The 65,251-nt window shown below is 41.9% G+C and overlaps 4 protein-coding genes across 7 annotated transcripts in view; all 4 read right to left on the bottom strand.

Annotated features, from left to right (window-relative positions):
* The window catches only part of rffl (ring finger and FYVE-like domain containing E3 ubiquitin protein ligase), a 5,612-nt gene extending 1,366 nt beyond the window's left edge, over positions 1-4,246 (bottom strand). The window contains exons 1-4 of the mRNA XM_037677697.1: positions 4,073-4,246; positions 3,218-3,415; positions 1,942-2,148; positions 880-1,084 (exon numbers count right to left, since the gene is read on the bottom strand). Coding sequence (XP_037533625.1) covers positions 880-1,084; positions 1,942-2,148; positions 3,218-3,415; positions 4,073-4,246 — 784 coding nt within the window. The remainder of the gene's footprint in view (positions 1-879; positions 1,085-1,941; positions 2,149-3,217; positions 3,416-4,072) is intronic.
* Positions 4,247-9,767: 5,521 nt separating this feature from the next.
* eif4h (eukaryotic translation initiation factor 4h) lies at positions 9,768-23,410 on the bottom strand. 4 transcript variants are annotated; one of them, XM_037677683.1, is made up of 8 exons: positions 23,324-23,410; positions 19,035-19,222; positions 17,903-17,967; positions 17,717-17,813; positions 14,357-14,452; positions 13,006-13,152; positions 12,774-12,889; positions 9,768-10,179 (listed from the first exon to the last, which is right to left on the bottom strand). In XM_037677683.1, the coding sequence occupies exons 1-8, from the start codon at positions 23,371-23,373 to the stop codon at positions 10,174-10,176; spliced, it is 765 nt and encodes a 254-aa protein (XP_037533611.1). In that variant the 5' UTR covers positions 23,374-23,410; the 3' UTR covers positions 9,768-10,173. The 4 variants fall into 4 exon arrangements, with proteins under 4 accessions (XP_037533611.1, XP_037533612.1, XP_037533613.1 ...); XM_037677684.1 differs by lacking the exon at positions 14,357-14,452; XM_037677685.1 differs by lacking the exon at positions 14,357-14,452 and having other exon boundaries at positions 17,723-17,813.
* A 3,047-nt stretch (positions 23,411-26,457) lies between these two features.
* Positions 26,458-51,448, bottom strand: ano7 (anoctamin 7). Its single transcript, XM_037677912.1, has 23 exons — positions 51,394-51,448; positions 49,616-49,739; positions 46,118-46,175; positions 45,548-45,675; positions 41,823-42,067; positions 41,686-41,743; positions 39,880-39,990; positions 39,616-39,781; positions 39,205-39,295; positions 38,979-39,075; positions 37,459-37,602; positions 37,228-37,365; positions 36,928-37,026; positions 36,673-36,775; positions 33,092-33,203; positions 32,861-32,915; positions 31,890-31,987; positions 29,098-29,261; positions 27,366-27,571; positions 27,140-27,285; positions 26,962-27,052; positions 26,723-26,842; positions 26,458-26,613 (listed from the first exon to the last, which is right to left on the bottom strand). The coding sequence occupies exons 2-23, from the start codon at positions 49,703-49,705 to the stop codon at positions 26,458-26,460; spliced, it is 2,676 nt and encodes an 891-aa protein (XP_037533840.1). The 5' UTR covers positions 49,706-49,739; positions 51,394-51,448.
* Positions 51,449-56,313: 4,865 nt separating this feature from the next.
* ece2b (endothelin converting enzyme 2b) overlaps positions 56,314-65,251 on the bottom strand; it is a 32,185-nt gene continuing 23,247 nt past the window's right edge. Inside the window, exons 15-19 of the mRNA XM_037677694.1 lie at positions 63,617-63,727; positions 63,273-63,340; positions 58,718-58,908; positions 58,551-58,646; positions 56,314-56,490 (exon numbers count right to left, since the gene is read on the bottom strand). Of these exons, the coding sequence (XP_037533622.1) occupies positions 56,314-56,490; positions 58,551-58,646; positions 58,718-58,908; positions 63,273-63,340; positions 63,617-63,727 (643 nt within the window). The remainder of the gene's footprint in view (positions 56,491-58,550; positions 58,647-58,717; positions 58,909-63,272; positions 63,341-63,616; positions 63,728-65,251) is intronic.

Here is a 65,251-nt window from a genome sequence, read left to right as displayed (position 1 = left end):
TGAGATGAAGCTGCACAGAGCTGCTGATGAGATGAAGCTGCACAGAGCAGCTGGTGATATGAAGCTGCACAGAGCAGCTGATGAAATGAAGCTGCACAGAGCTGCTGATGAGATGAAGCTGCACAGAGCTGCTGATGTGATGAAGCTGCACAGAGCTGCTGATGTGATGAAGCTGCACAGAGCAGCTGGTGATGAAGCTGCACAGAGCTGCTGATGAGATGAAGCTGTACAGAGCAGCTGCTGAGATGAAGCTGCACAGAGCAGCTGCTGAGATGAAGCTGCACAGAGCAGCTGATGATGAGAGATGAAGCTGAAAATCTCCACTGTCGTCACGAGCTGCTCACCACAAACATTCTCACACAGATTATAAAAATTACACATTGTGATAAAACCTCTGAGCTGTCTGTCCATTCATCCTTTCATCCTTCCATTCATCCTTTCATCCTTCCATTCATCCATCCAATACACAACGATGCTAAAAACACAACCACACATTAATCAGGACCGCAGGAGTGACAGTCCAGTCCGCAGATAGAGGACGGCAGAGCTGGGGGGACCCATCTACATCATCCTCCCAGAATGCATTGCACCAAGCAAAACGTGACGATGTCTTTAAGTGAAAAATGTATTAATCATGCACAATGTTTTAAGTATTTAGGAATTTCACGTGTCAAACAACTTTTATAGAATAGGTAAACAACAACATGTGCAGGAAGTCAGAGATCTGTTTAAGAACCGTAGCAGCCGTGATGTTCGGTGTCTCCACACAGGAGGCTGCAGGAGATCCTCTGGATGAACAGAACATCTCAGCAGAACATTTCAGGTGTTCCTCTGAGTGTAAAGAACAAACAAACTGAGGCAGTTTGCCGTTTTACTCACCCAGCAGGTTCTGCTGGTCCTGGTACAGCCGGGTCACTCTCTCCATCAGCTCCCATTTCTCACAGCAGCCTTTGTAGTTGACGAAGTTCCGGGCCAGGATTTCCTTCAGTTGCCGAACGCTGAGTGCCTCGATATCATCCACGCTGTTCAGGTCTGACAGCGAGGCTCTGCGTCCCGAGACCGGGGCCTCCTCCGGGTCCCAGTTCTGAACCGGGTGAAAGAAAAACTGGGTCACATCATGTCAATACGTTAGCACACCGGGTCTGAAGTTCTGAGGCCGTTAGGAAAGAACAAACGTTTATATATTAGTTAAAGGCTTTCTGGGAATCTTTTGACCCTTCAGAGCCACCGTACAAACAAACAACAGTTCTATTCAGTTTTGCTCAAAGACCTGAGGACCATGAACCTTTAGACCTCTAGGACCTCAGAGGCCTCAGGACCATGAACCTTCTAGGGCTGTAACAACGAATCAATAAAATCGATTATTAAAAGTGTTGGCAACGAATTTCATTAGCAATTCGTTGTGTTGCGTGATTAAGCGTCTTTCACGCCGCTGCGGAGCTGTTTTGTTCACATGCAGTTCATTGTCAATGCTGACCGACTGAATAAAGTTAAAAAAAAAAAAAAAAACTCTGCAGCGCGAGCTGAACAGAGGGAGAGGTGGAAGCAGAGCAGAGGCTGTTTTCAAAGGAAACGAAGGAAATTTTACAAATGACCGACGAAGAGAAAACTGTTCGATCCAAATCCTCCAAAGTGTGGGAGCACTTGACGCTTCACAAAGATAAAAATTGCGCTACATGCAGCTTTGAAAAGTGACAACATGGTACGGAGCACCACAGAGATGAAACGTAAACATGTGGGAGTCATGAGGAGGATGAAGGAGCTGAACAGCTGATACAAGTCGTCATGTGTTGCAGGTGAGTCTCTACAATTAAACACATTAAAGTGGACCTCTGGAACCTCAGAAACCTCAGGACCATGAACCTTCAGACCTCAGAGACCTCAGGACCATGAACCTTCAGACCTCTGGGACCTCAGGACCATGAACTGAGCAGGTCTTACCTGGTCTTCATCCTGCAGGTCTGGCTCGGGCTGCAGTGTTTCCAAGGCTGGGGCTGGAACTTCTGGCTCTGGAGTGGGCGGGGTCGAGATGAACGCGTTGACAGGAGGGTCAGAGGTCATTGTGGGAGTGTCAACAATCGGGGTGTCGGGGGCGGAGCTACTGGAAGGTGAGGACTGCTGAGTCAGGATCAGCTCCACCAGCTCCTCCTGAGGAACAGGAAGTTCTGGTTAAACGGGGGCTGGGAGGACCCTCAGGATCAGACCTGAACTGAAACTGTGAAGTTTTTTTTATGAAAACAAACTCAGAAATAAATAAAAACTGATCAAAAACAGAAGCATCAACTGCGGTTTAAAGAAAATTTAATTGTCACAACAACAACAAAAAAGAAGTTAAAAAAAAAAAACAAAGAAAAATACTTATCAGCTTTGTTTTATCTTTAAAACAAAGATAACTGAAGATCTCTAATTTATTAAAATAAAGGTTTAATTTTTTTCCTATAATTTAGTTTATGTATTTAATGTTATTAATTATTAAATTATTTATTAACATTTATTAAATTAGGCAAATCTCATTGAGATCACTGATCTCTCTTACAGTGGAGGCCTAACATTATTATTTTTAATTAATTAAAAATTTGGTAAACATAAATATTTTTATTATACATATATACAGTTTTAATTAACATTAAAGGGTAATTAGTAGATATAGTATTTTTATAAAAATAAGTTTAAAAATAGAACTATAATGTACTTATTTTATTTACTTATACAAATTACAATATTATAAATTATTAATTTTCTTTATCTTAAATTAAAATTTTCATTATTTATATTTTAAATACGGGAGATTTGTTTCTTTTTTGTAAGAAATAATTAGAAACAAAATATAAATCATACAATTATAAAAAACTATTTGTAACTTATGTTTTTATTATTATTATTTGAGAGTACTCATAAATTATTTGTAAAGAATATATATTTATATTTGTATTATTCCAAACAATAATTTTTTTTCTTTAAAATAAAAACAAACTTTCCGAACATCAGAACGTTAAATAAACACTCAATCGTTTTTGATTTAGGTTCTGGTTCTGGATTAGTTCTGCTGATGACTCGGTTCAGTCCAAACTGATGTTGGACTTATGGCAGCTCAGCTTTCAACTGATCCCCGATCATCAGACCTCCACCGCCGTGCCTGACAGCTGTTCTGAAGGCTTCAGGTGATTCTCTCACCTGATTGGCTGACATTTGTAAACAATTACATCATTACCCTCACCTTCTCTCTGCACAGGTGCGTGGAGACCTCGTGCAGATGCAGGTAGTCCCTCAGTTCCTTTACCTTTAGCTTCATAAGCTCCGCCCTCTCCAGCAGGTTCCCATAGAAACGCTGACAAGTGTGACAGAGGCGGGGGCGGAGCTCCTGCTGGGCGGAGCAATGGCTGCAGTAGTTTTTCTTACAGTCCACACACATGTGCTGCGAGACAATGGGGACAGGTGGAGACAGGTAAGGACAGGTACAGACAGATGGGGACAGATATGGGCAGGTAGAGAAAGGAAGGAACAGATAGAGAAAGGTAGAGACAGGTACAAACAAATAAGGACAGGTAGAGACAGGTGAGGACAGGTAGAGATAGGTGAGGATAGGTGAGGGAAAGTAAAGACAGGTGTAGACAGATGAGGATGGTGGGGTCATTTAAAGACAGGTGATGACAGGAAAAGACATGTGGGGACAGGAAAAGACAGGTGGGGAAAGGAAGAGACAGGTGGGGACAGGAAGAGACAGGTGGGGACAGGCAGAAACGGGTGGGGACAAAAAGAGACAGGTGGGGACAGGAATAGACAGGTGGGGACAAAAAGAAACAGGTGGGACAGGTAAAAACAGGTGGGGAGAAAAAGACAGGTGGGACATGTAGAAACAGGTGGGGACAGGTAAAACAAGTGGGGACAGGAAGAGACAGGTGGGGACAGGTGTAAAACCAATCAAACGGTCTGAGCCCTCAGCTCCTCCGTCTCTCTCCGTCAGCTGATACATGTGACGGCATCATGTTTATATCAATTTTAATATAAACGAACTAAACTGGGTTCTTCAGACCAGAGTTCTGACTGGACCTCTGCAGGTGGGCGGAGTTACCTTCCTGGCAGGTGTGTCGAAAGAGCCCCCGCAGGCCTTACAGGTGTGTTCGGGCGGAGATGGCTGAGTGCTGAAGCCCGAGTTGGTGTAGGACCGATGGTGTCGGTCGGACCCACCGGACCGGTCCACATCCACTGAGTCCATACACAACCAGTTACAGCACGAAGTAAACATGCTGACAAAACACACACACACACACACACACACACACACACACACACACACACACACACACACACACACACACACACACACACACACACACACCCACACACACACACACACACACACACACACACACACACACACACACACACACACACACAGGTTACTGTCTACAACAAAGTCCATAAGTTCTCAAACAGAACCCGGAGTCCAGAACATTCTACATTTTTCTACTTTTAAATGTTGAAATATTTAAAGTCAGGATTGGTTCTGATCCGAGGTCTCAGATGGTTTCAGGTTCTTCGGCTGTTTGGAGGACGTTCTCAAGTTGTTCTTTAGATGTTCTGTTCTAAGTCAGGATGATCACCACTGTTGCAGTCAAATTCTGGTCCAGGTTCTGGTCCAGGTTCTGAGGAGACCGACTTTAGGGAACCAGCAGATGGATCAGGCTGGATCAGACCTGCAGCTGGTACCAGCTTAAATAGGACAAAAGTCCAAACCATGACAGAAGGAACCTCCACCGTGTCTGACAGAGGGATGGACTTTCTGATCCACTTAAAGAAGGAGATGTTCTGAACCAGATCTCTAAAAGCTGATTCATCTCTCTGTAGGACGCACGTTCAGTTCTGGTTTCCGTTTCTGGTCCTGAAGAATCTTTGTGGGTTTGTCTAAAAGTTAATTTCAAGATGGCTGCCACAGCAAACACAAAACCCTGAACCTGTGACCGATACCGAGCTAAGGTTCGGTGCGGTAGTAGCCGAAACTGATCCCTTGCTCCAGACCTTTTAAAACTTTACTTGAAGTCAGTGCTGTGTTAGCACAATATCTCATGACCCACTGGACAGATTCTAACGAAGCTCCCAGGAAGAAACAACAACAACAACAACAACAACAACAACAACAACAACAACAACAACAACAACAACAACAACTTTAAGCTGTGCACCCAAGGATGACTGATGTCAGACCTTTGTGGCTGAAGCAGACTTTTAGAAATCAGGGCAGCCGATGGCCGACAAACAACCACCATTTGTTTAATTTGTTTGTTTTTGGTCAGAATATATTTTTAATTTAACAAATTATAACGGCAGTTGTTGTTACCTAAATAAATGTATATTAACCAAACCTTTAGAAGAACCAGTTCACTTAAAGAGCATTTTCATAAAACTAAAATTCTCCTTTATGAGAGTCATTGTTGCCAGATACAAGATATTTATCATACTTAACTGGTAGTTTTAGCTTCATACAATGATAATAATAGATTTAAAAAGCTAACATATGTGATTGATTTTTGGTAATTTTATTTCTAAGTACCATAAAACAAAAACATCCTGTTTTTATTCATGTGAACCCCCACATCTCATCAGAAGACTTATCTGTAAATAAATACAATACTTTTAAAGCAAGAGTACAGAGTTTGGCAAGTTCTTATCTGGCAACCCGGATTGTTTGTAATTAATTAGATCTGAACAGACTTTGGATGAATGATTTATTTATTTATTTATTTATTTATTTTTGGCCGATGTCAGCTGATTAGTCTCTCCAGTGTTGTGTAAAGACTTTAGAAAGAAATGGAGGATTTAATAATGTGTTTAGGACAGAGGCTGTCAAAGTAAATATTTTAATTCACACTTTACCTTTAAAAATATTAATCTGACACAGGAATGCTACAGGTCTCACTTTCAGTTTGGAAAACTGAAGTTTCAACGTAAAAATAAAACTTAATATTTAATTTACGTCCACACAAATATTCCCGTTTCTCCAAAGTTTTACACATTACATCCGTTAAACTCAGTTTTAATTTTTATAAACAGGATTCTCAACCATGTTAAAACTGTTAAGTGTCTCAGAAACGTTGTTTACTAACGTCAAAAATACAACTGCTCGGTGAACTCCATTACATTAAAAACACTTAAGTCTAAACATACTATCACTTAATGTTTTATAAAACAAAACAAGCTTTAACGTTTGCTTTCGATGTTCTGGTAAATTCGGCTTTAAAGTTTGACGAAGCAGGAAAAATATTTTACCTCATTCAACCTAACAAAATTTCGTGAGTAAAGTTTAATTGTGATTAAAAAATAGCCCTGTTTCAGTTTTAAATTGCGGCCGAATTATAAAATGCATTTTACTCACATGTAATAAATGACCGTTTAAGTTTTATTTTGATTATTTTCATGGCAATACCTGAAAAATGTTTAAATCCGACGTTTTGTTAAGGGAGTTCCGCGCGAGGAGTCTGGAAAGTACCGAACGCTGCTAGCAGGCTAAGCTAACATCTGCTAAAGTTTGAACAAACGCCGAAGAAGAGCGAAACAAACTAAAACCAACGAAGAAGACAAACCGAGTCGGAGTTTAAAATAACCCAGTTAGGAGTTTCATGCGACTCGGAATACACCGGTCCAGACAGTGACATACCGAACCGAACTTACCTGTCAGTAACAGAACCACCGCTAACAACCAGCTAATTCACCGAAGAGTCGGTTAGTTAACACTAACCGGCAGGTTAATCCGACCGCCGTAGACTAGTTAACATGGCCGACCTTAACTGACTGGAACCATGAAGTCAGAAGGAGCGGAACCAGGAAGACTTTACCAAAACACTCAGACACGCGCGCACGCACGCACACGTCTTTCTATCTTTGCAGGGACTTTGCATTGACTTCCATTCATTTTCCATTCACTTGCACTGAACAGAAACATTCACATACATACAGTCAATTAATTAAATCCTCAGATAAATGATGTCATTAACTTACTTTTATTTATGTGAACGTTTCTGTTCAGTGCCTGAGATGACTTGTGTTGTGACTTGGCGCTATATAAATAAACTGAATTGAACTACCGTAATTTCCGGACTATAAGCCACTACTTTTTTCACATGCTTTGAACACTGCGGCTTATACAATGCTGCAGCTAATTTATGGATTTCGGGGTTTTTTTTGGACGGGTTAACAAACTTCATGCCGCCACAAAATTTTGCTTCGTTACACCCGGAGAGACTCCAAACAAATCAAAGTTTCTTCTAAAATTTGACAATTATTGTTAAATTTCAAACAATATTATCGTTTATCGCAATAATTTCTTAGACAATTAATCGCCCAGCAAAATTCGTTATCGTGACAGGCCTATTGTTGCATTTCGTCACATATTGTTCTTGTACCGATGTGCGTTCGTGTTCACCAAGTTTCCATGGTCCATTGGGGAGGGAAGGAAATCCCATTCTCGTTTCCCCTCCCCATTGTGCCCCCAGGGAGGGGGGAAACACGATGAAGAGGACAGCATAATCTCATGGGCACAGTGTGCAGCATACACATGATACATGTCTGTGGTGCGCAAGAAGATAAAGATAGCGATCAATTACTTCCTGGTAGACTACTGTTTTTTTTTACCAGCTGTGTTACAGGCACTGTTTAGAAAAAAAAAACATTTACTGTACGTATTTCTGTATGTTACGGTACACATTTCATTAAAGCTTTAAAAAATCTGTGTAAATCATCTCATGTTACAACATGGACATCCGCGCCACATACACAAGTGCGGCCTATATCAGAATCAGAATAAACTTTATTGGCATTGCACCGAGATACAACGCGAACATGTACGTACGGTCGTCCGAAAGGTGGGCGGAGTGCACGAAGCTACAACTACTGTATATAGAAAGCGCGGCCTTTTCTTATTCTTATTCAGAATAATATTTTGCTTAGATGAGAAAAGGAAAGAAAACATGAGGAGAGACGGTATAAAAAAAAAGATTTCTCACACCGTGTCCTAGACAGGGCACGATTTGAGGCATCAAAAAAACCTACCACAGCAAAGCAACATAAACAGACGTTATACATGAACATATAGGCGGTGAAGACATTGATTTTTTAAGGGAAAGTCGTAGCATAGTAAGAGGTGACGTTCATCTTCAGCTCAGTTGAGGTTCTGTCACATGTCCACGGTCTTGGGGAAGGGAGAGGTGAGGAGACAAAGCATCTTTGTTGTTTTCAAAACATTCCAGGAGGAGTTGAGATAAGTCCGGCGTCAAGGCCACAGTTTGGGTCAGACAGAACTCGTGAATTGTTGTTTCTGCCTTATTAATATTATACGTGCAAAAAAAATATATATATATTTTTTTTTTTTAGTGAGTGCATCTTAGGTGCGCTTGATAGTCCAGAAATTACAGTAGTACTGTTATTTATCTAAACAGGAGCCCTTCATCCACCTAACCCCACCCCAGCCTCAATTCACACGTTAGTTCAGGTCTCTCTTGTGAACGAGTCCCTGAGGCTCACAGGGATCCACCTGTGTAAATGAAGGTTGACTGAGTGAGTGTTGGAAAAATGGGCTTTACAAGGTAACAAATACAGACACACACAGGAAACAATTTTAAGTTCTTAGAGCCATCATATATTTTCTGATAAAACCACTCGTAACCCGGATGAACCCTCAGCAGGGAGGGGAGGGATTTGCATGTGAGTTGGTGGCTCAGAAGCATTTAAAAACATAAAACTGCAGTTTTTAGTTGGAATTAAAAGAACTCCTCCGATGTGAAACAGAAATGCCGCTCGCTCTGATCGAACCTTCAAACCGAGCGTTGAGGATGATTCTCAGCTACTACCTCACACCTGAAAAACTGACTCAAAATCATTTCTGGGTTTGCAGGTCTGTTGGCTGTGGCGGCCATCTTGGATCCACCCATTGAAGTCCAGGAAGGAACCTCTGGACCCTGGGTCGAGGAACGTTGGGACCCAGCAGGTGGAGTTTCCATTCTTCTCAAGAGGACACATCAAAACCTCAGAACTTTCTAAATTTTCTTTCAAGAACTGTTTCTTCTGAGTCAACCTAGAACTGAGACCGATTCTGATGCATCTCTCAGGTTCAGGTCTGGCCTGGATTTGTTCCCGTTAAGACTTTCCGATGGCCTAACATTTTTCAGTCAGGTCATCTGGACAGTTTTTTTTTTTTTTGTGCTGAAATGTTTCGCCTTCAATCCGGAAGGCTTCATCAGTCAAGGAAACACAACAAAACTGATTCTTCCTCCAAAGTGGAACAAACCAGTTCTGCTTGTGATAAGATGGTCTCTTTGGTACGCCCCCTCCTCCATTGCCAGCCCTCTTCCTTGTTGACAGTCTTGTCAATCTGGTTGAAAACAACAAAGTCCATGCTCAATAATCCAGGTATACAATCCAACATTTTTCAGTCAGGTCATATGGAGGTTTTTTTTTTTTTGTGCTGACTTTTTGATGGCGTTGATCCGCTGCGGTTTTTTAGACCCTAAATAGTTGTTCTGTTTTCTCCAAAGACCTGCTGCGGTTCTGGACGGCTGCATCATCCTTCATTCGCTCCAAGCCCAAATACAAAACTGAAAGACTCTCAAGTTACCAGGAACAAAGTGAAGTCTAAAGAAAAGAGCTTTGTGTTCAGAAACAGAACAGCAGCTCTGCTCTTTATTCTGAGGATTCAAACCGAGAACCCGGCCCGGACCCCGCCCACCCTGAAAGCAAACAGATTCTGGTTGGTTGTTTGATGATGATGACACAGTTTTATTGCAATAATAAACAGTGGGGCAACAAATGAACAATAACATGTTTAGAAAAAGTTTACGTCCCGGTAAACAAACGCTGCTCACCTGAGCCACCACAGACCTGATCCACACAGACCTCACCTGGACCTGGTTCAGGCTCCAGAACCAGAACCAAAGAAGCACACGCTACAATTTGAGCTACAAACCAAAGTTCCAGCTTTATTGGACAAGAAGATTTTTTTTTTTTTTTAGACTTTGAAGATCATTTAATAACAAATTCTTGGTGGAAGTCGGCGTCGGATCCACACTGAAACAATCGAAGGACACCGAAAAAAAAAAAAAACCTTCAAATTTCTTCTTCTGTGTTGGCGACGTGTTAGCGCCGCCGTCCGGTCGGGAGGCTGCGACGGCTGCTTTAAACGGGTCAGTGCTGCATTCAAAGACAGGTGGGAAAAAAGAGGCGAGGGGACGAGACGCAACACAGAAAGAGAAGAAAAAAGGGAGCAAGAAGTAAAGAAGGGACAAATCATTAAAACACTTGAAATCTTCTCATTCATCGTTCTGTTCTTTACCTCCTGCGCCCATCATGAACCCAAACATCAAAACTTTGTTTCTCCTCTGTGAAAAACATTAAACTGGTTTCTGTTCCACTTCCTGATCTTTAACAAGTTCTGGTACCGACACACAAACCGCCCAATGGACCGGGTTACACTTAACGGGTACCAACTGAGTACTCGCTAAGAGTAACATGGAACACACTGGGTACATACTCAGTAAGTACCAAACCCAGTAACTTAGGACAAACAGGCATTTCTGGTACATACATGCATACTATATTTGTACCAATTAAGTATATAACCAATAAGTATGTAACTGGTAAGTAAGTACCCAGTATGTGCGTACATACTGTGTATGTTTTTTTTACCCAATAAGCACATACCTGGTGGGTATGCAAAGACACAGTAAACAAGTACCTGGTGTACTTGGTAAATAAATACCAGGTGTGTACGTACAGTGCTTATCAAGTAAGTATGTACCAGGTATGTATATCCTTGTGCACTTGGTAAGTAAATACTGGGTGAACTTACCTACGTGGTATTTAAGTACCCAGTAAGTACCTGGTACAATTCAGGATGGAAGTGGGGCCAGAACCAGCCCAGTATCAGAACCTGGTTCAGACCGTCAGCAGCTCCTTCTTGTGCTTTATTAGCAACTGATTAAATCTTTTAGATTATTTTCTAATCCAGTAGTCCCTCACTACTTCACGGTTCGACTTTTGCGGACTTGCTGTTTCGCGGATTTTCAAAGTACAGTACTGTAAGATTGTACACGACAATAAATAAATAAAATAAATAGTGCCACCATTTTGTAGTTTTCTCTCAATAAGCCTACACTGTATCGCCAGTCTAAAGGACTACATTACCCAGAAGGCAAAGTTGCTTTCTGCTGAAATGGAGGGAAAGTTTTGATCCGATCCGAAAAAGTTCGGTCCTTACAGTATTCGTAGTGACTTCGGCGCTCAGTGGATGCAGAGAGCCGATCAGAACCGGACCAGGGCTGGGTAAGTCTGCCGAACCAGAACCGAGCCAGACCGGAACCGAGCTGCTGTGTTCTGCAGAGCTGGTGAGTAAAAAGGCATTACTGCTTACTCAACTTAAAATTTCAAGTTGAGTGAATAAACATTATCACGTTATCTTGATTAATAAACTCTTACTAAATAAACTTTTGCTTTAGTTTAGTCGATTTAAATTTATTAGCTGACTGAACTGTTTTGGTTGTTTCAACTCAGAAATCTGTCATTTCCACTTCGCGGTTTTTCACTTATTGCGGGGGGTCCGGAACGTAACCCCCGCAATAAACAAGGGACTACTGTAGTTTAGATTAAAGGATCTTTAATTCCTCCCCTGAGATAATTTATTTAATTTAATCTCCTGAAACATCTCCTGATGTTCTAACTCAGAACTTCAGTTCCTGTCGGATCTTCCGCTGAATTAAAGATCAAAGAGAACCGGCGTTTTCAGTGTGGACCAACAGACCAATCAGAGCAGAGCTTTCCTCTCAGCTTAAGCTCATCCTGAAAGCTGATTGGACAGGACTCTGAAAACACAGCTGAGACAACCAATCAGAGGAGACCTGACTGTAGGCCACGCCCTTCAACAGACTGATCTGCGCTGCATTCAGGTTCAGGTTGGAAGTTTATGCTTTACTTGTTTTAGATGCAATTAATTAAAGATTACGGAACTTTGGTTAACATTGTTTTCAGTTTTTTTAAGTGAACTTTAACGCAGCTTTTATCATCAACCAGTTTGTGAAGAAAATTCCTGTAGACAGTGAACGCGTCATTTCTCAGCCCAATGTCACCTGAATAAGTGCATCATGGGAAAATAACTCTTTCCTTCAGGTGGATTGCTGCAGATATCTGAGGGGGCGGTGCCAGCTGGAAGCCAGAATTTCATCCTGTTGCAGGATAAGCCCCGCCCCCCAGGATTATGAGCAGTCACATTATTTGAAGATGGAGAATCTGATTGGTCACCATGGAAACGAGCAACTATTTTTTAAACGGAGAGGAGCAAATAAAAATGTCTGTCTACAACTCAACCAATCAGGGTTATGGGGCGGGACTTCAGCTGAACTATCAGGAAATACAAAAAATAATGAGATGCAGGTTTACCCTGCGGGGGCGGGGCTACTGGGGAAAGCAGGTATGACATCACAGTAAGCGGAGGTGGCATTGAGGGGGCAGGGCTTACATGCATTTATGAGCTGCTTGCTGTGTTTGTGTTTACAGGTTTATTGTTGATCAGTGTCGGAGTGCACGTCGGCTTTATTCCACTAAGAATAAATACTCGACACAAACAGGAAGTAGAAGTGGGGTGGCGTTTGTCTGAAGGAATGCTAACTAACTGTTTTTACATCCTGTTTTTTGCGTGTGTCAAAGTTCAATCACATTAGCTCCTCATGCCCCCCACTCCCGCCCCCCAGCCCTGGCAGCCTTCAGTCTTAGGGTTTTTCTTTGGAGATCACCTCTTCTCGTGGCTTTGCTCCGCCAAAGATGGCAGAGTTTGGGTTGGCGACCTGGTTGAGCGGTTCTGAGACGGTCCGAGGTTTCAGCTGCAGGCGGGGCCGCTGTGCACGCTCCTCTGCACAAACAAACAAAACTTCAGCATCTGAAATATATCCAAACTGTCAACCTTCCAAACCGTATGAAACTTAAATAAAAGGCACCATCAGAACCCCAAACAGGAAGTGATGTCACCTTCAGAGGGTTCCCTGAAATCTGTCGTTCCTCCGCGGGGCGGCCCCTCCCTGAAGCGACCTGTTCCTGTGCCTCCTCCTCGTCTGTCGCCGGGACGACTGCCGCCTCCTCGACCCCGCCCCCCCATGTAGTCGTCATCTCTGAAACCTGCAGAGACGGATGGACAGGTGAGTCAGCGTCTACAATCTGACAGGTGAGAATGACTGCAGATGACTGAATGAGAACGAGATGAGAGAAAGGCATGATGGGAGAAAACGGGGGGCTGTCCCTCCAAACAAGTCTGGATCAGAACAAACTGCCTGGAAGAGACGATTTCATGGGTGTGACCCACAAACCAAACTCTGCTGCTCAGCCCACAGGTGAGGCTCCATTTAACGGGAAACAAGCTGGGTTTTTACCGACGTACAAACTTCCCTACTTTTTGTGTTTAGTTTAGTTTAATAAAGGGCTCACATTCTGCAGGGAACAGATTTTAACACAACACCAGCCTGCTAATCAAACACCAGGTGGAGCGTCAGGAGAACCTCTACAGAAACATATTTAACGTATACTGCAACAAAAAGATAAAAACTCTGGTCGTCATAAATAAATGTTCAACAAAGCTCTTTGTTTTTTAGTTAAGTCAGAGACAAAGGTCCCTCTGCAGCATTTATTTTGAAGGTCCAACAGCAGAAACCTTTAGGAAACACTGTTTTTGAACTCTGCCCGGTCTCCATGACAACAAACGGAGGTGCAACTCACAAAATGGCGCTCACTTCCCATCATGCAACACAACCTAACTCAGGTATGTTTCTTCACTGAAGCTAATAACCCTGTCAGACGTTTAAATTTGGTACCTTTGGGTCGGTTCCTGTTTGTTTCAGTGAGGCGGCTGCTTCTGATTTAAACTCTTTAAAAAACTCCAACATTTTTCTGTCAGGTCATCTGGACAGTTTCTTTTTTTTGTGCTGAAACGTTTCGTCTTCGATCCGGAAGGCTTCATCAGGGGGATTGTATACCTGGATTATTGAGCATGGACTTTGTTCTTTAAAAAACTGATTTCTGTTTACTTCTAAACACATGGCTTAAATTAAACTTATTTACTTTTTTCAGTCCACAAGACTGATCCTATTACAGCTTTGTAAACATTAAAACTTTACGATTGGACGCTTCTGTGAAACTTCAGAACAAAAACCTGAAACGTTCAGTTTTTTTTGCCGTTGTTTCCTTCAGACGAACAAACTTTCGCCAGATTTCACCGTTCAAACATCATCCTGCTCTCTGATTGGCTGCAGCCCAGCCAGCAGGGCTCTGATTGGCTGCAGCCCAGCCAGCAGGGCTCTGATTGGCCGGCTGAATTCTCTGAGCCCACCTCCTCCTGGCTGGTCGTAGAACTCTTCTCGGGAGTCCCGTCCTCCTCCTCCTCCTCCTCCTCCTCGGGGAGCTCCTCGAGAGCCTCCTCCTCGTCCTGCAGGCGATATGGGAGTTTTACACTGAGAGGAAGAGGAGGGAAAGAAGCAGGTGGAAAGAGGAAAGAACGAGAAAGAGGAGGAAGTAAGGAGAAGAGAGGAAATGAGAGAGAAGGAGAAACACAGAGGGGAGAAGAGGGAGTAGAAGAAAGGAGGAAAAAGAAGGGAGGAAAGAGAGAGGAGGGATACCAAGGAGCAGAAAAACCAACAAGGAAGAGGAGGAGGCACCTCCTACTACAAGGAGCAGGGGCAGCAGAAAGGAGGCGGAGCTTGTTAGTGTTCCATCAGCCAATCAGAGCAGGCGTTAGAAAGCAGCAGATCTGAACAGAACCAGAACCCGTTAGACTCAAGAGGAAGGAGGTGAGGATGAGGTGAAGGATGAAGACTTCTCCTCCTCAGACAAACCTGATCATCACAGTGCAAAAGTTTTAATCCAGTCCTCATCTCTTCAGACTTTCCTTCCTGAAATCCTTGGGGCGGTCCAGATCAGGAGTTCTCATGATGTTCTGAAAGTCCGTCAGAACGTCTGAAGAACTGTTGATATGGACCACTTCAGAAGATTCCAGGAAGATCTGGATTGTTGAAAATAAAAAGAACAAGGACTGGATCAGGACTTTCCAGAACAGTACAGATGATTAATATAAGCTGGAGTCAAGACCAGGATCAGAACCACGGAGTCAAGACCAGGATCAGACTCACAAAGCTGGATCCAGACCACGTCAGTGATTGTTTAAAAAAAACTGGGACGTTCAGTTAGAATTTAAATATTTAGTTTTCGTTTCTTCAGCCAAGTTCTGACAGAAGTGTGTTTTGTGTAAATAAAAACAGAATTAATAATTCACAAAGCCATGAACAATATTTTATTTACAACAGAACGAATCAAACAAACCAAGTGTTGAAAGTAAGAAACTGTTCCATTTTTAGGAAAAGAAGTTTATATTAAATCTGGTGGAAGCAACACGTCTTTAAAGAGGCTGTAAACAGTGAGAGGTCAGAACGAGCTGGAGCAACATTTAATAACTTCTTCTTCTTTCAGCTTTTCCCTCTTCAGATGGCTCCACAGCGAGTTGTCCTCCTCCATCTCACTCTGTCCTCTCTCCATCCTTGTCACTCCTAAGAAGAACCTCATCATTTTCATTTCTGCCACTTCCAGTTCTGTCTCCTGTCTTTGTGTCCATGTCTCTGTCTCCAGATCATACAACACAGCTGGTCTCACCACTGTCTTGTAAACTTTTCCTTTGACCTTTGCCGACACACTTTTTTCGCAAATCACTCCTGAACCTTTTCTCCTCCACTCCATCCTGCCTGGACTCTCTTCTTCACCTCTTCATCACACTTCCCATTTTCCTGCACAGTGGACCCCAAGTCCACGAAGTCCTGCACCTTTGTGACCTCTGCTCCTTGTAGACTCACTGTTCCACCTCCTCCTTCTCATTCACACACATGGACTCTGTCGTACTACGGCTGACTTTCATTCTTCTTCTTTCAAGTGCATACCTCCACCTCTCCAAGTTCTCTTCCACCTGTTCCCTGTTCTCACCACAGATCACAATGTCATCTGCAAACATCATAGTCCACAGGGATTCCTGCCTGACCTCATCTACCATGTTGTTGTTTACTATATTTCTTTATCACTTTTTGATACTTTATTTTGTACTCTTATTACATGCTTTATTATTTCTTGTCTGTTTTTAGCGAGTCAAATCAATTCTTCTCATCCTGAACATTTCATTGCACTGTTGACCTGCATCAACAAAATCTGTTAGTCGGTCCATCACCAGAGCAAACAAGAAGGGGCTCAGAGCCGATCCTTGATGCACTCCCACCTCCACCTTGAAGCTATCTCACCCCTACAGCACATCTCACCACTGTCCTGCTGTCCTTACATGTCCTGTACCAGTATAACATAGTTCTCTGCCACTCCAGATTTCCTCATGCAACACCACACCTTCTCCCTCGGCACCCTATCATATACTTTTTTTTTAAATCCGCAAAGACACAATGGAGTTTTTTCTGACCCACTCTGTACTTCTCCATCAGCATCTTCAAAACAAAGATGGCATCTGTGGTGCTCTATCTCCGTATGGTATGAAACCATACTGCTGCTCACAAATATTCATCTAAAGACAAAGAAGATAAAACATTTAGAGAGGCTGAATCTGTCAGAAGTAAAGATGGGCAGAGGATCAGCAGTCTGTCTAAAACTAGTGGAAGACTTTCAGAATAAAGTTCCTGAACGAAAGACTTTGAATCTCCATCATGTCCAGTTTATAATCTCATCAACAGATTAGAAGAATCTGTAGAAACCTCTGAGCTCAAAGGACGAGTTTCTACCGAGTCAAAATTGGATGGTTGTGATCTTCGGGCCCTCAGGGGCCACTGCATTAAAGCCAGGTCAGGTTCTGGACATTCACTGCATGGGATCAGGAACGCCTCCACAGACCACTGTCTGTAAACACAGAACATCGTGTCATCCACAGATGCTGCTCAAAGCCCCATCAGGCAAAGAAGTCGTACGTAAACACCACCCAGAACCACCGTCACCTTCTCAGGATCAAAGCTCGTTTTAAATGGACTGAGGCACAGAACTGTTCTGTGGCCTGACAGGTCCAAATGTGAGGCTCTGTTTGGAAACCATGGCCTCCATACTAATGACGAGAGGGACCATCCAGCCCGTTATCAACTCACAGCTCAAAAGCCTGCCTCTCTGATGATATGGGGGTGCATTCGTGCCTCTGGCATCATGAGCAACTTACACATCTGGAAAGACTCCAGCAATGCAGAAAAACATCTACAGGTTTTAGAACATCTGCTCCCATCCAGCAGAGAAGATCCAGGAAGGATGAACAGCTAGAATCCTCCAACAACTGGTCTCCTCACGTCCTCCTTAGGTCCTGGACAGACTGTTGGACCTGGAGCAACTTTAAACAGACGTGTTGATGCCATCAGGTTCTTAATGACCTGAATCTTCCTGAAAATGGAACATCTGCGTAGCTTCAACATTTGATCTGTTTGTTTTTTTATGAACTGTGTGTGAGATTTGTAAATCCTTGATTGTGTTTTTATTTATGTCTTACATCATGACCCAAGTTGGGTCAGAATCAGGAAGTCACTACTGGACCATGTGGAGCATGCTGTTCGTTGAGCGGACTCACCGCTTCTTCGGGTTTCTGTAAAAGCCCGATGTGACACAAACAGAACCGCATCGTCTGAACCCAGCTCTGAGATCCTCGGACCGACCCGTCCGTGGTTACAGTTCCTACCTCTACCTTCATCTTTCCTGAATCCGAAGCCGGCGCCTCCTCGCTCTTGCCTCCGTCCCTCCGCGATGTCCACCCTCAGCGACCTTTCACCTAATTGCTGCAGAGGTCAAAGTTCAGGTTGAGCTCAACCATACTGGAATGGTTCAGTTTGAGACGTGCAGCGGTTTTTAATAATCGGATACTTACAGCGCCGTCATACGTCAAAGCTTCTTTTAGAGACTCCAAATCATCAAACTCAACATAACAAAAACCTGAAAGAGACAAAAACAGATTTACACTTTAGTTTACTCCTCAGGACGGCTGGAGCTCATCGAGTCGCAGGGCCAGGTTTTAACCTGAACACACACAGAGGAGCAAACGAGACGCTTTCAGGAAGAATACGCAGCATTGTTAAAGGGATAGTTTGGTTATTTGAGGTGGAGTCCTGTGGCAACATTATGAATGGTGTAAAGGTCTTCACTGCAAAGTGTAAACTCGGATATAAACGGTTTCCTCTGAACTGGATCAGATGGAGCAGTTTGAGTTTACTCTGGTAGTTCACCTCATATACTCGCATGTAATTCTGAAATGCAGGTCTGTCACGATGACACATTTTGCTGGGCGATTGTCTAAAAAATTATTGCGATAAACGATAATGTTGTTTGAAATTTGACAATAATTTGTAATTATTGTCAAATTTAAGAAGAAATGTTGGTTAATTTTTGTATGTAGTACCTTTTGTGACCACCAGATGGCAGTATAAGACTGTTTGAAGCGAAGGATGGAAAGTGAGGGAGCGAGCAGCGTGACTCTTAAGAAAAATGGGAAGGAGGCCCCTTGACATGACATGGGCTGTCTCTCCTTCCTCTTTTTCAGATCTCAAACTGGTGGACGCTCGGTGTGATTTGAGCTCTTTAGCATTTTTCACACAAAGCTTTTAATAAAAAATCAGTAAACAAGTTCTCAGCTTCTTTTTGCAGAAAAACAACTTTTTACACGAAGGTGCGGGTTTCAACCGTGAATTTTGGAACTTCGATAAGACAGCAGTACTGCTACAAGTGTAGCCACCAACGTTTTTAAACATGCAGGAGTAACTCCGTTAATTAAAAAACCTGGACCCTTCAACTTGTTCAAACTTCAGAACAATCTCAAAACTTCCCTTTCTTTCTAAAGACTTGGAGAAAATAGTTTTCATTCAACTAAACAATTTTTTGAACAGGAGAACTTCTGTTTCTTCATTTCCTCCCGGGGTGTTTATTATGGGTGTGTTCTACTGGGTCCAGAAGCAGGACTTGGGTTTCTGGTGTCCCTGTGACTGGAGCTCCTTTGACCCGCTGACCTTTGAACTTGTCTGTCTCTTTGTCTCGGACCAGTCGCACGCTGCGGATGCTGAGCTCTTTGAAGATGAGGTCGATGTCGCCCTGCACCGTGTTGAAGGGCAGGTTCCCCACGTACGCCGTGAACGGAGGCTCCGTGGGCAACTCCTTCTGCTTCCTGGGGCCTCCGGAGCCGCCGCCGCCACGGGGCCTGAGGGGCAAGAGACGGAGCAGAGGTCAGTTCATTCGTTCATCAGGGCTCAAACTGAAACAGGAAACAAACTACAAACAGTACAGTCATTAGAAATTCAGCTGAGAAAAAAAAACCTAATCAGAACCTCATCGGTCCAAAAACCTATTTGTAAAACAAAACCATCAGTTTAATCTAGTAGTTCTCAAACAGTGGGGCACAACTCCAAGGGGGTGCTGGGGCTATGCTTCTTTTTTTTTTTTTTGGGGGGGGGGGGGGGGGGGGGGGGCAACATCGCTGAATGTTTTTTCTTGTCTCAGTTCAGAACATGCAGCAGGCGGGAATAAAGTTGCAACACCTCGTTGTAGCCCAAACCCATTTTAGAGACGCACAAAACAAGAAATCTGTTTCTATTTTTAATTTTCTGTGTGTAGTTGGGAAAACAGAGGTGAGTTATTTTAATCTGAAGGATTATTAAACTGAGTTCATTCAGGTTTTAATAAATAAACAAGGAAGACGACGCCTCACAGTAAATGTGTTGAAGCTCCATGTCAACCCAGCTGAGGTGGCTCAAAAACCTCACAAAGTTCTGTGAGAAGATCAGATTCACCCGACTGTTGTCAAAAATATCTGCAGAGCTCAGGATTACACAGAACCACAGACAGAACCTCACACAGAACCTCAGGCAGGACCACTGTTCACTGACAGAACGTTTGGCAGAACCACAGACCACTGACAGAACCTCAGGCAGAACTACTGACCACTGATAGAACCCCAGACAAAACCTCAGGCAGAACCACTGTCCACTGACAGAACCTCAGGCAGAACTACAGACCACTGACAGAACTATTGGTCACTGACAGAACCTCAGACAGAACTACAGACCACTGACAGAACCACAGGCAGAACCATTGGTCACTGACAGAACCTCAGACAGAACTACAGACCACTGACAGAACCTCAGACAGAACCACTGATTGTGACAGAACCTGTAAAAAATGTGTTTGAAGAAGCAACAAATGAAAAAACTAAAGTAACTTCCTGTAATTCAGGACATCAAACAGAAAACCTTTAAACCTGTTAAAGCCTGAGTCAACTTCACAGGTTTATGAATTTGTTTGTACCTAAACAGGTAATATGACAAATCGCGCACACACACATGCACAATGTCACAACAAAGTATCTACAAAGGGTAAGGTAGGTCCTGAAGAACAAAGTCCGGGTCATCAACACTTGCAGTGGTGGTCATCATCAGATACTCAGCTGGTATAACAGCCTGGCCAAAGGAGGAGAAAGAAGCCACTGACATCAAGACTCAAAAGCTCCTCAATGCATGGAGGGTTTCACCCCAAGTCCAGCACCCTGATACTATGAAACTAAAGTCACTTTGCCATTGATAAGTGCAACCCCACTCGGCTCGTGCCTTCTCGGTTCTTCTCAGGTGTAAGTTGTTTGCCTTGTGACTTGTTTCCCTGCTTTGTGGGCAGGATCATAAATGGTCTTTTTGTGTTCGAACCACTCCGCCCGTTATGGTCCTCAACCACCCTATAATAGGACTTCCAATTTCTTTAACGTATCCCTGCACTGCTTATAAGTTCAGGTGCAAACCAGCAGAAACAAGACTCACTCAACACAGACAGAGGAAATGGAGGTGCAGATGTCGTATTGCTGGGCGATCATCCAGTGACGTAGCTCCGCTGGCCAATGAACGGCTGCTGCCTGCTTACATCAAAATTGTCATCTCGGAGGAGTTCACTTGGAACCACCAGCAAGTTGGTCCCATAAACTGGGCTGAGTGGGGGTGGGTACCAGCAGTGGGCAAGCCCTTAACTGGTCCCGTGTGAGGTGGAACTGATGAGGGTTCAGACAGTGGTAAAGGACCTTAAGAGAAAGGACGGTGGCAGAGGACTAGTGCGCATCTGAGCCACTATACATGAAACAACCCAGATACTGGAGTACATAAGAAGGATAGTCCCCATTGATGATTTGAAGAATGAATGTCTCAGGCAGCAGCAGAAACCCAATGTGGAAGAGGAGGAACAAGAGGAGCCATCATGGAAAGATAAGCCCCTGCATGGCAGATTAAGGAAGTAGTTGATAACAACAAATCTTACCAGTGGCTAGAGAGAGCTGGACTGAAGGACAGAACAGAGGCACTAATCATTTCAGCACAAGAACAGGCGCTCAGAACAAGAGCAGCAGAGACTGGGGGGTCCACCATACCAGAGAAGAGCCAAGATGCAGGCTGTGCAAAGATGCTCCTGAGACAGCAGGATGTCAGATCCAGACAGGCAAAGCACACATGGAGCGCCATAACCAAGTGGCTGGAATAATATACAGGAACATCTGTGCCGAGTATGGACTGGAGGTCCCACAGGCAAAGTGGAAGACTTGGAGAACGGGAGGGCTAAGATACTGTGGGACTTCCAGATCCAGACCGACAAACAGGTGATGATAGCCAACATTGTGGTGGTCAACAAGCTACAAAAGAAGGCAGTGGTGACAGATGTAGCAATTCCAAGTGACTGTAACATCAGGAAGGAGGAGCTTCAGAAATACCATGGGCTGAAAGGAAATACAGAAGTTGTGGAGAGTCAAGGCGTCAGTGGTCCCAGTGGTCGTTGGAGCACTTGGTGCTGTGACGCCAAACTGGGAGAGCGTCTCCAACAGATCCCAGGAACAACCTCAGAGGTCTCTGTCCAGAAGAGCAGTCCTAGGAACAGCTAAGATACTGAACAGAACCTCACACTCCCAGGCATCTGGCAAAGGACCTGAGGTTGATGTGAAGTGGAACCGAGCTGGGTGTGCACATTTTAAAGTCCGTAACTCGTTCTCCGAAGAGTAAATGTTTTTAACCACATGTTGGTTCTAGTAACTTCCAACACAACAGGACGCTGATTCTGTAAATAGAAAATGTGACGAAAGCTTCAAGGCTGGACCAACTTCTGACTGACAGTCGATGTAAAGGACACTCGGCACCTACAGAACATGAGTTCATCTGGTCACATGGGTCTGTGCATGTGCTCGCACTTTAACGTGTTACTGAAGCACGAGGTGCTTCCACCGGCAGGTCCAAACACACAGTGGACCAAACACAACCCATCTACAAGAACGGACTCCATCACTGCACGAGCGTGCACACACCTGCACGAGCGTGCACGCTCCATATGAACTTCCTTCAGACATTTTTTCTAAAAGTATCAAACAAGTCAAATCACTTCTTTATATTTCTGTTTCTAATCATCACTGTGGTGAAAGTAACAGGAGTATTAAAGCTCTGAGGTCAAATTTAGATCAACTTTTTTGTTGTAGTTTAAATATTTTTGTTGTAGTTTAAATATTTTTGTTGTAGTTTAAATATTTTCCCATAGAAGAACAAGTACTGATGGGGAAAGTTAACCTGAAACAGCTTTAAAAAGCAAAAAAAAAAAAAACAGGAAAACTCCAAATCTGTCACTGTTTCCATCTATTAATAAAATATATTTTTTAAATATCTGTACTGGGTTTCAGTTTACATGCTTGTGACAAATGAGTCAACATTAATCATAAAAAGCTCAGATATTCTGAGTAGGTAAAAAAAAAACCTGAATCTTCCTGTGAGGACCTGCTGGATCCTGCAGAACGTGAACCGGTTCCACTGCCGGACCAGAAACACTGAACCCAGTAAACCCCATCAGAACCAAGCGATCTGTCTGACCTGACCACCTATCAGAACAACTCAATCAGTAACAATCAGACTGATCGATCCGCAGCCTCTCGTCTTTCTGTGGATGGATGCGCAGACACATGATGCAGCCATGCGGGCAGTCCGCAGCTCCACTCCACCTGCTGGTTCCGCCTCTCACCGGTACCGGAACGTTACAATAAACCCCAAGCGGAACCATGTTGTTTTGCAGCGGAGCACCGGGCCGATCCGCGCCGCGGTTCTGTCACGGGTGTGTTCGCGGCTCGCTCCGGGATCCCCGATGTTTCCCAGAAACGTTCGCCGGCCTCCCCTCACCCGAGCACGGCCCGGTCTGAATGCGCGGAGGCGGCCGAGTTCCGGGGCCTCACCGCCCGGCCCTGAAGCCTCGGCGCGGCCGGCAGCGAGTAACGAGAAGTCGGTTCGAAGCGGGGACTCACCCTCGGCCGCCGCCGAAGCTGCTATAGGCCCGATCATCGTAGTCCGCCATTACTGCTGTTGAGTCCGAGAGGAAGGAGGTCCTCACGTCACACGCAGAGCGGGATTAGGTGCCCGCAGAGCGCCTGACCGGGAACCGCCACAAAAATTTATATTAAGAAAATACAAATAAAAATTTAAAATGTTACCTGGAACATCAGCCACCAAAAAACAAGAAGAAAAATAAGTAAAAAGAAAGGTGTGTGTACACACATATATATATATATATATATATATATATATATATCTTTATATGCATAAAACTCATTTTTTTTTTTTTTATGCATAAAACTCATTTAATAACAATATTTACCTAATATTGTAAATATTTATGTGCAAAAGTTTAGTTTGGGAAGTATTGAGACTAACCTGGATAAATAAAGGCTAAATGAAAAAAAAAATAAAAAAATAAATATAACAACAAATTACAATCAGAAAATCTATAACATCAAACCTAACAGATTTAGAATGAATTAAATTTCGTTTTAATTAGGTGTACCGCTACTTGTATGTGATTTACAGATATTTTGCCCAGATAATTTAAGAATGCTCTTTGAGCTTCTAAATGACTGCATTGTGGCCTGTGAGGGGAGTGGTGGCGCAGAGGTTAGAGAAGATGGGCCTGTTATCGGAAAGCTGCAGGTTTAACTCCCCGGACCGACAATATCAAAATGTGGGTGGAAAAGGTGAAACAGAACACCTGCCTCCACCCTCACTTACCCACTCTGGGCCCCTGAGCAAGGCCCCTAACCCCCATCATCTGCTCCCCAAAAAACTGGTCTCTCTTGAAAATGAGTTCTCATGACTCATTGAGACTACCTGTATAAATAAAGGGTAAATAAATAGAAAAAAAATGTTCTTGGCCTACTTGGTGCCTACATAAATTGCATAAGTGTGTTACATGCATTGAAGAGTACAAATATTATTAAAGTGATCAAGTAAAATACTAATGGGGCTTGTCATATTGTACCCATTTATACTATGACTTTAGAGTCCTGGTTTCTCTTGTACCACAACATTCTCTACTTTTTAACCAGATGCCGTTATTCTGGTTTATGGCACTACGTGTTACATTGCATAGTCATTGAAAGTCTCTAGCCAATTCTAAACAAAGTGGATTGTGTTTGTGTATAAATTCCACATTATTAAAAAAATAAAAATAATCTGGATCAGACTCTCGTCAATCACGAGGCAGTACACTGGGTCAGCTCAGTTATGACTAACTTGGTTGCAGTCACGGTTGACTTGGACCAGGGGTCTGGAACCTGCAGCTCTTTGGTCCGTCTGCAGAGGCTGTTTGAAGCTTTGACCAAAATTAAAATAAAACTCAATTTTATTGATTGTTATTCAAACGACAATAAAAAGGGACTAGTTTTAGCAGTTTTCCCGTCATTTCTTTTGCAAATATGTGAATACTGGACCATGTACAAGGAGTAAAACATGCTCACTTTAACTTTATGCTTTATTTCTATTCTTAATTTTTCCACATTTAAAAAAAACATAGGTCTGCATAGTTCATAGTTTTTATTAACTACCCCCACCCCCCAAGAATCTGGTCTTTTCATTTGTATATATATATATATATATATATATATATATTTATGTATAACTCATGGGGACATTTTCAGTGTCTGCACACTAGAGGCTCAGAGATGTAGGTGCAGGGTTTGGCCAGTCCATGTTTTATGTCACAAACTGTCTTTTACAGTTCTGTATCCAAATGTCAACAACAGAAGAGTTGGCTCTAACCAGTTCTGACCCCTGACCTTTACAACTGAGAACAATGTCAAACTCAAAAATGCTGGTGTACAAATCAGATTTAGAGATGATTTACTGATGCTTTTATTTTAATTTGTTTACTACGACAAACATTTTTTTCTATACTTCTCAGTAAGAGGCCTTGATCAGCACATTGTGTTAATAATTTACAGAATACTCCCGTTTGACTGTTTATTCTTTCTTACCAGTTAATTACAAAAATGACCTAATCACAAACATTTAAAAAGCTTAAGTTTAAACCACCAGTTACTCAACAGAAACACTTTGAGACAATCAAACATGAGCTCACATGAGTCTGGGGTAGTGGACCCCGACCTTGATCAGTCCCGTTCAGGCCCTGTCACTGTTGTTTCTGCATTAGTTATTGGGGCATCAGGTTCTGTGTGCACTAAAAAGGGTTCAGTTCACCTCCAGACTCAAATCTGAAGGAGTTGTGAACTTTCTCAGCTGAAATGTCCTGATCTGGATGGTTTTTTTATCTAAAATCCTTTGGCATTTGTAATAAAACCTGAAAACATTTTAATTCAATTCAGTTTATTTATATCGCGCCAATCCACAACACAAGTCGTCTCAGGGCACAGAATCATTCACATACATAAAACTTAGTTAATAACAATATTTACCTAATTTTGTAAATATTTATGTGCAAAAGTTGAGTTTGAGAAGTATTTTTAAAAAATTTGCTTAAGCACCTATCATTTGTAAAATAAAATGAAATTCTGTATTTTCGTGCCACGTTCATTATTTTACAGAAAATTTTGACATTTTGGGAACAACAAAAAAAAAGTTATTTCCCTTTCCAGTAATTATAAATGATATTTAAAATGTGTAAACTTTGTCGTCAGTAACCGGATGCTCAGTCAGAGCATTTATGAAACAGTAACTTCAGTGACACATGGGTAGTGTAAATAAACAGAACCTGAAACTTAAAAAATGAACAGTTGTACAATAATAAAAAGTTTCTTAAAAGACATCTGCGAACATAAAAAAAATAAAACTTTGAATGACCCATTAAACCTCTGAACATCACTCCTGCAGCTCGGTTCAGATTGACTGTCTGAGGTCGTTTCTCCAACAAAGCTCCAGGTTGAGTTCAAGGAATAAAGAGGAGCGACCTTCAAATGGCCCCGCCCACCTTTGGGAGAAACCACAGACCTTCACAAAGAATATCAGAAGCTCTTGCAGATGTCTCACAATGGTCATATTTAAATAATTGTAAAGTCAGGTGGCTGTGGTCCACCAGATCTTCCAGTATCAGTCTTTGGTCCAGTGGAGATTCAGGTCTCAGTCAGGGTCATGTCGACACCGGAGCTTCAGGTCAGGAGCTGCCTGTTGGACTGGTTTCTTCTGGGATGTCCTGAAGGTCGTTCGGTGGAGGAGAGTCTCTCTGCTGTGGTGAGCTTCTGGATCCACGTAGCCGCAGGTCATCTGACAGGACATCCTTGTCACCTGGAATCACGGTTTTCCCCAAAGACTAGAAGCACAGAACAAACCAAAATACCTCAGAAAGTAAAATGTGTTGATCATTTATAGAAATGAGGCCTCAAGAAACTTTGAAGTGTTTGAAAGTTTTGTTTTTGTACCTGATTCTCAGCCAAAGCCTCTTTAGCCATATAGTGTTCCCTTTTCATCTTCATCTCCACCTCCTCAGGGATGTCTGGAACCATTATGTCAATTAGGCGGCCAATGAAGAAGACCACATGCTGAGGAAGAACCACGGTAAAACCCTTCATCACTTTAGAGAAAGATCCCAGCACATGAACCTTAACTCCTCCATCCACGTCCTTCAGAAGACAAAAGCAGCTTCAGAACAAAGACTGACCTCAAAGATGATGATGAAACTGAGTCGTATGGCGAGAAGGTGAAAGTACTCTGGCAGGAATTCACCTTTCTCGTTCCTTAAACCCAGATACCTGCAGAGGGTGACGACAAAGGACAAATCCAGAACCCGGAGGAGTTTTAAAAGATTTTTTTTCTGTTCACCAATAACAAGAAGTTACCTGCAGGACGTGTTGTGGTCCTGGTGGGTGTGGCTCTGTGGTGATGTAGCCAGGGTGAAGTTAATGTAGCCGCTCAGGGTGCTGTTTTGGGTGTAGCGGTAGTACAGGCGAGGCACAAAGGACGAGGTGAACGCGATGAGAAAAGACTAGAAATACGAGTTGGGAAAAGTTCAGATCATTTTATTTGCATCATTATCGACTAACACGACAGAGATTAGAGAGTTACGTTGCTGAGCACAGCTGTGTGGGTGATGAACTGCAGGATGGAAAACCAGATGCCGATGTCCTGAGCTCGCTCCACCACCGGGCGGCGATATTCTGTCACAAACTTCTGAGCATCCAAACGAATCTCCACCCAGTTGTTGATGAGGGCGAAGAGAGGAGCAAGAGGACATGCTGCCACGAAGATGGTGATGAATCCAAACTGAAGCACTGAAGGCAGCAAGAACACGTTTTTATATGAAACTGAATGCTCCAGATCACAGCTTTGTCTGCAAAACGTTCACCAGAATGGTAGATCACATGTTTAGCACTGATCCATCCAAGTTATGAAACAAGATTAATACGTTCATTACAAACAAAAACATCAAATGTCTTTGATGTGGGGTTCATTCTGCCAGGAGAACCGTAAAGTCAGAACATCACAATATAACTTTTATCTAGGCAGCATGATGGATCAGTGGTTAGCACTGTTGCTTCACAGCAAGAAGGTCCTGGGTTCAATCCCCAGTTGGACCTGGGGTCTTTCTGTGTGGAGTTTGCATGTTCTTCTTGTGCTTGCGTGGGTTTTCTCCGGGTACTCTGGTTTCCTCCCACAGATCAAAAACATGCATGTTAGCCTTCAGGCCCAGGCCTTCCTTGCAAAAGAGATCTGTGATCTCAATGGGATCTGCCTGGTTACATAAAGCGGAATAAAATCTGAATCAAGTATTTCATCACCATAAAAAAAAAACTCTAAAACAATACTGATAAAGAAGTGGCTAAAATGAATTAGAGAAACTGCGTTTCCTGCAAAAAGGCAGCGTGAATGCTTGTTGCTGAAAGCTGCTGAACAAGATTGCGCTTATTGGAAACATAACAATGCTTGAACACTAGAAAGAAAAGGCCGAAAGGAGCAAGAAAGGCTAAAATTATCTAAAAGTAGCTGATTGAAAAACTGAAATTAGCAAACGGAAGCTAACAGTAGCAGAAACGTGCTAAAATTAGCAATAAAGGAAGCTGAAAAGAGTGTAAAAAGCCTGAATTACCAAAAAAAGAAGGTTAACAGAGCAGAAACAGTTCAAATGAGCAGAAAATCAGCTGAAAGTACCTAAAATATGCAAAAAAGGCTGAAAATAGAAAAAGACCGAACAAGCACAACAACTAAAATAGGCATAAAAATGTTGATAAGAGCACATAAAAGCTAAAACTAGCTCAAAAGTAGCCAAAAAGCTAAATTTGAATATAGCTGAAATATAGCTGAGAAAGCAGAAAAAAGCTGAAATTAATCAAAAGAAGCTAAAATTTACAGAAAGAGCTGAAAGGAGCGGGGAATTTTTTTTAAAAAAGTGCTGAAAAATGCTGAAAATAGCAGTTGCAAACAGAAGAACCAGAACAAAAGCTGAAATGAGCAATAACAGGTTGTGAACAGCACAAAAGGTTTGAATGACGTGAAGAGAGCTTCTTTTGTTTTCAATGAGGAAAAACATGGCTGAAAAAGCTAAATATTTCAAAAAGAAAAATTGCATAAATACCAAAAGTGACAGGAGGATTGTCCTGACTGAGCTGAATGTTTTAATATATGAACTGTTAAAAAAAAAAAAAAGGTGGAAAAAGTGCTGAAAAACAATAAAAAAAAAAATGGTTCTCAGTGTGAAAACTTTCAAAACATTCACACAATTACACTTTGCCCCCTCCAACTACTGAGACAAAACAAAGAAATGGTTTAAGTGGTTTAAAACCAACAGAAACCGACCCACCCATCTCTAGATATTCACTGAAGAGTCCCTCACAGACCAGCAGCTGGTAATCCGCCTCCCAAGGAGTGACTTCCTCACACCTCAGAGACTCCTCTCCCACCTCGGACTTCTGTTTCTTTAACTGAGGACTCATCTTCCTCTTCTGCCACCAGGCCATTACCTTCCTGCCAGAAAAATAAAGTCCTGATGTTCAGTTTAATTCAGGAGAAATTACTGTTAGATCTAAATAAAAACCTCAGCTTCAAACGTTTTCGCTCAGTCCCGGTTAAATTCAGAACTGGAGCCCAATCTCATTACCACAATAAAACAATTGATTGTTTTTTTAAATACATTTTTAGATTTCCTATCATAAATGTAAATTTCAATGAGTCTGCTTTGAAGAAAGGCCACTACATAAAAAATTGACCCCCCAAAAAAGTCCTCGTCTTTTCCTGGACCTTATTTTATGCAGTAAATCATAAAATCCTACTGTGAAGTCTCTGAAGATTCAAATCCATCATTTTAGTTGTGTTTTGACACTATTAGATGTTGTTTTAAGGAATCAATAAAAATCATCCCATCCCATTTCCACAGGGGTTCCACAAGGCTCAATCTTTGGATCCCTTCATTTTTAAGTACACACCTCCTCCTTGCATGTGGTTATCCACTCACATGACTTCTTGTAACAGTAACACAGAGATCATCCTAATCAGTCAATTCATCAGATAATTAACTGATACCAACAACTTGCTTTGTAACAACTTCCTGCAGCACACAGAAGTTGAGGATGTAGTTTCTCTCCAAATTATATTGCAGAAAATTATTTATTTTATGTCTGAGTTTGTTGCGACTCCTCAGACTGATGAAGTCTTTTGGATGAAAGACGAAACGTTTCAACACAAAGAAACTGTCCAGAGGAACTGACTGAACTTTGTTGGATTTTTTTACCTGGATTATTGATCATGAACTTTGATGTTTATGTCTAAGTGTTTAACCAGAATGTCACGTGACTTCCTTTTTTGTCTCCAGAAAACATTTCACCTCTCAGACGTCTTCAATTTGGAAAAGAGGTGAGTTGTAAAAATCAAGAGAAGTCCAGTTCCCCTTCAGGCCCCTTCATGACCTGAATGTAATCTAGACCAACTCATTACTATCCCACTTCATTCATGTAGACTGAAGATAAATTGAGTTCTACAAACAAGTCTTTATTTTTCCCCAAAGAAGGAGGAACGGTTGTTGCTGTTTGTATCTCTTCTATGCAGATGATACTTGACTGTATCCAGCAGTCTTATGTGATCATCCTATGGTTTCAGCAAGAATCTCAGATGATCTTTCAGAGGAGTCCTTCGCCCCACTTTCATCTGACACCCCCGAGACTGAACGATGGATAATCCCAGTCCATTAGTCCACCTGACTCCCTCAGTTTAGATTGTGGTTTTCTCTCCGCTCAACTGCTGTTGTCTCCCAGCATACACAGAGAAACCCAACAGATGGTCTAGAACATATGTCAAAATCAAGGCCCAGGGGCCAAATGTGGCCCTCGTTGACATCTTATCTGGCCCCCAAGATGTTATTTTAAATGTAAAATATTTTTATCACTTTAATTTTTTTCAATAATATTTAATTATGATGTTGAAAACACAACAGAGAACATCAAATGAAACCAATCAAACTTTTGTTGAGGAACCTGCAACAAAGAAAAAGATGTTTGGTATCTAACTTGAGTTAATATAGATTCTGAAACTGGCCCTTAGTTTGAAAAAGGTTTTAATTTTGACCCCTTTTGTAAGTGGGTTTGACACCCCTGGTCTAGATGTGTTGAAGCATCTGCTGGTCCAGCAACCTAAAAGAACCCATGTCCCTAGATTCCTCAGTGAGCTCCACTGGATTCCCATGGCTGTGTGAATCAGATTCTGGACCAAATGTGGCATACAGAGGGACCTGTGGGTCTGTAACAGGAACTTAAACTCAGTCATAAGGGCTGATGATCCTTCTGGACCTCTGGGTTCTTCTCAGGTCTTTGTCTGCTTCTTCCATTCCTACAAAAATGGTAGTCTCAGTTCAGACTGAACTTATCTGTGGTTCCAGGATGGTAAAGAACCTCCTGTCAGAGCAGGACATCCTTCTGTACCTTTAGAGCAGTGCTTCCCAACCCTGGTCCCTGAGGAACACCACCCTGCACGTTTAGCTGATTCCCTGCTTCAGCACACCTGATTCAGTGATTTAATTTCTTCCTCAAGTTCTGCCAAAGCCTGCTAATCACCAAATCATTCAAATCGGATGCATCAAAGCAAGGAAACAGCTAAAACATGCAGGATGGTATTCCTCAAGGACCAGGGTTGGGAACAACTGCTTTAGAGAACCTCCTAACACACTGGACTAACACTGACTCTGGACTTCTGGACTAGGTCTACTGGGACTCAGTCCTTTAAACGGATTCTGACATATTGCACCGGATCACAGCATCTCCTGAACATTTAAATGAGCACAAACCTTAATAAAGACATGAAATCAGCTCAGCCTGTCTTCTGTTTCTGTTAGCTAAAATCTTCTGAATCACCAGACGTTCAAACACTTTTAGCTTGTTATCAGCTAAATGCCAGCATTAGATGTCAGATCAAAGCTGACTCCAGCCTTTAATTCAGAAAATATCTGACTTTGATCTGACTGTAGCCAATATCTTTTGATATCTTTAAAAGGAATTGTTGATCAAAGGTTGATAAATCTGAAAAAGGTTTGTTCAGTCTTGTGCTTAGGTGTGTGTGTGTTTGTGTGTGTGTGTGTGTGTGTGTGTGTGTGTGTGTGTTGTTTACGGCTGGATGAACTCCTGGATGTTGTTGATCAGCTGTTTTCCCACCATGATGACCAGCAGCTCCTGAGCCAACTCGATTAGACACCCGCCTGCGCCGCACTGCAACACATCACCAAGGTGGATCAGGCTTCAAGAAAATTATATTCTTTTTTTTCTTTTAATTGATAAATTAATTGAATTAAGAGATGGAGAGTTGCCAATAAAACCAGGTCAAGTTCATTTGAGTTTGGTATGTCAGAATGTTTGAAGGTTTTATCATCATCTTCTTTTAAAGTGTTTTAGGGCAGGGCTTCCCAAACTTTTCCATGCCATGGCCCCCAAACAGCATTAGCTTCTGGCGTGGCCCCCCCTCGAAAACCCACAAACAAAGCTACAAAATATGTAAAGAAACATCAACTTTTATAATGTTTTAACTTTATTCACTATATTCAATTATTACAGCTGCTGAGCATAAAAATATTATTAACTAACATGTTTTAAACACTGTATTATATTCCCACTGAAAAAAAACCCCAACAACTTTTCAACAAACTGTTGCCCAGAAGAACAAAACAAAAGAAATTTATCCTCTCTCTCAAGCGTGTTTATCTGGAAATGACATATACAGATTGCTCTAGTGGGCAATTATTATTATTATTATTATTAATACTTTTTATTTTTGCTGTTTTTAAAAATCTTCTTCTCTCCAGCTTTCAGGGGCACCCAAAGTGCCCCTGGCGGCCCCCCAGGGGGCCACGGCCACCACTTTGAAAAACACTGTTTTAGAGAACATTAAACGCTGCACGGCTCTTAATATTTATAAACTACTAATGTCCAAACAGTCTAATCCTCTCCTTAAATTACATAATTTCTTCATTTGACATCCAGTGATAAACATATTTACGGTTTCCTTTATAAAACTAAAATTCTGTTGTTGTTTTTTTGTGAAAGAAACATTTAATTTCTTCATCAGTAGCTGAGGGGCAAACTCACATCTTCATTGCGAATTCCAAACAGAGTGTTGTAGTGTCCAGGGAAACCAACAAACCTGAAGAGACACAAACGAACATGCTGACAGAAACACAGACTAATTTATATTTAGTAAAACCACAAAAAAAGAAGAATCAAAGCCACAAATATAACAACAGTCTGAGCGCACTCCCTCTTTGAAAAAGACTAAAAATGTGTTCTGCTGATGAACCTGAGGCCTGTTTTGATTCTCACCTGCCTTTGAAGAAGGCGATGTAAACCGGAGAGGAGTAGAAGTTCACGAACTGGAAGATGAAAACTTTGAGGATGAACATGTCTTCGTATTTGGTTTGAGTGCGATGCATCTCTGACAGAAAACACAGTTTACTCTCAACTCGCTGGGCGTGCAATAAATCCACTCAGAAGAAACGATTCTGGGCAAAAAAACTTAAAAGCTTCAAACATTCTGACTCCACTGACCAGTTTGTTTGAAGGTTCAAGGTTCTTTATTGTCATTTGCATCACATGTGGTACATGAGGTGGAACAAAATTGTGTACACAGAGTCCCAGTTACACCCAAAAATGGCAAAAATATAAAAAAGAAACAGTATACAAGGATCTAAGATAGACGCTAAACAATAATATAATGAACAGCAGCCTGAACATGAGTCTGTTGTGAGCAGATGGGAATGAATATAACAGCTTAAAGGCAAGAAATCAGCAGCATGGATAATCAGCAGGACAAAGTCTTAAATCTCAAATTAAAGTGTTGTTACAGTGATTTTTCTGGTTAGAGATTTATGAGTCTAACATCTTCAGGGTAGAAGCTTTTCCTCAGTCTAGTGGTTCTACAGTTAATGCTCCTCAACCTTCTGCCTGAGGGGAGCAGGGCAAAAAGTGTGTGTGCTGGGTGAGTGGGGTCCTTCATGATGCAGGTGGCCCTCTTCCTGCATCTGGATGGCTGTGATGGTGAGGAGGCTAACTCCAACAGTCTTCAACTGAAGGTTTTATTGAAAACTTTATGGAAAAGACCATTTTGTTCTCTTCAGAATCAGAATCAGAATAAGCTTTATTATCATTGCACTGAAGTGCAGCGAGATTATATTCCATACATTTGCCCAAAAGATGGGCGGAGTGTACGTGGCTGCAGCTCGTAGGAGCACAGCCCCTTATTCTTTAGATAGAAAAGGGGAAAGAACGTGAGGATAGGACTTCATGTCCTGATGCACCATGTCAGGTAAATCTGGCAGTTCTACCAAACTTAACACAACACAATTTAAAAAACAAACAAACACTCAATGATCATAAAACAAATGGTGTGTAAAAACATCATCTGGGGCTCATAAAGGGAAATCCCACCTCAGGACTTTCAGTCTCTCATGGTTGTGGAGGAGTTTTGGCCCACTCTTCTTTACAACATTTCTTCAGTTCATTGAAAGTTCTGCTCAGCTCTCGGAGGGTCAATCAGATTCAGGTTCTGGACTCTGACTGGACCATTGTAAGACCCTGATTTTTTTCTTTCTGATCCGTTCTGTTGTAGATCAGCTGCTGTATTTGGGAATATGGTCCTGTTGGACCCAGTTTGGTCCAAGCTTCACGTTCAGACAGATGGACTCACGTTTGACTCCAGAAACCTTTGGTCTACAGAGGAGTTCCTAGTCCACTCATTGACTGCAAGGAGCCCAAACTAGGGATGCACGATATTATCAGCATGGTATCGGTATCGGCCGATATTAGCGTTAAATTTCAATATCGGCCATTCCATTAAAATATCTCGCCGATATAAAAGGCGCTGTTTTTGCCTACAGCTGCAGCGCAACGTAAAAGATGTTGCAGCGGCAGAGCTACGCGATGACATCACGCGCACCTACCCAATCTCACGGCGAAGTTTGGAAAATTCAAAATGTCGGAGGTGTGGAAGTTTTATTTTTCGTTGGTGAGGATGGTGGATTCCAAAGATTTATGGACTACGTTGAGCCTCGCTACATCGTCCGCAGTTGGAGATATTTTTCCGACGTAACCTTACCCGAGTTACCAGCCATAATTTCCGACGTCATTAAGAAGCTAATACCCGATAGCACGACTTGTTGGGTGAGTTTTACCACAGACATTTGGACGTCGTGTTAGCCCCATTAGCATGATTAGTCTTACGGCACAATGGATAGACCAAAACTTTGAACTTAAAAAGGCTGTCCTTCATGCACAAGACTGCAGCGGATCCCACACTGCAGCTAGGAACACGGAACAAGCCTCCACAAGTGAGACAGTATTGTAGGTGACTAATGCTAATAAATAACATTTAACACTTTTCATTTCATATAAGTCAAAGTGCTATGTATATCATATGGCTGTTACTGAATATATGTCACCAGCTCTTCAGCAGTTGCACAATTTTTGTAGCAAATAAGCCTAAATAAGAGGGCTATGTTCTGACAAAGGAACGTAAATAAAATATTGGTATCGGCATCGTTTATCAGCCAAATAAGTTTTAACATATTGACATATCAGATATTGGCCAAAAATCCAATATCGTGCATCCCTAGCCCAAACCATCAGCCTCCACCATCGTGCTGACAGCTGGGAGGAGCTGTTTGCTGCAGTGCATTCTGGGTAAACAGCTCTCCTTTGGTTTGGTTCAGTTCAAAAAGTCTCATGGTTCCTTCCGATGAAACTTTCTAAACCTAAGTCATGCTGCCATGTTGATTTTAGAAAGGAGAGCTCATGACCTTTGACCTTTGACCTGCTAACCAAGGCCTGCAGAGTCTGAGATGGAGCTAATTTCTCGGAGCATTGCACGGTCTGACCATCGGGGTGAATCTGCTAAAAAAAAATTCAGCTATCTTCGATGTTTTCCACTCATGAGTATTCAATTCAATTAAATTCAATTCAAAAATACTTTATTAATCCCACAGGGAAACTAAGTGTTGTTCAAGTTATCAGGTCTCTCTTGTAAATGAGTCCTCGAGGCTCAATGGGATTTACCTGTCTAAATAAAGGTTGAATGAATGGAAAATGTAGCTCATCATCCTGGTTCCATTCAAGACTTGTTATAGAGGCTGATAGCTGTGGTCAGGAAGGATCTCCTGCAGCGACTCCGAAGAATCTGGCCACAGATATCAATCCATCCACCCAGATCCAGCTTGCTGTCAGATCCAGCGGGCCTCTTGGTTTTCCTGGGCAGCAGGACTGCCCGAATGCTGGGCAGAATTCCTCCCTGAGTGATGGTCACTCCTCCCAGCAGTGTGCCGAGCACCTCGTCACCACAGACAGACAGCTGAAGGTGCCGGGGGACGATCCCGGTCCTCCCGTTGTCACGAGCCAAGTTTCCTACCAGCTTCAGGATCTTGGCGATCAGGTACTCAAGCACCGCCATCAGGTTGACGAGAATTCGTCTGCGACGGCTCCTTTTCAACTCATTTGGTATTTGGGGCTGTAGTTGAGATATTTGAGCTTTTAAGATGTTATTATGTTACTCCTAGTTGTTAAAAAATGCCTTGTTGCCATGGTTACACATCATAACAAATGCCCAAAAGTAAAAAGGTTTCAGTAAAAATCCTTCCAGCTGCACAGCATCTGATACCAGAGTAAATAATCATTTGAAAAAGTGATTTACATCCAGAAAAAGAGGAATTAAAGTTTTCAAAAGTAATAATTCATAATTAATGTAACAGAGCTACTCCAACATGCAGCCACCCTGAGCAGTGATATCTGTAGAACGATGGACTCCAGATAGTTTGGGAATGACCTTGGACCCTTCCTACTACTCTGTCAGGACTCCACAAATATTAAACTTAAAAACTCAAAAAAGAAAACTGAGGAGGATAATGGAGACTCACCCCAGCGTGTGAGGATGTGGGCCAGCATGGTGTAAACTCTGGACAACATGAGGATGACCAGCAGGTTCAACACTGATCCTGAAAGGCTGGCTATCCTCCCAGCCTGAAAACACAGACACTGTAAAATCAGACGAACTTGAACTAAACGGTGACCTCAGTAATCTGTGGCATCCCTCAGGGCCTCCTCTTAGTGCCTCCATGGGAGCTTTTAAAGAGGGGGAACACGTCAGGTATTTCAGGCTGTGCTGTACTCACAGAGAAGATGAAGAAGTTGTACTTAGACCGGGAGATGATGATGCTGAGGATTGTGCGATACAAAATGATGGCGATGAGAAACATCAACACAACGGCAACCTGCACAAAGGAAGGGAAATTTCAGGCATTCTTACCTTTTATTTGATTTTTATACTCTTTTTAGTTTTGATTGAATTTGCTAATCGTTCAGAAACATTTTGAAGGGCCTCTTTTATGTTTTCAGCAAAAACATTTGAGTTGGAAAGTTCTCATAACATCTTGCTTCAGGAGCAGTCAGACGATAAAAGTCACGAAGTTTACCATGATGACGATGACCATGCAGCCAGTTATGGTTCGGTTGAATCGTTTCTTTTCAGGAAAGTAAGGTTCTTCAGCCCCAGTGATCGGATTCTTCATGGTCATCGGTGCCATGGCCGTGAACTCAGGACGAGGACGCTCCTGTTGAAGACAAGAGATGACTTCAACAAGCTTCCACCAGACAAGATAGCAAGAGTTTAGGTTTAGCATTTCGGACAGATCGGGGAATCCCACCTCAATGTCCTGAAATTCAGAGCAGTCCCAGCGGTGAGACAGAGCTGAACATGTCCTTTTCCAGTATTCCAGGAAAGTGACAGCCCATAGGGACATAAAGATGCTGAGGAACACTGTTCCTCCATTATCAAACAGGAGACCCGCCTACAGACACAAAACAGATCTACTGCAGACAACACAAAGCAGCAAAGAGATGAATAATACCAATAAAACCAGAAAATATCATGAATGCAAAGGTCAGAATGACAAAACCACCATGAATAGATCACCTAAGTTCTCCACTCAGTTTCTGTTTATAAGATCTGATCTGTTTGTTTTTCAGAAACTTCTGTTGTTTGCTTGAATAATAACAACAATTTTTTTTTAATCAAATACTACTAGCCTGAGAACTCCTGGTTAAACAAGATTATGTCAAGTGATAACTGAAGCCACGACCAGGTAGTTTCTTAATTACCTAAAATCTTTCAATTTTAAATTTATCATTACAAACCATATTCATTTCAGCCTTAAAAAAACAGATTAGAATCAATCAAAACTCAAATATATAGCAAGTAGCCTCTGATATAAACTCTCACCTTACACTGGATAATCTGATCCCACACTGGAACATCAAATCCCACACTGGAACATCTGGCCCTACAATGGATCATCTGATCCAACACTGGAACATCTGGCCCTACAATGGATCATTTGATCCAACACTGGAACATCTGACCCTACAATGAAACATCAGATCCCACACTGGAACATCAGATCCCTACAGTGGATCATCTGTTCCAACACTGGAACATCTAACCCTACACTGGAACAACAGACCTCACACTGGAACATCAAATTCTGCATTAGAACATTGGACCTTGCAATGGAACACCAGTCCCTACACTTGAACATCTGACTTCTACAGGAACATTTGACACACATGAACATTTAGCTTTGGGCCCTACACAATAGAACATTTTATTCTGCATTGGATCATCTGGCTATTTGATGGACACCAGCATTTATATAACATGTTAGTTAAAATACAAATTTGATCATGTAGAAATCTTCTTATAAACAATCTAAAATGCTTTCATTGAACATATTTTTGGTTTCTGGAGGCAAAACGTGGCAGCACGGTGGCACAACTGGTAGAGCTGCTGCCTCTCAGCGAGCACGTCCCTGGTTCAAATCCCAGTCCGGGGGCCTTTCTGGGTGGAGTTTGCATGTTCTCTCCGTGCATGCGTGGGTTTTCTCTGGGTACTCCGGTTTCCTCCCACAGACCAAAAACATGAATGTTAGACTGGTTGGTAACTCTAAATTGTCCCTAAGTGAGAGTGAGAAAGTGAATGGTTGTTTGTCTCTATGTGACCCTGTGATGGACTTGCGACCCATCCAGGGTGTACCCCGCCCCTTGCACAGTGATTGGTGGACATGGGCACCGGCAACCCCCATGACCCAAAAATGGTAGAACCGGGTAAAAGATAATGGATGAATGGATGGATGGAGGCAAAACATTTTATATTTTGACAGATTGGTACCTTGTAGGTGATGCAGATGCTGGAGTAGTTCCAGGTAGAACAGGTACTACAGAGAGGACACATGGTGAAAGTGTCCCCACTTTCACACACCTCCTTCCTACAACACACAAATACCATCAGAAACGTTTCAGGTGTTTGAGGTCAGGTCCAAACAGGACTTTGATCTGACAACCAGGACTGATGTTAAAGCATTGGTATTAAAGATGTTCACTGAAGTTGTACTCACGCTGGAATATCAGTGGCTACAAGCCAAAACCCCACAAGGAAGACCAGGGTTCCAACCAAAGACACCGGTAAGAGCCAGCCAGTGTAGAAACCTGTTAATGTAGACCCAGTCAGTGTTTGTAAACTCTCTGACTGCCCAGAACTGTTACTTTATCTCCTCATTTCTTTACATTTTCCTTCAAATGATCCCCACTTTTCTGTAATGTGTTAAAGTGGTCTGAATCAATATTTTCTCAGAATTTTTGAAGGTCTTTCTGAGTTTTTCTTTGGACTTTGGCCACTTTATTTCTCAGTTTTAGACCTTGAACCTGACCACTTTCAGATGCTTTGTTTTAAACCCTTTAACTATGAGTTGTTGGAGGTAAACTATAAAGAAATAAGGACTGGATTAGAACTTCTAAACCATAATTACCAATCCAGGCAAAGTAAAGAGCTATCTTCTCTCCAAAGTACTCCCTGATGTGGTCCAGTGGTTGGTATCGACTCCAGCAGGACCACTTGGCCCAGTGTTCATACAGGATCTGTCTAAGTCCTAAAGACTCGGGGGCCACCGGTGGGATAGGCAGCCTGAAATCCCCCTGTAAACACAAAGCTTAAATAAAACAAGTCTTTTCAGTCTGTTCAATGCTCTGAGGCACATCAGGCTTCACAATGAGAGTTTGGGGGTTCATCTCACCTCATGCAGCGGGTATGCAGCAGTAAAGACCTGTTCACTCATCAGCCGGTCGATTCCCACCTCCCCTTTGTTTGGAGAACCGTATGGAGTTCGGGCCAGGATCTCATACATCTGCAAAAACACAAGACAGACTGAACTGAGCTGAAAAGGTTCCTGATTTAAAATTAATCAGATGATGACTCTGGTCAAAAACATTTGTACATCCCAATAAAACTTTGAGGCTCCAGAACACCTCCATGAGGAACTCCAGATATGACAGCGCTGAATCAGCAGTTTTTCTGTTTTTAGTTTTTGTAGATTGTTTGTGATCTAACTACTCCAGAATTTTTGTTATTTTAACCATTAATTTCTCAAACCTTTCAACTCTTTCAGGAGTTGGGAGCTCTGACTTTTGATTTTTGTAAATAAAGTTAAATATTTTTAAAGTTACAAAATATTTTCCACATACAAACACAGTGAGATCTCTTGAGTTTATTCAAAAATATTTCTATCTTTAAAATATGCTTTAGCAAACTGTCTCTGCTCATATGTTTTTATGAAACTTTAGATTTTTCATTAGTTTTTTTTGTTACATTTAGCTTTTATCAACCATTCTGCAACTTTCAGCTTTTAGCCAATTTTTTGCACCTTTTACCTTTAACCTGCAAAATACATCCAATTTATTTGACTGCAATATATCTTGCTTTTCAATATAAAATTGTTGTAAAAATTAATTTTATTAATAGTTTTGTTGATTTAACTTGATGAGGATCAGTTTTAGTCTTTTGTTGTACATGCTGTCAAATTTCACCTCTGTTGGTTTTGTCCGTGTGTTTGTTAACTGAGGAATAAATTTTCAAGGAAATGGTTTTGTTCCAGTGCAGCACAGCGGATGGAGTTTGCATGTTCTCTCTGTGCATGCGTGGGTTTTCTCCGGTTTCCTCCCACAGACCAAAAACATGCATGTTAGGCTGATTAGTAACTCCAAATTTTCCCTAGGTGTGAGTGAGAGTGAATGGTTGTTTGTCTCCATGTGTCCCTGTGATGGACTGGAGACCTGTCCAGAGTGTCCCCCTACTGCCTCTTGCACAGTGATGACTGGATATGGACACCAGTGACCCCCACAACCCAGAAAGGAAGAAGAGGGTAAAGATAATGGATGGATGATTTTTCCTCCCTCACATCCATTAGTACTTCCTTACTCTGTCAGCATTGAACAGTGTGTGTGTTTGTGTGTTGGTCAGTGTGTGTGTGTTGGTCAGTGTGTGTGTGTGTGTGTGTGTGTGTTTGGCAATGCGTGTGTTTTGGACAGTGTGTGTAGTGGACAATGTGTGTGTGTATGTGTGTGTTGGTCAGTGTGTGTGTTTGCAGATTGTATTTATCAAAGAGGCGTCTCCACCTCCAGCATCCGTTTGTTGACTGAGACATCCTGGATCAAAGAACTCAAACCGGTCTGCAAGGACCCAGTGACACCAGAACCAGCTCTCATTTATTTGAGTTTTTAGACTTGAGCTCTTTGGATCAGAACCGTCAGCTGTCAGTTTGATGATGATTGACAGCAGCAGGAAGATAATCCAGGTTTGATTGACAGATGTTTAACAGGTGAAATCTAAAATGCTGAAAATATAAACAGAATATTTTAAAACTCCATATTTGTCCAAACTATGATTTTCAGGGTTTTTTTGTCCATCATGAGACATTTCTGACATGCAGACATCACTAACTGTCCTGTTGGTGGATGTGTTTGGACAGTGGTGCAGTTATTTATGATCTGTTTAAATTATTATATTTTAATAAAGCATGTCTTAACTTGGTGCCTGAACTCACCACCTGGTGTCTCTGAGTTGTTTTGAAGAATGTCTCCTTGTCTTCACTTCCCAAAAACCTGCAGAGACACATAAAATGCATACATGTCCATGAGACTGTCCTTGAGTGGAGCACAGCTGGACAAACATCTGACAGACCTCTCTAGCTTGTTGGTCCTGAACTGACAGGTGTAGTAGTCCGGTGGGGGGTTGGGGACATCCTGGGACAGAGGGTTTGGGAGGGACAGCTTGGACAGCACCTGTTCGGACCAGTTAACAATTGGAGCGGTGACCATCTGCAGAGGGACTCTGAGACTGATCTCCTCAGCGTAGTAACAGAGGACGTTCCACGGAGCGCTGAGGAGGACGAAGCAGATCCTCATCTTCGTCTGAAGGACTTCCCTCTGAGGACACAAAGACAAAGACTCTGGAGAAACCCAAAGGACTGAAAGACCTGCAGGACATTTTGTGGGGTTTTGCTCTGAACTCATCCAACTGTTGCTGCTAAACTTTATTATGTATTTATTATTTATTTAACAGGCAAATCCCACTGAGATCACAGATCTCTTGTCAAGGTCCTCCTGGGACCTGCATGTTTTTGGACTGTGGGAGAAAACTCAAGTACTCAGAGAAAACCAAGGAGGAGAACACGAAAACTCAGAAAGATCTCAGGTCCAAACTGAGGTTTCTAAACAAGCTGTGATTGATCTGCTAAATGATCTGTTTATTGTTTCTAAGGATTTTATTTTAAAGTTTAGAGAACAGTTGAAAACCAGAGCCCTGCTTTTTGTTCAGACATGTCTGTAGACACAAACCCGCTCCAAGATAGTTTGATCGAACTTAGTACTGCACTTCACCACTTGCTCTTGCCGAGATCGGACACTTCTCCCCTCCCTCTCTGCTTTGCTTTGCTGCTCTGTCTGTCTGTGAAACTGCTTCTGAGCCTCTCTTGCATATCTTCCAAACCATAATTATGGACCTGTTTTAATAAGTTGGTCCCTCAACTCAATTTACAACATTTCTTCAAAGAGAAGACAGGCTTTAGGCAAGCCGATTTGCCCTGTTGGCACGCACGCAGCTGGATATCTCATCGACTTGAAGACTTGATGTGTCTATCTCTGCTGCCATTTGTGGATTTTAAGGACGCATATTTAATTGGATTTACGATAACTAGTTCCTGCTTTTTGGATTTGGTTGGTTGCTGGTTTTATCTACAATCAAGGAAGTCATCGGCAGCAAATTTGGACCCGATCACGCTGCTTGCCTTTATGATGGCTTGGTTCATGTCTCGAGTACCTGGACTCAAATGCTTAGGGCAGAATGGATCAGATCTCAGGGATTTTACTCAGTCACGTTCCATTGGTGTGGCCATGTAATATGTACATTTTGGAACTGAGTGGACCAACACAGAGTCAAGGTAGATGTCATTAAGTTCTGCCTGTCCCCAAAACAACTGTGTTTATCTGAATTTGGCTCCCTTGGCTGGCCTTGAAGGCCATCTTATCTGAATTCGCCTGGAGAACATGTGATCTGATGCTCACCACCCCCTCCCTGAGGAATTTCCAACTGAAAACCAGATGAAACCAGATGAATAAACTTTGTGTCATCATTTCAGGACTCTTGGATTCTCATAGTCGTTATTCTTGGCCATTCCTCGACATACCTCGAGAATGTTTATGGATCTCACCGGAGGACACTGGCTGATTATTACATCTTTATCAGAACTCTTACAGGGCCCTCGAGAACATCTATGATCATCTCACTGCTCTCGTCGTCTCCCCCCTCTGCAGAATGTCTACGTAAATATGTGCTTGTTTGTGCGAGATGTTTTTTAAAATCGTATATGAGTTTTTTCTTCTCAGGCTGAAAAAAAAGTCTGATAGGAATTTTTTCGCCTCCAATTCCTACATGTGTCCAGTTTATCACTTTTATTGTCTGTCTAAACAGGTCTCACTTGTAAATGAGTCTTTGAGGCTCAATGTGACTTATCTGTTTAAATAAAGGTTGAATGAATGAATGAATGAATAATGTGACTGCTGTTGTGTTTTATTGACTGTAACTGTACATCACTTGTCCTGTGGTTGCAACAAGTGCTTTATAAATAAATCTGGTCTGATAATTTTAACAGAAAATCAGCAGCCTCTCAAAGTGTCTCTTTAAAATAACAATAGTCTTTAGAATCAATGTTCCATCCATCCATCATCTTTACCCGCTTCTTCCTTTCTGTGTCATGGGGGTCATTGGCGCCCATATCCAGCTGTCACTGTACGAGGGGCAGTGGACATCTGGACAGTCCATCACAGGGCCTCATAGAGACAAACGAGACAAACAACCGTTCTCTCTCTCACACACACCTAGGGACAATTTAGAGTTACCAGTCAGCCTAACATGCATGTTTTTGGTCTGTGGGAGGAAACCCACACATGCATGGAGAGAACTTGCAAACTCCACCCAGAAAGCTGCTCTGACACCCTTCTCCCCGAGAGCTCTACTAACTGATCCACCATGCCCCCAGAAAATGCGTTGGATTTGATAAATACTTAATTATGAGATATTCAGTACAGAGAAAGGACAGAAACATTGATTGTTCTTTAATATTTCTTTTGAGTCATATGTACTTTGAAATGAGATTAGTTGGCTGTAAATTGTTATTTTCTATGAGGAGGAAGATTTTATGTCTGCCTCATGTGGATGGATCGTGGTACAGTAGTCCCTCGCTACTTCGTGGTTCATTTATCGCGGTTTTTCAAAGTAAGACTGGACATGACACAACTGGCTGATTGATGGATGAGCCATGCATTGTTTGTTTAAAATAAAATATTTTAAATGATTTTGTACGATGTGTGCAGCCCACAAGTGCAGGGAAAGCTCCCTCCTGCAGCGATCAGCTGATCTCCTTCTCTGCCATGCACATACGTTTCTCCTGCTGCAGCTTCTTGAAGATTAACCCTTTGCTTTCCAGAAGCACAGATCAACTTTTATCTTCTAACTTAAAATTCAAAGTATGTCACATTGTAAAATCGTCATAATCACAAAACATAAACGTGTCAGAAGTTATTTTTAATTATTTTTGAACTTTTATGTTCAGTTGTTTCAGTGTAATTGATTAAAAAGTACATTTCTGCTCCGTGCTGCAGAGCTGAAGCTGTGTGGCATCCCTTTGATGTCCTGCTGCACTTCTCTTCTCTACAATTTAAATACTGTAACATTTTAAATATAAATTGTTTAGTTAAGGAGGGAGATTAGGAGTAAGAGGTGATGAGTGAGTGTGATTACAGCCTGGCACATGTCATGACAAAGTTTACTGAACTTGAACTGAACTTGAACTTGGACTACTGTATCCCTACTTCACAGTTTTTCAGTTATCGTGAGTGGGCATGGTCCCTAACACCCGCAATAAACGAGGAACAATTGTACTTTGAAACATAAAATTTTGGTTTGTGAATAAATTCAGTTTGTTCTGTCAGAATACACTTTTTAAAAACCTCATAATTGTTTTTAAAAATGACTCAAAGTTCAGGATTTGGGACTTGATTAGGTACCAGTACCTGCAAGACTTGACTTTAGACTTAAACATCTGGCTGCTCAGTTTTGTTTATTTTTCTTGGATAACGTTGTTTCTGGTCATTTACCTGTCTGTCTGTCTTTGTTCATAGGTTGGCAGACACCTGCTCACCGGTCTGTGGCAGAGCTCCTATCTGTCTGCAAATGTGTCTTCATCACATTACCCATCCCTGTTTGTTCAGAGAAGCAGCTCAAATGCTTTCCCTCAAGTGTCGACTTTACCTCAGGATGTGATTCTTTAATGTTTGTTGTTTTTACTCAGGTGAACAAGGTGACCACTTCCCACCCAGGTCATGTGACTTACAGTTTGCTCTGCTCACCTGTTCCTGCAGCAGTCCTGCATGTCTCAGTCTGTTAAGAAACTCCTCCCTCCACTTGCAGTGGGTGGGGCTAACACCTGAGCTGTCTTCTGGTGAGCTCAGAGGCTCCTCCCACACCAACACGAAATCTGACCAATGGGAGAGCAGAATTTAATCCTTAGTTGATGAAAATAATCTAGTATACAAATAAAAACAACTTTTTTTTAAATTTCATTAATTCAATTTAAACCAGAATGAATTTTAAGCAGATTTTTAAATTAAAACATTTTAAACATTTTAAATGAATATTTATTAACAGTTTTTAATAAACAAATCTATTTAATTTCAGCGCTTCAGCAATATTAGAAATATTTAATTATTAATATCAAACTGGATTAAATCTGATTGATGTGTCTAAATATTTTGGTCATTATTCGGGTCCAAAGTGACGTTTTTTAAACTAAATATTTTCAATAAAACTCAGATTTTAATTCAGAAGCAAGGACACAAAGGTAAGTTCAAAACAAGTTTTTAATTAAACAAATTTCAGTAAATGTTCAGAAAATCCTCAGAAAGTTCAGTTAAACTTACCGATTCGAGTTTTTCCATCACTGAACACGTTCCTGTCCAGTGACAGGGCTGGTGCATTCTGGGAAAAAAACATGAACCTTAAAGTTAAATTATTGCTTACTTGATTTCTACCAAACAACAAGATTAACTCATGAATATAGTCCCTGAAGACTCTGGTTCTCTTTGCAGCTGTTTATTGAAACTTTTAAGTCTATGTTTCATATGATGACCTCACCACCTGTTTTCTTTTGGATTCCTTTGAACTAAATGTTTTGATTTCATGAATCCTGCAGGACTTCCGTCCATTGCGGCTCTGGTAATTTACTTGGTGATGCTAATGGCAGCAGATTAGTTTCTTCCTGTCATTTTGTGCCTCCGTTGTTGCTACCGAGGTTGATGACAAACGCCACAAAGAACAGGATAAACGTCAGCTGATGTAGAGCCACCATTTCTTGTTCAATCACACACACTTCCTGTTTCCTCCTGTGGCCACAGGAAGTCAAACAGTTGGATTAAAGCTCTGCAGTTGTTCCTTTAATGTTTCATCTTTTGGAGGAGCTATGATAGCACATTCCTTCCTTTTCTCAGTTTTATGCTAATCCAGACTAAATACAAAGATTGAAGATAAAGATCTGTTTATTCTAAGAGATTTATAAAATTAAAATGAACAACAGAAAAGAGTTTATATTGATTTTTCATGAAAAACAAATAAATTCAGCCTAATTGATGGTGGTGAGAATAGATCAGAGCCGAACAATGAGACTGTTGCTACAAGCGGTTGAAGCGTGTTTCCTCTGCAGCGCAGCCAGTTTTAAAGAGATTCTGCTCTCTGTTTAACCAAAGCTGCGATTACAATTAAGACCTGCATGTAGTGATCTTATTGATCTCTCAGATCCACTGAGGAGACTTAATTTTGGCAGGATTTTACAATGATTCAGGGCTGGAAGGCCCTCATGTGCATGAAGTAGAGAAGATGATGGACGTTATCAGAAAGAGATTTCCACCAGGATGTGAGTTTCACTGCAGCAGGAAGAGGTTTTTGTTGTACATGAACTTAATGAAATAACATAAACTACATTCTCTCTGCAGGTCTTTTAACGTTCAGACCTGATGTTTCTGTGTGGTGGTTCAGATTATAATTTAAATAGAACCTCCATCAGTGTCCAGTGTGACCTGTCCACCATTCTGAAGTAACTCACTGAAGAAGAGAAGACGTCAAACGAAGCACACTGTGTTGAAATATGGATGCTACATGTTAGCATGTGTGCATCGGTTCTGAAGTTGTTCAATCAGAACAGTTAAAAAACTATTATCTGACACGATTGTTTGATCCAGAGTTTAAAGTTAAGCTAATCTCTTTATGCCTACTCTAACACAGAGTATTTTTTCTGGAACAGGAGCGATGTACTGAAGGTAGAAACTAAATCCTGTACCAATTCCATCACATTAGTATCGATACAGTCCAACACCAACATTGTTATCAGGTGTTGGTGTAGATTCTCATTCATCTAAGACATGACAGATTAAAAAAAGATGAAGCAACTGGAATTGTGTTCTGTAACTGAAGATATATGGAGTGCACAACACTGGTGTCAATATTATGAATATATGGATCTGTGTACCCCTACCTCACTGACGTAACTGTCAGATGAAATGAAAAATGACCGTTCAGACTATGGTCACCTTCAAAAACATCAGAAAAGGGTCTGATTTAGGACCACGTATGAAAACTACCTGGGTCGGGTTAGAAAAACATGGTCTCCGTATAAATGCACCTGCTCTGTGATAGTCTCAGGGTTCTGTTCAAAGTGCAGAGAGCATCATGAAGACCAAGGAACACACCAGGCAGGTCCGAGATACTGTTGTGGAGAAGTTTAAAGCTGGATTTGGATACAAAAAGATTTCCCAAGCTTTAAACATCCCAAGGAACACTGTGCAGGAAATCATATTGAAATGGAAGGAGTATCAGACCACTGCAAATCTACCAAGACCCGGCCGTCCCTCTAAATTTTCATCTTGAACAAGGAGAAGACTGATCAGAGATGCAGCCAAGAGGCCCATGATCACTCTGGATGAACTGCAGAGATCTACAGCTGAGGTGGGAGAGTCTGTCCATAGGACAACAATCAGTCGTACACTGCACAAATCTGGCCTTTATGGAAGAGTGGCAAGAAGAAAGCCATTTCTCAAAGATATCCATAAAAAGTGTTGTTTAAAGTTTGCCACAAGTCACCTGGGAGACACCAAACATGTGGAAGAAGGTGCTCTGGTCAGATGAAACCATAATTGAACTGTTTGGCCACAATGCAAAACGATATGTTTGGAGTATAAGCAACACAGCTCATCACCCTGAACACACCATCCCCACTGTCCAACATGGAGGTGGCAGCATCATGGTTTGGGCCTGCTTTTCATCAGCAGGGACAGGAAAGATGGTCAGAATTGATGGAAAGATGGATGGAGCCAAATACAGGGCCATTCTGGAAGAAAACCTGTTTGAGTCTGCAAGAGACCTGAGACTGGGACGGACATTTATCTTCCAACAAGACAATGATCCAAAACATAAAGACAAATCTACAATGGAATGGTTCACAAATAAACATATCCAGGTGTTGGAATGGTCAAGTCAAAGTCCAGACCTGAATCCAATCGAGAATCTGTGGAAAGAGCTGAAGACTGCTCTTCACAAACACTCTCCATCCAACCTCACTGAGCTCCAGATGTTTTGCAAGGAAGAATGGGCAAGAATTTCAGTCTCCATGTGCAAAACTGATAGAGACAAACCCCAAAAGACTTGCAGCTGGAACTGCAGCAAAAGGCGACGCTACAAAGTATTAACGCAACGGGGCCGAATAATATTGCATGCCCCACTTTTCAGTTTTTATTTGTTAAAAAAGTTTGACACATCCAATAAATTTCATTCCACTTCACAATTGTGTCCCACTTGTTGTTGATTTTTCACAAAAAAATTTAAATTTTAGATCTTTATGTTTGAAGCCTGAAATGTGGCAAAAGGTTGAAAAGTTCAAGGGGACTGAATACTTTCGCAAGGCACTGTATGGAAGCACACACCTCCCAGATTTCACAGATGAGAGTTTTAATGTCTGCTCTGGGATGGCAGCTTCAACAGGGGTCAGAGGTGGGCTACGTTGTGGAATCGAGAGAAAACGACATCCTAAAGTTAAATATAAACAAAACCAAAGACATGACTGTTGATTAAAAAACCTCCAACTGTTCCGAATTCAGTCAAGGGAGCGTCTAACCAATGTGGACTGATATAAGTACCTGGACACTACTGGAGTTAAAGAAATACCTGGGTACAGCTGTAGACCATAAACTTCACTTGCACCTGAACACTACATTACCTGACTAACTTTAACCTGAATCTCTAACCTAGAAATGAAGTTCCACTGATTTAGGACCTCATAAGGACTCCGGTCTTCAAACGAGGCCCTGGAATGCATAAAAACAAGTACAAGTACAAACACACACAAACACACACACACAAAGAGCCGTTACCATGGCGATGCTCCCATAGTTTATCTCTGGCTTTGTTTCCATGGTGATGAGTACGGTGTTGTCTTCGTGCTGTTGTCCTCTCCTCCTCATCCTTCGCCGCCTTTGTCCTCCTCTCCCAGCTGACCTGTGTGGACAGACACACACATGCAAAGACACACACACACACACACACACACACACAAACGCACACAAAGACACAGACGTTCTATAGTTTCTTCTTTCATACATCACGATTTTAGGACTTTGGAGTTATTGGTGACATTTTAATCATCCAAATAAGACAAAAGGTCAACTGTTTCTACAGGAATCAAACTGATTCAGAACTTCCTCTGTAATAAAATGAGCTATCTGAGCAGACTGTTATTTTGAAGTTATTTGTGTGTTTTATTTTGAAACTCCAAGTTCAGTTCTATTTCTGTTTCCTGCCAACCCTCTGGCTGAATCCTCCTGACCATCAAAGGATTGATCAGTGATGACATGAAGGATCTATGGGGGTGGCCTTGATGGAAACAGAGAAGGAAGAAAAGCATGCTGGGTAAAATAGAAGAACCAAAATCTGCTGAATCACTGGTTACTATGGCGATTTCTGCTTTTTCTCTCTCTCTCTGTGTGTGTGTGTGTGTGTGTGTGTGTGTGGGGTCAGAAATGGGAGTGGCAGCACCCAGAAGCACTTCAGGCAGAACCACTGAGTTTGGAGGTGAAACTGGAGATAAACGGTTAAGACTGTGGAAATAAGAAGTTTGTAAAAAAAAAACACAAACAAACAGAACCTCAGACACCAGAATCCATCAGTCTTGCAGCAGAGAGACACTTTGGGTGGAAGAAGACCGAAAGACCCAAGTTTGGAAGATAAACTGTAAAAAGGGGAATAAATGTAGAAAATAGAAATTTGTTGAAAAGTTGAATATTCTGCAGTAAAATCTATAACTGATATAAAATTCATTACAACAAAACTGAACAAAAATATATTTGTTGTTTATTAGGTAAATTGACACTAAGGTGTAATACCAATAAACTGTTTTCTGACATTAGTTTCCATGTTTTTTATTTATTTATTATTTTTATTATTTTCCATGTTAAATGGTTGTCCATCTAATTAGAAATACACATTTTCTGATATTTTCAGGATTTAAGAAATTTATTTTTAAAGTATGAAATTCTGGTTGTTTGGACAAATAACAGCTGAAATGTGATGGTTTCAAATAAAGTCAATTTTCTTCCTTCGTAGACGTAATTTATTGACTTATTGGTAAACATGTAATTAAAATATGCTTGTACTTTTGCCCAGATGAACTGCACAAACAAAATATAAAAAATACAATTATCCTGACAGCTGTGGATGTGTCAATGCTGCTCATTTAAAACATGTTTTATTACACAAAGAGGAGCAGGATTCAATGTGAAGGTAGAAACTTGTTTAATCTAAACAATAAAATTATTGAATGCTCTGGTCTCACAAAACAAAAAGAAAAACACAAACAGCTGTTTCATTAAAAAACTATTCTCACTGTTTTAGTCACAGTAAATTAATCGCAAATATATATAAAGTCCAACGAATTAAAGAAAACCAACTATTATATTTAAGGGGCTTTATAAAATTTACTTTTTTCAAAATAAAACTTTCACTGAAACATAAGTCTCACTACAACACCTCTGAGATTAGGTGTAAACTTTGACCGAATTTGACCGAAACAAATGGAACTTTTTAGGCTGAAGACCTTAACCCTGCAGCTGATGAACGAAGGAGGGTTCAGAAGACCCTCAGGTGTTTGACTCACCTTTGTGAACAGAAGCTCCTCAACAGCTGTAGCTTTCCACAGAAACACCAACAGCAGCTGTAAGGCTCCAGCATGAAGCCACACCCCTCTGCTTTAGCCCCACCCACCTCTTTAACATAAACAAACACCTGAAAACAAATTCTTAGAACTTAGTGAAGTTCAGAAACTGAAGCAGCTCTTCTTCCGGCCTCCTGCGGTTAAACTGGTGAACATGCTGCCCCCTGGTGGCAGAAGGAGGAAAACTGATCTGTGAGAACTACAAACAGACCGGTCTACGGGTTTTTATTTATTTATTGTAAGTTTTTGAAAGTTGAAATCAGAGACCTACTCCTCTGTTTAAAATTGGTTACTTACATTGTAGCTTTAGGCCTGATCCAGCCAGTTCCACTCCAATCCACACCTTCATGCAGGTGACCCAAACATCTCTCTCATGAGCCAGACAGTCAAAGTGTCTAATGAGCCTCCACCCTGAGGGATGAGTAGTTCTAGTCCAGGACTATTCAATGAAATTGATCAGGGGGCACAGTTACTGAAAGCCGAGAGCTCAGGGGCCGGGCATCCAGCAGTTATTGTCATTAAGTTTGTTTTATAGTTTAAAATCTACTTTAAATTAAATATACCATACCATACCATTTTATTTACAGAGCACTTAAAACAGCGACAAGGCCAACCAAAGTGCTGTACAGACAGAATAACAGACAACACACAAAGCATTATACAAAAATCAAGTAAATCAGAATATAGACATAAAAACGATGCAGATAATAAATATGACAATAAACCAGTGTGGAGCGTACAGGTTCAAAACACAGATCATCTGGTGTTGAAAGCTACTGAATAGTAGTGAGTTTTTAAATGGGATTTGAAAACCGAGAGGGAGGGGGCCTGTCTGACAAGCTGAGGTAACTCGTTCCAAAGTCTTGGTCCTGCTACAGAGACGGCCCTGTCACCTCTGCGTTTAAGACGAGTTCCTGGAACTGTGAGGAGCAACTGGTCCGCTGACTTCAGGGAACGTGGTGGGACATACGGCTGTAGCAGATCAGAGAGATGGGGGGGTGACACTGTTCAGTGATTTGTAGACATACATGAGTATTTTGAACTGGATTCGAAAGTGAACCAGTAACCAGTGCAGTGAACCCAAAACTAGAGTAATGTGCTCTCTTTTGCCTGTACTGGTTAAAAATCATTCTGCTGCATTCTGGACCAGTTGTAGTCGTGCAATGGAGGTCTGACTGATACCAAACAGGAGTGAATTGCAGTAATCAAGTCTAGATGTAATGAATGTGTGTATTACTGTCTCTAGGTTATTTTTGGACAATATGGGCTTCAGTTTAGACAGCCGCCTCAGTTGGAAGAAGCATGATTTAACAATCATGTTTACATGACTGTTAATCAATCAACCTTTATTTAGACAGGTAAATCCCATTGAGCCTCGAGGACTCATTTACAAGAGAGGCCTGATTTCAACAAAGAAAGATGACAACAATGGACAACAGCAACAACAATAAACAATTATAAAAAGTCATAATACAGTTTTTTTTTTTTTTACAAATAGGATGGCTAAAAGGAAAAGGTAACAAAAAAACAGCTAGATTCTAAGGCGAATGTAAAAAACTAAAAACAGGAACATGTCTGCATTGGTCCCTGCCAGGAGTTAAGTTTCAGGGAAGGGTCCATTATCACGCCCAGAATATAAACTCATTGGTGGGTCGAACCTGAGTTCATCGGTGGGTCTGATTTGGCCCTGGGCCGCCAGTTGAATAGCCCTGCTCTAGTCTAATCTGCATGTGAATCTAAGAACATAACGAGACCTCTCGACCATCCTCTCCCGAGGATGTTCTCTGTCTGCTGGACCCAGTTCTGGACTGAGGTCTCTGAGGGCAGTTGCTGCAGTCCTACCATCAAGCTGCGGACTGGAACTGCTAAGCAGCTAACAGAACAACCATGTCCTAACCGAATCACACTGTAGATGCATTTCTTTTTCAATTTTGGCACCTTGTTTTTAGTATTTTAGTAGTATTTTTGGTAAGTTTTTAGTACTTTTGTAGTATTTTAGTACATTTTTAGTATTTTAGTATTTAGTACGTTTTTAGTATTTTGTAGTTTTTTTAGTATGTTTTTAGTATTTTAGTAATATTTATAGTACATTTTTTAGTATTTTAGTAGTATTTAGTACATTTTTAATATTTTGTAGTATTTTTTAGTATGTTTTTAGTATTGTTGTTGCATGCTTTGGTATTTCTTGTTTTTTTGGCAAGTCGAGATGGTTCTTCTCGTCCTAAGCATTTCATTGCATTGTTAACCTTGTGTTGATTTTGCATATTAGTTCTAATCCAGGATTAGTCAACTAATAACATGACAAATAAACCTAATCTGAACGTCTCTTGCAGTTCTATAAAGCTGGCAACTCCACACACTCCAGACATTTGTGAATTGAAAAATCCTCCTGGACGGGAAACAAAACGTCTTCAGCTTCAGAATTTAAATCCATTTGTTTTGTTTTTAACACTTTTTTTATTTATTTATCGTGACCTGAATGACAGAGAATCTTCTCCAGCATACATAAAAATATCAGTTTTGTTAGGCAAGACAGTTAAAAAAATCAAAAACTTTTGACATTTTAAATTGCTTAAATTTGTAACTTATGAGAATCAAAGGGACATTTTCTGTTTTCTTTGATCCCTCACATTAAAAACATATGTTAAAAATTAGAAAGCAGCAGAAAAAGACAAACTCAGTCCCAATTGACCCAGTTTATACTTTTATTAAAATAACATTGAGTTTTCATTTGACTGTAATAATGTCTCGCTGTCTGAGGGAAGTGTTTGAAAGCAGAGAAAATCTGTGACTCAGTGTTTTTATTCTGATACAAAACATCTGATCCAACTCGTCCAACAGAAACAAGAGCACTGATGCCCCCTTCAGGACGCACCTGAAGACATATGTCTTCTACTGTTCACACACGCACACTTCTGTCTGTGCTTGTGAAGACCATCAGCGTCACAAATAGCCATAAATTACAGAGAAAGCTGTGAAGACTATGGAAAGTGCTCACAAGAACAGTTAAAACGTCACACAGGTCCTCACAAACACATGTTCAGGAACACAGATTTTATGACTGGATTTAAAAGAAAAGCGTTCCTTGACTCCAGAACTAAACCTGATTCTAAAAGCCCTTTGAGCAGCCGACTCAAAGTGAAGACCGGTTAAAATGTCCCCACTTTCCAAAATGTCCCCACATTGTTCAAAAACGTTTGGACTGAGGTCCTCACAAGGACAGATAAAGCAGTACACACACACTCTTTGGCAGAAAGCAGCTCCTTAAAAAAACAACAAGCAGGAGATGGACAGTGATGATGTCATCAGGACACAAAGAGCACACAGACTGGTTTTAGATGGCGTGCAGTGATGTCATAACAACCAAACATTAAGTTTGACTTTTCCAACTGACGTTCAGGTTCCTGAATTCACCACGACTACTTCATGTATTTTAAATTTAATTGTTCTGGTTCCTGAACGTTCCACGCTCATCTTAAACGTCTTCCAGCTCTTTCCCATAAGTTTTTTTTTTTTTAACTTGTATTTGCATCACCACTTCAGAATGCCCCACCGTAGTGAGAGTTCCTGAATGCCTCAAATATTTTACGCATGACGTTAATTTATTTAGTTAAATCCAAAAAGTTGTAACATCCTGATGATCAACAAATGCCTCACACTTAACTCAGCTCATAGTTTTCTTTCTATGTTGCTTTTTTACATTTTAGTTTTTAAACTTTTCACATTTGAGTCATTAAACACTCTAGTACTATAAATTCCCCATTTTTACTGGAGTTCCTGAAGGCACCACAACCATTTAACCACCTTTCCCAGACTTGTTTTTATTTTGGCACTGGTTTTAGTTTCCCCACACCTGTAAAACTCTGAAACACTGCTGTGTCACTCGACCCTGAATGCCTCATCCTTGTTGTTCCTGAACGCACCACATGCATTTAACTTCTAATAATTTAGTTTGTCAAAACTGTGAAATACAGAGTTCAAAGAAACATCTGGAGACTTTCCAAACATTCTGTTCGAAAAGTTAAAGCAGTAATCTGGACCGAACATTAAAACAAAATTTTATTATGAACTATTTAAGGAGTTAATCCTCACAGTTGATGACTTTAGGCTTTAAATAGGAGGAGACTGTTTAAGGTATCCATGACGACAATAATTGGAGTGTACGCACAAAGTGGATTAAAGTGATTAATCTGTTCATTAAAATCCTTCATTTTTACATTTATATCACCAAAAACTGCATCACAAATTCCACCGGACTCTAAAGGCAACAGACCAACAGATTGCCCCGACGGTGAAACTTAAATTATTTCATGGTTTCATTAAAGGACATTTTAAAGAAGCTTAAAATCATTTTATCACCTTCAAGGGACCTGGTTTAAATTTAAAATCTTATTTTTTAAATCCTTTCATTAATTATAAACTCGTTTGTGCCAAATAATCGTTAACCTCCATCTTGGACCCTCGAGCCAATCAGACGACAGCTTCCTCATGCAGCGATGCAACAGGTCAGCTTGGTATGAGGTCATCACAGTGATGTCATCAGAATTACAAAACACACACACACACACACCAAAGCCCAATAATATTTGGTGACAGTGATGACTTAAAAATCAGGAGCAAACATTGTCCCGTGTGGCTTCATCGTCACCATCGTCGTTCCGTCCATCAGGTCTCTGCAGTCCATGAGACCGTTTAGTTTCCAGACAGGAAGTGAGTCTGATCGTTGCTTGATAACAGATGAAGTGAAGATCAAACACAACCTCTGACTGCACCACAACACCTGCAGAATCTAAGACACTAACGAGCTCATCAACCTGTTCATTAACAGATCGATCCAGCAGCACCACCTGGGTCCGCTCCGGTCTACCAGACCTCGCAGCGCTTGCCGGTGTTCATCGGCGTCCCCTCCGGACAGCTGAAGTGGCGGCTGAAGTCCGGAGAGTTGGCCAGAGTGCCGATGACTCTGTATCTTGGGGGGCTGTGGGAGTCGGTCACCAGGCCCTCGTGAGCGCTCTCCGGTGTTCGAACCGAGCACCAGACCTGGAAAGATTCACACGTGGGGGCGTCACAAGTCCGCCCCTCCACACAGACCTGACAGAAAACGGTTGACTCTGCTGTTTGAGAAGCCTCAGAGGAAAAATGACAAGAAGCTAAAGTGTGTTCAGATCCAGGAGGATTTTTTATTTTTATTTTGGTCTACGGGTCAGAATACTGCTCAGCTCTCTGAAGGTCAAACAGGTTGAGGTTCTGGACTCTGACTGGACCGTTTGAGAACCTTGATTCTTCTCGTTTTGACCCAGTCTGTTGTGGATTAGCTGCTGTGTTTGGAATAATTTTCCTGTTGGACCCAGTTTGTTTCAAGCGTCAGCTGTTGGACAGATGGACTCACATTTGAGTCCAGATCAAGGTTCATGTTTCTGTATTTTCATTCGCATCACATGTGGTACATGAGGTGGAACGAAATTGTGAACTCAAGGTCCCAGTTACACCGAAAAACAGAAATAATATAAAGTATATAAAGAAAAGAAACAGTATACAAGGATCCAATAATTCTCAGTCAGGTCATCTGGACAGTTTCTTTATATATACATATATATACACATATACACATGTATATATATATATATATAGCATTAACAGAGTACTCGAGTAATCTACACATCGATTGCTAGGACATCTATCAAGGTTAAAAATGTAAGGTCGAGTGTCCGTAGTGACGTCATATTATGTGACCACCGTATGACCGTAGGGGGCGGTGTTGCACTGTTGCAGGTCACAAAGTATGGTGTAACACCGGGTGCAATCCACCAAACCAGAACCAGCTTCCTCTTGTTTCACAAACAAAAAGCAAAAAATATTAATCTCTAAACCTATAAAAAAAAAATCTATAAACATATTAATCTCTAAACTAAACTTAATGCGCACCACAGCTGGCGGTGGGGCGGGGTGGGCCCCCCCCCCCCCCCCCACTGTTAAGTTTCATTTTTGACGTACTGCATTTTTCTTCACGTTTGCAGTTTAATAATAATAACTAAAAGTTTATCCTGATGCATGCTCAATAATCCAGGTAGAAAAATCCAAGAAAGTTCAATCTGGTCCTCTGGACATTCAAAAAAACAAAACAAAGCAAAAAAAAAATGTAGAAACGTTTCGTCTCTCATCCAAGAGACTTCCTCAGTCTGAGCTGCTGTATTCAGCTCAGTCTCTTAAATAGCACCTTCTCAGAGTGGATCAACCAGTTTGCTGCTGACAACCAAAACCAACTGATCACATGCTCAAGAAGGACCATCAGCCTAACAATGGATCATTAGCACACTGATGGCTGTTTACTGTTCAAAGGGGGCTGAGTGATACCAGCAATCACAGCATTGTAAGAGGGGGACAATTGAACCCGGAGGCCTCCACCCCTGTTTAATGATGGACGGTCCATCATTAAACAGGGGTGGAGCCTCCAGGTTCAACTGTCCCCCTCTTACAATGCTGTGATTGCAGTGATTTTCCTGGTTAGGGGTTTATGAGTCTAACAACCTCAGGGTAGAAGCTGTTCCTCGGTCTAGTGGTTCTACACTTAATGCTCCTCAACCTCCTTCCTGAGGGGAGCGAGGCAAAAAGTGTGTGTGCTGGATGAGCGTGGTCCTTCATGATGCAGGTGGCCCTCTTCCTCTTCCATCAGAGGTTCTTCAACTATTTAGTTGCAAACCCATCGGAAGACCTGAGGCCGCTGACTATCTTTGGTTTAAGTACAGAAACATCTTTAAAACAGCAACAAAGACCGCCTCGATAACTGTTAGAAGCTTTTTGTCTATTTTAAAACTTCACTTTATATCTATCAACAGTTGTGGCTAAATATCCCATTCATAATAATTTTAAAACTCATTTAATTTGTAGAGAATATCAAGATCTTCAACGGGTCCAGAACCAAACTTTTGACTCCAGATTCTGGTCTAAAGCGGTTTTTACAGAGTAGTGACACCCGATGGCGAGGCTGTAGATTACAACTAAGAGAATAATGACTCAGCAGCTGTGAAGTTCTGACCCGTATCACCTTCTGTCCATGCCAGTTTAAACTATAATTGGGTCATTTGTTAGCAGAAGCTCACCTGTGCAAACCCCACGAAGAACAGCTGATCATTGGTCAGGTTGACAGCAGGGAGTCTCTTCTCATCGCCGTTTTTCTGGATCCAGGAGCGGTACGCCTGCAGGAGGAAACGTCAGAAAGGCAGCGGAGCCGTTTGAATGCAGCGGAGCACTTCGTGTGCGTACTCACGTGATACGCAGCTTTCAGCCCTCCGTTGTCGGCGATGTTTTCTCCAAGTGTCTGCTTCCCGTTCACGTGTTCTCCGTTGACGAGGTAGTGGTTGTACTGGTCCATCATACACTCGGTTCTCTGCCGGAATGCAGCCACAGATGAGTTCTGCCACCATGGCCTCAGGTTCCCCTCTTTGTCATACTCACGACCTTTTTGACAGAAGGAGGACAGCTGACCAAGACGTTCAAAAACGTGTGACATTAGGCTGCAAACTGAACCACAGCCAGTTAAGACAATAAAAAACAATGATTCTTTAAATTCTAATAACTTTAGTTTTATGTTATACAGCATGAAATTGTTTGGACATCGTTAAATTAATGAATTTCCATTCATTTCTGCATTTCAGGCTGCAACTAGTAAAACTTTATTTTTTTTTTTCCGCCTTGTCCTGTCCGGCATTGTGGCACTTAGAATTATTGTCTGAGTGTCAAAGTGAAGCCCAACAGATTTACTTTCACAAGCAGAGCATTATGGCTGACCTTAATGCTCCACTTGATATATAAATTAAATTTTATTAGAATATGCTTTGGGTTTGTTTCAGATGTAATGGACACGGGGACCGAAAACAAAGAAGATAACAAAGCAGAAAAGTGAGAGAAGAGTTAAAATGTAAAGAAGGAGATAGGAATAGAGGAGAGAGAGAGGGATAACGAGAACACAAATCAACATCAATGAAGTCTGACTCTAGACCTGCGGAAAGAGAAAAAAAAGACAAAACCAAGAAACCACAACAAACAACTTATATAATGATACTTATAACATCATTAGAAAGTATTTTATACAGTACATGATAATACAATATATATTTGATGGCCACCACAATCCAACTGAGTGTGTATCTGATAAACACCTGAATCTAAACACCTGTGTGAGCATGATGTCACTATAAGGTTTCTCATAAAAATGTTCAATAGTGGATGTGGGGACCCATAAACCCGTCCCCACAGGACACGAAGGTAACACAGGGAAGCCCAGAACCACAGCAGCCCCCAAGCCTGGAACTCCGGTAGTCCCCCAACAGGGACACCTGCACCCCCAGAGAGAGAAGCAAAGGGAAGTCCTGGGCGATCTCCAGCAACCACAATGCAGAAACTCCCAGGAGGCCGTAGCAACGAGTCAACAGGCCCCGCCGGCAACCTGCCCCTCCAGAGTGGATCCGGCCATGGACACCAAGCCCCGAGTCCCGAGGTCATACCACCCCCCAACAGAAGCCTGACAGAGCCAGGGCACCCAGGTCCCCACAGGCAGCCACCAGGGCGGGCCTGCACACACCCCACCACCCAGCCCCAGCTGCTGAGAGCCGCCAATGCACCGGCGGCAGGGGGGCCCACCACCGGAGGGGAGCACAACCCACCAAATGGGGGGTCAAAACTGGTCCAAGAGAGGGGGGCCACCCAAAACCCAACCTGAGATAAACAGGCACACAGAGACAGCCCGACAGAGCCTCTGTTGGGCTGTCCATGCGCCCCACCTGCCCAACAGTGACCGCAAGCCGGGGGCCAGAGCAGCAGGGAGCAGCAGCCGAGGAAGACTGGCCCAGCGCACCAATGCATCCCTAAAGCCCCACACCACAGGCCCGGAGAAGCCCCGGCATGCCACCCATGCACCCCCCCCCCCACACACACACACACAGCACCCCGCACCGTGAATGTCACATCATGGCGACCAGCCAGCACTTCGTCGAAGTGAAGCCATGCCCCCGACCGCCGCCATGCACTACCAACGACCACACACACACACACAACCACAGCTGACCTCCCGCCAGAACCCGGCAGCCACCCCAGCCAAAGGGCTGGCCATCAGAACCAGGAACCCTGATAAAAGGATCCAAACAATCCAGGGAGAACCGGAGCACCAGCCCCACCCCCAATCGCCCCCAAAGGCCCAATACCCACCCACAGCCCAGACCCCAACCAGGCAGCATTACCCCCCCGCCCCCAACCCCAAATGTCAGACAGAGAATGAGGGTTTAAGAAAAGCTGTAAGACCCAACTCCTCCCTCCCCCCACTCAAATAAGATGTTGATGCATGTTGTTATATAGTGCGTTTAAAATGGGGGGGATGAGGTGGCGACTGGCACAGACCCACCCCCTCCCCAGAGAGCAGGCAGTTCCCGTTCACCCCCCCAACCCTTGCCCAGAACCCTAAATGTCTACATGCTGCATATGAGAGTGGGCACAGGTCCCGGAGGTGAGAATGATTACACATTCCACCCCCTATATGCCACCATGTGCCCACTCCAGACCCTATATATCACATAAATATAAAATCACATAAATTCTGTAAGAACAAAAATATCTAAATCTATTGCAGTACTATACAAAGTCAGGGAATTATTAAATGATAAAGCTCTGTACATGTTGTATAACACAATCATTGTTCCACATTTAATCTATTGCATTGATGTTTGGGGGAAAGCATGTAAAACATTTACAAAACCTATTTTTATTTTACAGAAAAGAGCTGTAAGAATTATCACCAGAAAGCATTACAGTCACCCATCAAGCACATTATTTTATCAACTGAAGTTATTGAAGTTCCATGATTTGGTAGATTATAGTATTTTATCAGTTATGTATAGGGTTCAAAATAACACATTACCATTAAATATCCAAAGAAATTTTGTTAAAAGACAAAGTTACAATCTTAAGGGGATAGAGATATTTGTCAAACAAAAATTCAGAACTAGTCTGAAGGGAAGGTCTACCTCAATCTAAGGAGTTGGATTGTGGAATGGTCTAGAGAGTGATGTGAAAAATGCCAAGTCAATGTGTACATTTAAGAAAAAGATCAAAACTGAATTGTTAAAAAAAAAGTATATATGAAGTAGCTTAGTGTGTGTTTTGTATTAGAATTAGAAAAATTAGAAAGAGTTATTCATTTTGTTCTGTTACTTGAAAATTATTATGATTGAAATAATTGTTTGAAAAAAGGGGCAGATATAATAAGATTTTTTCTTCTTTCTGCTGCCTTTCATTTTAAATCTTTTGTATCTTTTTATATTGTTATGGAATTGTTTTGTACTTTTTTTAAATGAATAAACTTTATACCATACCATACCATATATGCATGTGTCGTGAGAATGTTATATACGAGTGTCTAGGTTGTTTGATAAAATTGGGCCCAGGTCTCCATGAACCACGGAGATGGAGGATCCTCCCCGCAGCTCAGTAGTGCACCTGAACCCCAAGGCCCTGCTTGAGTGGTGGTGTGATGGAGTGGGTTAGTAAAAAGGAGGACAGCTGACCAAGACGTTCAAAAACGTGTGACATTAGGCTGCAAACTGAACCACAGCCAGTTAAGACAATAAAAACCAATGATTCTTTAATTTCTAATAACTTTAGTTTTATGTTATATAGCATGAAATTGTTTGGACATCGTTAAATTAATGAATTTCCATTCATTTCTGCATTTCAGGCTGCAACTAGTAAAACTTGTTTAATGTTTAACTACGACCACCAGAGGGAGCTCTCTGGTTAAATTCAAGTAACCAGCTGCAGGTGCATGCTCAATGATCAAGGTGGATAAATCTAACCAGGTTGAGTCAGTTACTCTGGACGGATTCTTCTTGGTTGAAATGTTTCGTCTTTTATCCAAAACACTTCTTGCAACAAACTCAGTCTTATAAGGAGAACCTTCTCATAGTGGATCAATCAGTTTGCTGGTGACAGCCAGAACTGGAGCACAAGTCAGGAATCATCAGGACTCTGTACCACAGAGCAGACAGCGTCCAAATTAACTCAGGAGCCAGGCAGAAGGAGAAATCCCACACAAGACAGGATCAATGTGGATATCCTGACTGGGCCTTCCTGAAAGCAGAGAAGAAACCCAAACAGGACTCCAGTCAGCCAACAGGTGAAAAGGAGGAACCCAGACCCAGACCAGTGGTCATTCCATATGTTGAGGAAGTTTCAGAGAAACTGAGATGTGTATTTTCTAAACACAACGTCCCAGTGGCTTTTAAACCCCAAAATACATTACGGCAAAGACTGGTTCATCCCAAAGATTCAGTCCACTGGCACAAACAGAGTAATATTGTGTATGTTGTTCAGTGCCAGGAGGGTGATCAGTCTTACATTGGGGAAACTAAACAGACACTGGCCAAAAGGATGGACCAACACAGAAGAGCAACATCATCAGGCCAGGACTCAGGGCATTTAATATCACTTGTTTGGCTGATGGTCCTCCTTTATCATGTGAACAGCTAGTTCTGACTGTCAGCAACAAATCGGTTGGTCCACTATGTGAAGCTGCTGTTTATACTGAGTTTGTTGCAGCTGCTCAGACTGAAGAAGTCTTTTGGATAAAAGACAAACCATTTCAACAATAAGAATCCGTCCAGAGGACCTGACTTAACCTCGTTAGATAACCAGTTGGAGTTTCCTCCCCACTTGAAAACAAACCGTCTTATGTTTTAAATTAGTTTGTCTCTGGAACATCTAGTCTCTGGTAAAACCTCCTGATTCTTCAATCATGTGTCACAAAGCAAAGAAAGGCGAGGATTCAGACTCACCCTGATCATCGAAGGCATGAGTCAGCTCGTGACCCATCACTACCCCGATGCCACCAAAGTTCAATGCTCTGAAACCCAAACACACGTTTAAACAGGTCTTCAGGGACCAGACGAGGTGTCAGGCATCAAACTGAACATCGACATAAAGAAAATATGTCTGAAGTCAACCAGGAATGAACCAAAGCAGGTTACACAACAGATTGGATCAATTTTAACTGGTTAAAGGCAAGGAAGGAGATGTGTCCAACAAACTAAATGAAACGTTCATGTGAGGAGCTAAACATGAGACAGGTGGTCAGACAGACAGATGGCCAGACAGACAGGTAGATGAGAGGTGAACAGACTTGGGGTGGTCGTGGGCGTAGAAAGGAGCTTGTAGGATCCCAGCGGGGAAGACAATGCCGTTCTTAGTGGGCATGTAGTAGGCATTCACTGTAGGAGGAGTCATGCTCCATCTGCAGGAGAGGAGGGAGGAGAGAAGGGGAAGGAATGGAGTTAATGTCCAAATATCCATATGTCCTGCCAAAAACTGGAGGTCTTAATCTTGTTTATTACAGGAGATCAGCAGATTGGGTTCATGTTTCCAGGAGCAACATCTCAGTATGTTGGTGCTTTCATGGTTCTTAACATCAAGACAAACAGGTAAAAATCACAAGTAACACCTTTCAGTTCTTAATGTCTCAACTTAATCGACCTGCTCCTTCGTCCTAACCCAACAACACACAGACGCCTTATCGCCCTCAGCTGGGCCTTTCTTGGGTTCTTAGAAGCCGGTCAAAACAAGTATGAAGATACCTGTGGCAGACTGGTTCTTTTTGTACCCAGAAGGTCTGGGTACATGATGACCAAAGCTGCCAAAGTATGACTTGTAGATGAGCTAAAACCTGGCTACATAAGAGCTAAACTAATGTTAATATTTTAGCTTCTCTCCATGGGTTTCCTGTCAGATTCAGAATAAAATGTAAAATATTCTAACCTACAAAGCTCTCAACAACCTAGCTCCATTTTACATTAAAGATCATGTTGTTCCAGATTAACAAAGCACGTTGCTCTCAGACTGCAGGTTTACTTGTGATTACTAGAGTTTCTGAAAGTAGAATGTGAGGCAGAGCTTTCAGTTATCAGGGTCTTCTCTTGTGGAACTAACTTTCAGTTTCTGTCCGTGAGGCTGACACATTGTCCAGTTTTAAGATTAGGCTTAAGACTTTCATTTTTCATAAATCCTATAGTTAGGGTTGGCTTGGGTTCCCTGCATTATCCCTTAGTTCTGCTGCATGAGGCCTCTGGACCATAGAAATGACAGCTGGACCACAGAAACCCCACCTGGACCACAAAAACTACTCCTGGACCATAGAAACGACACCTGGACCACAGAAACCACACATTGACCACAGAAACCACACATGGACCACAGAAACCACACATGGACCATAGAAACTACACATAGACCATAGAAACCACACCTGAACCACAGAAACTACACCTAAACCAAATAAACTTCTCACAGAACACAGAAACCACACCTGGACCACAGAAAACACACATGGACCACGGAAATCACACATAGACCATAAAAACTACACATGGACCATAGAAATCACACCTGGATCACAGAAACATCTGGACCACAGAAACCACACATGGATCATAGAAACCACATAAATCACAACTGGACCATATAAACCAAACAAGGGCCATAGAAACTACACCTGGACCATAGAAACCACACCGGGACCACATAAACTATGCATGTACCACAGAAACCACACCTGAACCACAGAAACCGCACATGGACCACAGAAACCACACATGGACCACAGAAACCACACATGGACATTAGAAACCATATAAATCACACATGGGTCATAGCAAATACACATGTACCATAGAAACTACACCTGAACAACAGAAACTACACATGGACCATAGACACCATATAAATCACACCTGGACCATATAAACTAAACATGGACCATAGA

Source organism: Nematolebias whitei, chromosome 6 (assembly GCF_014905685.2).
Source record: "Nematolebias whitei isolate Nwh7 chromosome 6, NemWhi1, whole genome shotgun sequence".
NCBI classification, from domain to species: domain Eukaryota; kingdom Metazoa; phylum Chordata; class Actinopteri; order Cyprinodontiformes; family Rivulidae; genus Nematolebias; species Nematolebias whitei.
Note: the sequence above shows the minus strand (reverse complement) of the source record. Positions and strands in the feature narration are given on the sequence as shown.

What these genes read in the sequence shown, in the direction of transcription:
- eif4h (XM_037677682.1), bottom strand. Translation starts at nt 23,373, where the DNA reads ATGGCGGACTACGATGATCGGGCCTATAGCAGCTTCGGCGGCGGCCGA. An exon ending in CTTTGACGTATGACGGCGCT is followed by an intron (nt 17,814 to 17,902) that starts GTAAGTATCCGA and finishes TGACCTCTGCAG; the next exon opens with CAATTAGGTGAAAGGTCGCT. An exon ending in CTACGACCAGCCAGGAGGAG is followed by an intron (nt 13,153 to 14,356) that starts GTGGGCTCAGAG and finishes CCGTCTCTGCAG; the next exon opens with GTTTCAGAGATGACGACTAC.
- ano7 (XM_037677912.1), bottom strand. Translation starts at nt 49,705, where the DNA reads ATGAGGAGGAGAGGACAACAGCACGAAGACAACACCGTACTCATCACC. An exon ending in ACAACTTCTTCATCTTCTCT is followed by an intron (nt 36,776 to 36,927) that starts GTGAGTACAGCA and finishes CTGTGTTTTCAG; the next exon opens with GCTGGGAGGATAGCCAGCCT. An exon ending in ATCGCCTTCTTCAAAGGCAG is followed by an intron (nt 32,916 to 33,091) that starts GTGAGAATCAAA and finishes GTGTCTCTTCAG; the next exon opens with GTTTGTTGGTTTCCCTGGAC.